Source organism: Tachypleus tridentatus, chromosome 10, assembly GCF_004210375.1.
Source record: "Tachypleus tridentatus isolate NWPU-2018 chromosome 10, ASM421037v1, whole genome shotgun sequence".
Lineage (NCBI taxonomy): Eukaryota > Metazoa > Arthropoda > Merostomata > Xiphosura > Limulidae > Tachypleus > Tachypleus tridentatus.
Window position 1 is genome coordinate 55,931,008 of NC_134834.1, and position 72,089 is coordinate 56,003,096.

Below are 72,089 nucleotides of genomic sequence, written 5' to 3' on the forward strand. Positions count from 1 at the left end.
ATAAAACACAAGTATAACAAAAATATGATCTTATTTTCAGAAGATGCATTGAACAATGAAATAAATGATGTTCCACACAGAGAATGCCAGATGATAGACATACATAAATGATCAAATTCCTCTTTTTTTTCTCCAAATATTCTCCCATTACGCTATTCTATGTGATATTCTTTGAAACACTTCACATGAAAGCCTTTCTGCATTTTTCACATTTTGTTGTGGCTATTTTAAGGTAGTAGACATATCGGATCTGTTTTTATAGGGGGATATAATCAAATGGGCAGTCTTCTCGTATTTGCTTTCTGGTACCGTGCGTGATGGCTTACCTCTTTTTTTCCTTTGCATGGTGGATTAGCATAGCGTTATAAGTAGAAGCTAAAAACTCGTATTTCAGAAATATAAGTGTTCTAAGGAGGCACTTTTGCAGCAGAGTTTATGTAGTAGCTATGCACTGTTCATAGCTGTATCGATAATTTTGCTAACTACACTTGAATGCCATTTGCTACCTCTTAATATCATCCTGTACTTGAATATATTTTGATCCATCCTCTCCACATCTTTTATACGTTCATTATACAACTGGACCATTAATGGCTGTTTTATTTGTATTTTTGTTTACTATTTAAGAAGGATAGCAGGTTGCCTGAATTCCTGCTTCTAAGCTTACAGCATTAGTATACAGGTTAACAACATTTTTATCATGCCAATTAACACGAATATGTCATAATTTTCACCCATTCTGAAATCAAATTAACTTCGTTTTATTTTTTTCATTTCCTTTCCCTTCACAAGTAGGCACTTTTCAGACCTGTGGTCAATTGTTATATGAGCAATAGAAGGGGTGTAAACTTGGTTTATTCAGATTTTCAAGACGCAAGGGTGGGAAAATGCAAAACGTTGTTACTGATGGAGTTTAGTCAAAGTGGATCATTGTTGCTAGTAGAATACTCTGCGGTCAGAGACAGAGCTGAAACGATGCATTTTCCTATTTACATTAATGATGTTTTTAGTAACGTAACTGTTAAATTTTGCTGACTACATTAAACTCATAAGTATTTATTACCTGTATTGAGAATGCTGAGGTATAAAAATGGATTAGATCATTTGGCAAGTTACACCAATAGTTCTCATTTGATCTTTAAGAAGAAATAGTAAGTGAAGTTAATGAATTTAGATTATAACAGTTTGCATCAGATATTAAATATAGGATAGAGCGCAATCAATAGCATAATTAAATAAAAGTATCTTGATACAGTGCTGGATAAGTCACACAAACTATTGAAGCAGTGCTTTATTGCTAGTGGTAAAGCTAATAAAATTTCAGATTGTATTTGTAGTGCCATTTATTATAAGTCAAAAGAAGTATTTTTCTATAGAGATCATTAATTAGGCCTAAGCTAAACTTGCTATATATAATTTTGGTCTCTTTATTTAAAAAAAGTTATGACCGATTTGAAAGGGTTTACAGGAGGGCTGCTAAAGGATTATTCTGTAGACGGAAGAGCTATCTTACCGGGATAAGTTAAGATCTTTTTACTTACTTTCTCTTGAGAAATTTCAAATAAGAGATGTCATTACTGAAATTCAATTTAGAAGAAATCATTATTGAATTTACCGTTATCCAAGGCGAGGGAGAAGGTAAGTAGCCGATTGATATTTGTATCTTATATTTTTAACATAACTGGACAAGAAACTCATAAATTTCAAATTTTGAAAATACAGGCTAAGCTCCACTTAGTTAGTTAGTTATCACCATTAGATTCCATCAAGGAACATAGCGCCGCAATCGCTTGCGGATTCTTCAACAAGTATTTTAAGTGAGTAGGTTGTTAGCCCACTGCACCGAGCCGTCCCTAATTTAGTAGTGTAAGACCAGAGGGAAGGCAGCTAGTCATCACCACCCACCGCCAACTCTTGGGCTACTCTTTTACCAACGAATAGTGGGATTGACCGTAAAGAGTCAGTGACGTTAAATATTTACCATCTCAAAGTTAAATGTGCAAAGGAAGCCTGGAAGAGACAAAAGGTTCTTTGTTGTTCGTATTTTACGCTAATTTATTTTAGCACAATAATCTACTGTGTTCGTCCATCTCAGGTAAGGAAGTCGCTGACCTACCACGAAACTTTATGTTGGTTAACTATTGAATATTTTAAGCATTATTGATTTTAAACTAATCTATGTGTTGTCGTCTAAAAGGAGACATTAGAACTATTTTTTCCATCTATTATCATTTTTAGTGTGTTTCTTCGAGGTATTTTTTACACATTACTCTAGAATTTATAAATAAGCATTAATAAGTGTTATATCACCATCTAGTGAAGTATTTGTGAAATACGTTTTGGCTTTTGCACGAGTAGACAGTTTGGAGGTGACGTTTGTACGTATAAGTGTATGGTGTGTTTAAACTTGTAACCATAATATTGTACTTTTAGTGGATTAATATGTTATATCATATTATGCAAATTGTAGTACGAACTAATAGGACTTTTGCTGCCAATGGCAGAACTTGGAGTGGAAGTTATTATGCTTTTAGATGCGATAGGCCTAGTATAGCTAATACTAATAGTACTTTATTGTGTTTAGCATTAGTGATGGAATTATGAATAGTATTACTCTTAGTACCTACTTTAGGTTTTCATGTCGATGGTTTATTCAGTTTTTGGTTAAAAGGTTTGTTATTTCCGAACGGTTTCGTATTATGTGACGGAAGCAGTGAACGAAGGCAAGGGTGTAAATTTGGTATATCTGGATTTTCAGAAAGCATTTTACAAGGTGTCACATGAAAGGCTTGTAAAAATTGGTTTCTGTAAGTGTGTGGGATAAGTCAGCAAATTGGATAGAAGAGTGGCTGAATGGAAGAAAACAGTGTTTTTACAAATGAGTTTATCTAAACTGCATTAACATTGCAATTGGGCTACCTTAGGGTTCAGTTTTAAGACCTTTGCTCTTTTTTATTTTCATCAATGATATAAATCAGTGGTTCCATAATGGTGTGCCTTGAAGCTGTTCAAGGTTTGCTGTGAGATTTTGTAAATGTATGTCATCAAGTATGCTTTTACATGACCACATAAATTATCAAGTTTAATAAGGCCACATTGGCCTAAATAATCTTGATATTAATATATTTCATGTTTTTAATCAGGAAAACTATCAGTTTTCAGGTGCAGTATCAGATGAGTGTGCTGCAAAGTTAACATTATTTTTTTCATGTGGGATCCATTGATATAGACAGAGGAATATTTAATGAATTACTTAATTTGTAATTGTGATAAGAATGGTGCTGATTCATAAAAGGATTTAGATTATTTAGTGAGTTGAGCATATAAATGGCAGAGGAGTTTTAATCATAATAAATGCAAAATGTCTGTGTGCTATCATATTTGAATTGTAAGTATAATTTGGATGAGAATAACCTGAACAGAATTATGAAGGAAAGTGATCTTTGTGTAATAGTATATCAGTCTCTTAAACCCATCCAAGCAGTGTGCTATTGCTAGTGGTACAGCAGAGATGATCTTAGGTTGCACCTACAGAAATATTGAATTTAAGTCTAAATAGGCTATAATTTTATTGTATCTGATCATTGGGTATTTCATATTTGAAATGTTCAGTCTTAGGCTCCTTGCCTTAAAGAAGACTGAATTATTAGAAAAGGTTCAGAGAAAGGTTACAGTAATGGTGCCTGGGATGGATGTGTTGTGATATTGTTCTCTTTTGAAAAAAGAAAAGTTAAGGAGGATTTGATTGAGGGTTGAAGATTGTAAAGTGCTGAATGCATTATCTTTTTCAATATTTAACTGAGAATAGGAGGATTAAGGATCAGAAGTGTAAATTTTGGCAGGATAGGAGTCATTGTTAGTTAAGGCAGTTTATTTTTTATAATAGGGTGATTGGTATTTGGAATGGGTTGCGGTCAGTTATTATACAGGCAGTAAATTTAGAGTTTAAGAAAAACCTTCACGACTGTTAGCTTCAATTTTTTTAAAATATATTTTAATTTAGTGTAGAGGATGGAACACCTTAAATGGACAAAGAGGCCCAATATTGTCCCAAAATGTCATGTATTTCTGCATAATTCATAACAAGATTTTAGTAGAAATAACTTCTTTTGAAGTTTCTGTACTAAAATGGTTAAAATATTTAAAAACACCAAAAATTGTTTCAAACATTTTTAATATAAAATGCTAAAACACAATAAATTATTCCAGGTTTCTAGTACAAGTTTTGTTAGATGTGTGGGAACACCATTAAATAAGGCTATATGAAAAACTTTTAAATGTATAAAATCACAAAATCAAAATAGTAAGACAAGTTAATGGCGTTAATAGTGATATGTTGATCATTTGTTTGACATTTTTGATAAAATAAACTAAAAATTGTACTTTTGAAAGACTAGCTTTCATAACATGCAGTGATATCTTTTCCATTTTTAAAACATTTAACAATAGGGAAGTCACCATGTTATTGTTTACGTTCAGAAAGTGCATATGTAATATTGCATTGAGATGACTAGACATTTAAAACTCAGCACACACAAATACTGCTGTTAGATTTTTTATGTATTATATTGTATGCTCTTGTACATTAATATAAAGTTATTACCATTAGAAATCAAAATTATTTGGGAGAACAATAATTAAACTTATATTGAACATGGCTGATTTTGGGAGTCTGTCATGTTCTTATTGCTAGTATGGATGCATATTTCCAGAAATAGAAATATTTCAATAGTATATGAGCAATTAATAGAGCAACTAGACCAAGGATTACACATACAGGAATGGTCATAACATGACGAAAAGGAATTGGTTGCAGTGACCTGGTGGATTGTGTTGACTCTCTGACCATAATCACACACACTTCAATTACCTGGAAATTCAAGACTTCATCAACAGTAAATATATTATGTTACACATCAGTTTCTGTTTAAGTTCATACAAATGTATCTAATACCAGTGCTGAACAATTATCTCTGTTAGCTCATAAAAATCGATTATATACAGTTGAGGTTAGGTGGGGTCTGTAGCATTTTTATAAGATGGGGCCATTATATATATATTCTTGACCACAATATTCATTATTAAAACTTTGACAGGTACAGTTTTATTCAATTTTTCACAAACATTTTTTGACCATTGTACAGACATGTTTAAATTTTTTTTAATGGGTGTCAAGTGCCTGTATGCATGGAACCTGTAGTATTTTTTGCTTCTGCTAATAGGCTAATGTGCCAGTGATTACATATGACTATTAGTTACCTTTGTGTGTTATGTAAAATATCCATTAAATGATTAATGTCACAGTGGTTATTCCAGCTATTGAAGTCTTGTGAGAGTAATCTGTTTGGTGAATGCAATCAGTTAACCATAATAGAACAGTAAGAAAAAAGTAATAATACAAGCAAAATAGGGGAACTTCACACATCTGTAAAAGAACTTGAAAAGACTGCTTAATAAAGAAAATTTTTATATAGGAGTTAATTATTTCAATTGTATGTATGTGAATGTGTATATACATGTAGCTTGAAGCATTATATAATGATTGTATTTTTCATAGTTTGAAAATTCCTTTTTATTCAGAATCTAAGGAAAAATCACTTTTTTCAAGTTTAAACAAGAAAGTTATCCATCTTCATTCAGGGGCATAGCCAGGGGGGTTGGGGGTTAACCCCCCTTCATGGACCCAAACTTTTTAGACAGGTTCAGTTGCCACCTGTGAAGTTTCATAAAGATCCGTGATTGCATGGCAGATAATTTCACACACAACAAATGGTCAAATGCAAATTTCTCATTGAACACTCTTTTAATACAGCAAGTTTTGTCAGGACCAGAAAAATACATTTGAATATCTATGAAAGGCTCAAATGCCTGTTCGTTCTTGCCAGGACATCTACAACACAGTTTGGTTCAACTTTAATATCATGGTGAATGTATAATGAGGCTAGGCCATTCAATTGATCTTCAGTGGTGGTATTTCTCAAATACGTTTTGAGTCTTCTGAGAGTTGAAAACAAATGCTCCACTGAGCTCGTTGACACAGGCAGCATGGCAAATACTTTCAACAGTCTAGAAATGACTAGGAACATTTCTGCATTGCACATTGCATATGCATCTATGGCATTTTTTGGTCTGTTGTTCACAAGTGATTTGAACCAAACCCTAAGTTCACCTACTGAAGCTAGTGAAGTGCTGTCAATGTCAGCCTTGTATATATTGACCAACTCTTTAATTTGGTCAAATTGTTGTACTGCAGGTTCTGACTATTCTGTGGTAGATCCTGATGGTAGTAGACACATGAAGTTTGTAAGGAGAGTTTTGTGACTAGACAGACGGTCACATATTTGTGAAAGAAAGTGATCAACAAATGGTACAAATACAACAATACGAAAGTACTTCTCAGGGCTAGTGGTTTGTGGGTTAGCATTATGATGTCAATTTGAAGCTCACTACACAGAGTTTGAGCCTCACAGAAAATGTTGTTAAATTCATTCACAGTATTATTTCTGAGTGAACGGATTAAATCTTCCACTATTTCTGTGTGATGCATTGCAGCACCTAAATCAATGTTCTGTTGCTGCAGTAAGTTGTGCAGAGGTAAATTAAAGGAAAACAATTTAGCAATTGGTAAGTAGAGTGATTATTAATTCTGGCTGTGTTATAGAGCACAACAATTGATTGGCTTGCGTGGCAGAATCTGTCTTGCCAACCTAATTTGGTCTCAAGGGCATCTGCAACTGCATGGATTAATTCTAGAAAGACAATGACTGGGGTATGCATGTCATCCCACTGGGTGGGGCAGAGACCTTTCAAACTTTTTTTTTTCGATTCAGATGCTTTATTCTCCACTGAAAGAGCCAAAACATGCTTTCGTTTTGGTGTATTGAGAAAGTTTTAAATACAAGAAATTACTCCCATGCAATTTCACACAGGAACTTCTTTACAAGCATCAGAAATTGCCAAGTTTAGGGAATGGGCACTGCAGTGTACTAAGGGTGCAAGTGGGAATTTACCAGTTATGTGTCTCTGGACACAATTGAATTTCTCACTCATAGAGGCAGCGCCATCGTACCCTTGTCCTCGCAGGTAAGCCATGTCAATACCATATTTTGTTAAATTGATTATGATAACATCAGCCAAGTTTCTGTCTGTCACATCATAAGCAGGTGTAAATTGCAAAAACTCTTCTCTCATTGCAACAGAGTTGTCATTGGCATGCAAATATGTAGCACACAGAGAAAACTGTTCAATGCCTGAAATATCTGTTGTTTCATCAGCTAATATTGAGAAACACTTTGCAGCATTAACCCTGTTAACCAAAGCATCAAGAACATGAATATTACAGGCATTGATTATTTCATTTTGAATTTGAGGACTCAGATACATAGCATTCCTCTTTGTACTCTTAAGGCTTGCTGAAAGCTTGACATCACCCTTTGCCCTATAGTACAAAATTGCCAGAAAATTCCCATCATTATTGATGGGCTCCTCTTCAGTTTCACTAACAATTATTGGACCAGAATCATATTTTCCCCTCAAAGCTAAACCCTGTCTCCCACACAGCAATACAGTATTAATAATAGACATTAAATATTGCTAGTTCTGTTCAATTTCTTGCTTGAAAGTTGCATCAAGCTGCAAGTGCAAAGTTGAACTTGTGTTTACGACCTGTTGAAAATTGTTAGCTTTTTCTTTGCTGTCTTGGTGGTACTGTTTCAATTTATGTGCTTTGAAGTCTTCAACAGCCTTCTTCCAACACCAGCACCAACAGGACCAAAAAGACAGCAGTACTTACAGAAAGCACCCTTTGCATGTTGACTGTAGAGTAGCCAATGATGCTGAAAATGCAGCTTTCTTGGACCACACTTGGGGAAAACATAATCACTCCCTGACTTCCATGCATTCTCAAGGAGGCATTTTTTGGTTTCAGCATTTATCTAAAAGAGACAGAAAGACATAGTTCTAATTAAGTTATTTTGCACAAAGGAAAGTTGGTTATGAGAGTGTAATAACCTCAAAGAGAAAGGCTTAGAGCTGTACTTCACAGAGCAGGCCTACAATCACAAGCAGCAATGACTATTCAGTCTAAAACTCATCAGAGTGTTTGCATGATTTTTAATACAAAATTAATATAATGAGGAGTCGACTTACCTGTTTACCAATGCTGACAACATCAGAAATGTAATTTCCAATGTTCCAGACTGGACCTGAGGTGGTAGTGGCAGCACTGGTAGAAGGCCACAGTGATGACTCTGACAATTCTGATTCAACCTGATTGGCTGCAGCAGATTGATCAGGTTCAGCCTCATGAATGGGTTTAAAGAACCCATGCAGTGTCTTTTGCTTTTTCAGGCTTGACATAGTGAATGATTGTTTATTGCAACCTCTGTTTGTCAATGTCACATTCACAGTACCTTTGGCGCCATCTGCAGTGAGTCATTCACTATATATGGTACCAATGGTGCTGCCAGCCTGCCACAGTGCTGCTCATTGTTTATTTGTGAAGTTAATTCTTGAAATCCATAGAATCTGAACATACACTGTCCATGACATTTGAATACAGATTATAGACACTACATATATTTTTCACTCTCCTGAGTGACTCTATATTTTATATGTTGATGACAGGACTGTAGGCCTACTTTGCTGGGCCTGACAACTTTAAGTTATATATTATATATATAGGCCTATATATTTATTTATGATTAAAAAAATAAGACAATCACCTCAGTGTGACATTCTGAAATTTGCCAAAAAGGTGGTCTCAGAATGCATAATTCAGGCTTTTCTTTAATGTTTTTATTTTAAAATTTCCCTGGGGGCATGCCCCCAGACCTCCCTAGCATGGCTTCGTGCCTGTGTGCTTGCATCAAGCACTGAAACGAAACCCACCCCAATGGCCATTTCTGGCAATGCCCCTGTCTTCATTTAAAATAATATGCAGCCATTTTGTAACTTCACTGCATTTTTCTTATTTTTTTTTGTTTTTATTTAACTTCATTTGAATCCTGGTCATGATTTTGAGGCTGATCAGGATTATTGTGTCCATCTTTGTACACATTGCTTTTTCTCACAGTTTTACAATTTAAGTAATACCAGAATCTCTTAGAGTTATACATACTAAATGAAATTATCTTGGTTCAAAATTTTGTGATGTGAAAAATTTGAATTTCTTAAATTATTATCAATATAAAGTTCAGCAAGAAATTCAGATGTACAGGTTACTGTATTTAAATAATACAGTTGTTGCAGTTTTATGCAATAATACACTGCTGGCTAAATTCTTAAGGCCAATGAACATGAAAAAATGTGCATTTTGCATTGTTAGACTCAACCACTTATTTGAGTAGAGCTTTGAAAGATGAAAATAAAACTAAAAAAACTTTTTTAGCATTTAATAGGGAAAATGTGAACACTATGAAATTATCCTAAATACTAGCTGGTCAAAAGTTTAAGATCATACTGAAAAGAAGTGTTAAGTGGTAAACATGTAAAGAGATTTAATCATTTGTGTTCAAGCATCAGCGTTGTTAACATCTCCCACTGACATCTCCTGTGTTACATTGGGTACAAATATAGCAAAGGCTAAAAGGTTGACAGAGTTTGAACGTGCCAGACAGGTTGTCCAGCAAGACACCAGCCGATTGCCAAATCAGATTAAGGCCATTACGGATACAGAATGCAGCTCAACAACAATAAGACGGTATCTATGAGAGAAAGGCTTTAAAAACCGTAAACTTCTTCAAAGGCCATGCCTCCTTCCACACCACAAAACAGCTCAGTTAACTTTGCTGAGAAGCACCTAACATGGAACATAGAAAAGTGGAAGAAGGTTTTGTTCTCTGATGAGAAAAAAATTTAACCTGGATGGTCCAGGTGGCTTCCAACGTTACTGGCATGATAAGGATATTCCACCAGAGACATTTTCTACATGACACAGTGGAGGAGGTTCCATCATGATCTGGGGTTCTTTCTCCTTCCATGGAACAATGGAGAATCAGGTAATTCAGGGGCATCAAACAGCAGCTGGCTACATTGGCATGTTGGAGAGAGCATCCTTATTGACTGAAGGCTCTTGCTTGTGTGGAAATGACTGGATCTTTCAGTAGGACAATGTTGCAATCCCACAATGCCTGTAGGACAAAGTCGTTTTCATGGTGAATAACGTGATTCTTTTGGACCATCCAGTGTGTTTGCCTGAACTGAACTCCATTAAAAATGTTTGGGGTGGATGGCAGTAGAAATGGATGTCAATTCCAAACAGTGCATGATCTATGGGAAGCCATTTTCACCACTTGGAATAACATTCCAGCCAGCCTTTTGCAAACGCTTATATCGACCATGCCAAAGTGAATGTTTAGAGTTATTCTCAATGAAGGCTGTGTAACTCACTACTGAGACCTCTTGTTGGGCATTTCCTACCCTGTTTAGGATTTGTTTTTGGTATAGTCTTAAACTTCTGATCAGCTAGTATTTAGGCTAATTTCATAGTGTTCACGTTTTCCCTATTAAATGCTAAAAGAGTTTTTTATTTTTATTTTCCCTTTTCTTATTTTCATCTCTCAAAGCTCTACTCAAATAAGTGGTTGAGTCTAACAACACAAAATGCATATTTTTTTCTTTATGTTCATTGGCCTTAAGATTTTGGCCAGCAGTCTATGATTTCTTACTCTCAGATATTTTTTTTTCACTATCATTAATTTATGTGGTTTCAACCTTGTGTTGTTGTTTTATTTACAACACATCCAAGATTTTCTCAGTTTTTTTATTGGGAAGTTCTGAGTTACTAAAACATGAGATATATATTTTTTAGCCTAAGGTGGCCTTTTAGTTTTAGTTATGAAGTATAATACAACACCAAAACTATATTTGTATAATCCAACTGAAGCACATTATGAATCCAGAAAAAAAGAGGTGAAACAAACATGAATACACACTAGTGTGTGTGTGATGATGCACACAATTTTTATTATTAATGTGTAAAAGTCATCTGTTCATAGTTAATCACTAATTTAAAATCTTTTTGTTTTATTACTTTAATTGTTCATGGTATTTAAATAAAGTGAAATTTTCTTTCCTATGACTTTATTTCCTTTGACCCACATTATATACATTAGGTAAAATTTCAAAATATCTGAAATTAAGAAGTAAAATTACTTTTAGCACTTTCTGACTGTTATTACATCATGTGATGCTACTAAAGATAACTTCTGTCAGTTTAATACAAAATAAAATTTAAAATCTCTGTCTCATACTATAACCATACATTCTAGAACATTTTCTGTAACTTTTCCATATCAGGCTTGGCTCCTAGGTTTTTGGGCTGCTTCTAGATTTAAAAGCATTTCTCGAGGTCTGTTGTACATGGTTTGCAGGTTTGCCTAGTATTTCATAGGGTTGTCAGCACAGTGTTGCTGTAACATATACCATTGAAATAAGATGATTGTAATGGTTTAAGCTTAGCTTCTGGTAATTTTTTTGCAACATTTGTTTGTATCACCTGGAATTTATATTATTGATAAAAAATGAAAACAATAGTAACCTCATTCATGACAAAGTGTAATAAATTAGTCTAGTTTCTTGTCCAAGACAATTCCATGGCAAATCCTATATTTGAAAGTTTTTTTAAATATCCTTTGTGAGGATAAAGGAAAATACTCTCTTCAAGGATCAAATTAGAACATGTAAAAGCTTTTCAAGTTGTAGGACTTTGTAACTTTTTATTAAATAGTTTACTACTAACCTTTAAATGTAAAAAATTGTTACTTTTACACATAACTGACTATATATATAGTGAAATAAGATGTATGCCTCAAAATTGATGCCTTTAGAAAATTTGAAGGATTTTAGGAAGTAAGGTTCAGCAATTTGAGAACTGTTTACTGTATAACTTGGTTGCAAAAATGCTGACAGAAATGTAAACAGTAACTGATAAAGAAACCATTTATATCTCACATCCACTTTTAATGGAGTGTGACAACCACTGCTGGTTCAGAGATGTGTTTAGTGTGACAACTACTGCTGTTTCAGAGATTTGTTTCTAGATTATGGTTGTTTTTAGGTGTATTATTAGTATGCAGTTTTCAGTAGTTAAATCATTATATTATACTAGATAGACAGGTAGTTTAGGACCTGTAGATTGGTTAAAGTGTGTGCCTGAATTATCTTACATTAATCTTTGCAGTATGTTTTAGAAACCCTTATTAATGAGATAAGAGTTTGTGAAACAAAATGTTCTTTTGTTTTTCATCAGACTTAAAAAATGAGTATATTTGGTACAAGCACTAATGCTTTTGGTGGGACTGGTGGCAGTGTGTTTGGTTCTACTACGACAGGCTCACACAATCCAATGAAAGATTATGAAGTTGTTTCACCCCCAGATGATTCAGTTAGCAGTTTAGCGTTTAGTCCTGCTTCTATACAAATGAATTTCTTGATTGCAGGCAGCTGGGACAATCAGGTAAATCACTTTTTTTTATGTTCACTTATTATTTGGTTATACGTATAACATTTTCATTGTGTTTATACATATGCTTTTGGTCAAGCTTACAAAAGGCTAATTTGCTCACGAATGTGATCCACCACTCTTCTAAAAATTATTAAAGCATCACAATCAAACTAAATGTAGAATTGTTTACTTGATAATTTTTTCTTTTAGTTGAAATGCTAAACACTTGATATATAGGGATATGGTGAGCAATGTTAGTTTTGGGTTTGATACATTTGTTGGTTGCTGTGGCAGGTTAAAAGGCCTTGATGATCTAAATGGCCTTCTTTAAATTAATTTTGTTTATTTGAAGTTTAATATATTTTCAGGGATTTTAGAATTCTTATCTTGGTTTTCTGTAGGTCAGATGTTGGGAAGTTCAAAACACTGGACAAACTATACCAAAAGCTCAGCAGACACATCAAGGCCCTGTTCTTGATGTAGCATGGAGTGATGTAAGTTAAAGGTTAACCATAGCCTGCAGTTACTATTCAGACCTTGAGCTTGTTGTTAGATATGGGTATTTTCAAATATTTGAGAAATAATTTTGGTTTTTGTCTCAGAAAATTTTTTAGTGAGAATGTTTGTAATTTATAATATGAAGTAATATGTATAACATATTTGAGAGCTAAACCCTTTTCCATTTCATTATCTAAATAATGTCATGCATGATAAGTTGCATGCATTATTTTCATATTGAATGTAGTTACAACTTTTAGTTGTCAGGCCTCAACTTCACTTATTGCAGGCACTAGCAAATGGTTACTAGTTTTTCTCTCCCTCTAGCAAGTAGGGGTTTACAAAGTCAGAGTGTTATTTTTTTCTAAAGTTAACTAACTGTGGTCATGATTATCAAGTGTATATAAAGATGTATATATCCTGTTCATATATCTATATATCTTCTGTATCATGTTCGTTTTCTCAAACATCAAAACTCGTGTGATAGTGGTTTTATTTATCCTGTTTGTTGGTGTTAGTTTCAAACCCTGTTTGTGAAAAAAGGTTTAGGACAGTAAAATATATGTTTAACTAATTATGTGTTCGACAGAACAAGGATTTGAACACTGTCAAACCTCTTAGATTAAAATGTTGCCACATTGTTAGATGTATGTTGTTTCTTTTCATCCAGGTTTAAAATCTTAATAAACAAGAATATAATGATATAATCTGATAAATGTTATAAATTAACATCCAAGAAATACACTATAGTTATTCTTAAAATAATGTAATTTTATTAGAAAATCTTAAAAGGTACTTAACACTTTTTTGGTTTTTTTTTATTAGAGGTTATATAAAAGTTAAAAGTCATCAAATTAAATTTAAATTTTAAAATATGAAACTTGATATGCTTTTATTCAGATTTACTTCATTAAAATGACTGTATTCCTACTCATGATTGGTTGGAGAATGTCTTAATATTTTGTGGTGAACAATGCACTATTAGGTTACAAGTCAATTAGGAAATGTATGGTGTGATTAGATAACATGTTAAAACTTAAATTAAAAAGTTTTGTCTTTATTTTATTAACTAATTGGATTTTGGTGCATTAATCTGTTAACATTTATTTTTCATACATTACCTAATTCATATGAATATCATCCATTTTAATGTTCAAGTATGGTTTCATATATATATTGGAATGTTAAGTATTGAATTAAAGGCTGAGGTATGAAATGTTCATATTTAAACTAGGATTACTTTGATTTGAAGATTTGGTTATAATGTTTTGAATCAAAACTGGGATTACATTTTAACAAATAAGCAAACAGGAAAACTTTTAAAGCAACAGGTTATAGATAAGACATCAATTTGTGCTGGAAATCTTAGTGGCTAGAGAATTAGTTCTTTATTAAGAACTTTAGACTTTAATATTAAATATAAGAAAAAAATGTGATATTTTGAAATTTGTTACTTAATTTTAAAGGCCATTCAGTATTTATTATTACATAATGTAGTGTGCAAGGTGTATTGAATCTTGTATAACACTGTATAACACAAATTTTGTTTTTGGATAGTATGTGTAATTTCTTAATTGCTTATGTTGTAAAAGTACAGAAAATGACCATTATTACCTTCAAACTTTGCTTTTGTGACCTAGATAATGAAATTTAGAAATTAACCTATTTTCTATGTAAAAACAGGCAAATTTGCACATTTTCATTTACATAAGGTCTGAATAAAACAACATATGAATCAAGATTTACATGTATTTATACTAAAGTTATTGAAAATGTTTAAAAGTGAGTAGTTTTTCCAGATTCATGACTGTAATGTAAATCACTTTCACTTATAAGCCCCCAAATATAGTCTTCCATCATGTTTTTATTACATGTTCCCAGGTCGCAAAAACAAAGTTTGGAGAGAAAAATAGGTCTTTTTCATTTACTTTTGGCATAAGCAATTGGAAAATACACTTTCTGTCCTGGAACAAGAAAAAGTAAAAGTTTTTTTCACATAGTGTAATCAGCATTTGTGTTTTGGGATAGATCTGAGGTTGACTTTTGATCATGGCTATTGAACTTGTAACATAATTAAAACCTTTTTCACTTTTAAATGTGCCATATGACTTGTGTATTAGCTATGCAAGTTATACAGTCTGTTCACAACTAAGTCCAATTAGAAGTTTAGAGTTTAAAAATGGAACTCCTTTGTGCTGTTGAAATATTGATGGTTTATCTTCTGGTCTTTTTATGTCTTTAGGATGGTTCAAAGGTCTTCACAGCTTCATGTGATAAAAGTGTTAAAATGTGGGACCTCAACAGTAACCAGGCCATTCAAGTTGCACAGGTATTTTATAAATGTTTGTGTAGATTTTATTAGTCATATGAAATAAAACAATGTAAATGGGTTGTTTTCTGCAATTTCCTCATAACTTTATGCTTTATTTTTCTTTGTGTTTGTTTCATGTGTTTAGAAACTAATTGAATTGTAAGTGATTATTGTGAAATAGAGGTAAAAAAAACCTTTAACCACCAAATTACTAGTTTATTTTGATACCATTTACTAGTAGTGGAGTCAAGGTTGTAGCTATAGTGGGTGGGGCTGCCCAGCACTAAATATCACTGAGAAATTTACCATAAGCATAAAAAATGTCTGTTGGTATTGCACTGCAGCTTACTTTGAAATTAGTTTGTTATAAACAAACATTTTTCCTGAAAAATCACAAAGCAAATAACTTTTGTGCTAAAATACTTTTCAAGAAAATTCCACAGAAAAAAACCAACATGTGAAACTAAAACAGCCCATACCATGCTAGTTCACTTGTACTTTGTCACATTTGAAAATGTCACATTTTCATCCACAGAAGATATACAAAGCCTATTTTCTTTATAGTATAAGTTTATGTGGTGTGTAAAATTATTTTCAAAATTTTATGAATGTTTAAAATATAAAAGTATATTAATGTGCTTTTTACATTAAAATGTTTTTTAATCTTATTGTGACTAATTTGTATCACTTACCAGCTATAAAGATAGATCAATTAGGAAAACAAAACTCAACCTGGAAAAAGTTTGTCTCTCCCTTTACTTTATTGGACTCGTGCTTCAGCGTATAACATGTTTGCCAAGTGATTGGTCGTGTAGAGTGTTTTATCTGACTTTCCAAAGGAATTTACAAATTGTTAAAGTCATTAAATTTATAAACATGAAAATAATCACCTTTTCTTTTTCCTTGCTGGGAGGTGGGGGTTATGATAACAGGGTCTTCACAAAGCATAATATTAAGTAATTTTAATTTTGTCTGCTATAGATAAAAAATTGTCCCACCAGATGTGAAGGGACGTCCGAACAACTTTGTTTCATGGCTGTGTAAATGGCTCAGACTTATCATTTTGGATGTGAGCTACATAATTGCAGAAGCTAACATGAGCAGATGACAGTGTGGGCTTGCTTTGATATCTCATTGATATTCTCATTCTGAATAATGTCTGAGTTTCATTGATGCTGATATTTAGTGTGGAAACCTTTGACATGAATGACAGCTTCAAGTTATGTCTGTGTATTTTTTCAGTCTCCTTTGTACTTTGATTAAGTCCCCCAGTGCTATAGTGGTATGTCTGCAGACTTTCAGTGATAAAAACTGTTTCGATATCTGTAATGGACAAGTGCATTGTAGATCACAACAAATGGTACACTATGTTTCAGCTACCCAGTTTCATTAAAAATGTTTTGTACAGCAGCTGATAACAGGTTCACAATATTTATACATCAGTTGTGAACATAAAAGCACATCTGTTTAGTGCTCTGAGAGCAAACTGTAGTCAAAAATAAATGGAAATATAAAATAGCATGATGAGTTGCTCTTCTGTCTTGTAAACTGACAGTGAAAAAAGAAATGAACCAAGTCAAATGTGACACTTAACCTTTCTTGTGTTGTTCTTACAAAGCAAGCTGTTGAAAATGGAATAACATTCAGAGTGTGTTTGCGTGTGTGGACCTTATTTACTATGCAATGCTACAGTTATATTCTGATGATCAAAATGATCACTCATTCATGTTTGTTTATGACGCTAGTTGAGTAAGAATAATAATTACTTCATTCATCTTTCATAATTTGCACAACCCTTGATGTAAGGACTAATGTGAACTTTACATTCTTTACTCTGATCCTTTGATAAAAATGAAAAAAAATATAATACACTTTTTGGCATCTTGAGGTAATCTGTACCATATTGATTAAAAGCTGTTTTTATGGCAAAAGTTGGTCTAATGTAATATTAAATGGGTATCTGAATAAACTGTTTAGTTTATATTTCATGTGATGTATATTTTATTAAATGTTTCTGTTGATAATGTGTATTATTTAAATAGCATGATGCACCAGTAAAGACAGTACACTGGATTAAAGCGCCAAATTATTCTTGTATTATGACTGGAAGTTGGGACAAAACTCTGAAAGTAAGTTATTATTGTAAAGTTTGTGCCTAGTTTGTTTAATCAATTACTCTGTATCAGTAATTAGTGTTGTATTTTGTTTCTTTTTGATAGAATAAAGATTGTAATTGAACATTGATGAAGTGTGACATGCCTCAAAATCTTAATTATTATTGTCATATTAGGGTGTAGGTGAACTATGCCTCTGATTAATTCTAATGTAATTTAATTATAATTAGGTCTAAACAAGCTGCATATCAATGAAAATTTACACAAGGCAAGTAAACCACAATGTCTTGGATATTTTCTATGTTTGTAGAAGTGGAAAATCAATTTTTAAGTGTAGTTTCTTTATTTAGAAATAAATTAAAGTGAACATTGAAGTTTTGATTTATTTTATTGTTTTCACATAAAATGTTTTGAGTTAACTTAGATCCAAACATTTTTTCAATATTCTAAAAAAAACAAAAAAGACCAGTGGTTATTAAAGCATGCTTTATCAAATTTAACTCAGCTAATTGAAACATGCACATTATTGATATGAGGTTTAAATAAATTTTAAAATTCTAATTCTTTATGAAACTGTTTAAATGTTTCTTCTAACAAAATTGGTTTAAATTTTTCTCTCTTTTTAATCTTGTTTGCTGTCACATGGTTTTTGTTTTATTCTAGTTTTGGGACACAAGGACACCTCAGCCTTTGATGACGATTAACCTGCCTGAGCGATGTTATTGTGCTGATGTGGTCAGTATGTTAATTTAAATCTTCTAAGTGATCCACACTTTGTTCTATAGGTACTTGACAAATGATATACGATAATTTTGAGGGAATATGTTAGAAAAAGTGGATTTTCATTACTGGGTAGTCTAGAATTTTTAACTTATAATACCAGATGTATTTATTTTTTTATTTGATCTATCCCATGTTTGCAATTTCTAAACAATTTATTCATAATTTATTTGAAAATAATGAAGGATTATATTGTATGTGTAATGGTATATATTTTTAAACCATAAAATAACAATGCATTTATTTCTCTGTGTGGTATTGTGTCTCATTTAGAGTAAGACTTTTTTTATAAATTATTTTATTTTTTTCACCTGACTGAATATTTTCAGAGAGAATATTGGAAATACATTATCCATTCTTCTAAAGACAGTTACTTTGTGCAATAAATCTAGTTGTAAATTCTGAACAACAGATTTAAATTGTGTACCATAAGACACTTTTATTGTAGCTGAAAAATAACTTGATTTTGGGTTTAAAAGGTAAAAAGTCAAGGTTGCTATTTCAAAAAAAGGAAGATTGGTTTCTCTGCAGAAAATAACATAACCACAAAATAGATGTACACACTAAAAAAACCACCACCACCAACAACAACAACAAAACGTCAGTGGTTAGGGGAATTAACCATTATACTGAGAGCTAGTATCTTTTTGTTTTAAGTATAATTTGCATTACATGTTCTTAGATTCCAAATTTTTCTTCTATGATCATATACTGGTAAATGATCCTTCAGTTAGGTACATAAGTGTTTCATTGTAGGGAAACACTTTTGTTGGAGAAAAGGTTTAAATGCCTGTAAAAAAATTGACATTCTTACTTTAGTTTTATCCAATGGCAGTAGTTGGAACTGCAAGCAGAGGAATTATAGTCTATCAACTTGAAGGTCAACCACAAGAATACAAGAAAATTGATTCTCCACTGAAATATCAAGTATGTGTTTGTGTTGAAAACTTGAAACTATTCATTAAATAAAGCCTTTACAAAACTTTGAAATGTTAAATAGTTTTTGTTTTAGTTTTGGTAAAAGTGAATGAATATTTTCTTTTTTAGAGAGAGCGAGAGAATATTTTTGAGATATAGTGACGTTTTGGAATAGGGTAACAAGTTTTACTTAAACTTGTTACTATATATGAGTGTACTCTTTCAAATTTTGAAATTGTCATTGACCCTTCTGGCAATCTTCAAAAACATTTGTTGGGACTATTTAAAATGGTAACCATTACAGAAAAAATTAACCTTAGCAGAGAGAAAAATCTAGGAAAGTTAAGAAGGAAAAAAGAAAAATAGTATCAAATTTTGTCATCTGATGTGTTGTTTTTTTATTGTAAAAAAAGATTCAGAAATTTAACATATCAAATGTTGTCATCTGATGTGTTGTTGTTGTTGTTTTTTTGTTGGGAAAAAAAGATCCAGAAATTTAACAATCATCCAGTGTATAGAAAGCATTTTTATTGAAATAAACTTGAAGACAATTTATTTTTAAACAGTGTAATACTCTATGAAATAGAGAAAACTCCAGCATTAATGAAAATATCAGTAAGTCTTTCTGGTAACATGTAGTCTTTTATCATTTTTTTTTTCTCAGATTCACTGAAAATGCATTTTCATAAAAGGGCAGTTACTGAGATTTGCTTGTAATAAAATATCTTTTATAGTTATTTGTGGAACTACATTTTCAACAGTTTTTGGTTTTATGAATATTATGTAGGGCATATAAATGTGGAAAACTTAATAAAATTGGTTAACAGTAAATGGAATTTATAATCCTATAAAAAGAAACAGTGGAGTAAAAATCACATTAGTTTTGATATGACATGAAAACTGGAGAAGTCATTTAAAAAGTTATTACTATAGTTTCATCTTATGCCATTATCAAGGTACAGCATTTTGATTGAATAGTAAGAAGAAGAATGTTTATAAAAATATATTGTTTTGTCAATATAGTTTTAGATCCAGTATCACATGTTATCAATGAGATACAATGCTATTATGGTGTATGATACAGATATGTAATGATTTCTGACTGTAGAGGGCCACAAATTATTATTAGTTATTATACATAACCTAATGAACATTGCTTTGATTTGCAGGAACAAAAATGGGTAAGTAGAGTCATTAATATCCAATGTCAAATGAGAAATTGTTATGAGAATTGAAGGAGCTTCACTTGTTGCCTTTTGTACCTTGTGAAGTTACTTTGGTAATTGATCATTCAAAGATTGAAGTTGGTTTGATATGTCGCATGAATATATCCTCCAGTAACATCATTGCAGCTAATTTTCTAAATATGATTTCTAAAAGCTGTTTATTGTATTTCTAATATAATTGGTCTGTAATAAATTAAAACTACCATGATTGGCATAAACAGAATACAAGCTGGTGTACATTAGTGAAAAGCACAATTTTTTCTGGGTTTCAGTTTCATGTGTGAATTTTCACAATTTCTGAAACATTTTAACAATTTCTCCCACATTACTTGCTTGTCTGTTGATTACAGACTGAATAATACATTTACCTGTAGTTGCTTCTTGAAGTTTAAGGGGAGAGTACTGTCATCAATAGATAAGGCTAAATATAGAAATTATTTTTCTCTTAAACAAAACCATGAGTAAAATTTTCATTCAAATATATTTAATTAATATACCTCACCTGGTATTAGTTTTTGAGGTGTTTGATTTTTTTTCCCTAATGTTTGGTCAAAAGTTACTTATTATTGTCCGTTGGCTGATTAAAATTAAAAACACTTCTCAGTATCAGCCAGAAAAATTCCAAAGTGTCTAGTATCTAATAGCTTATGGACTCCTATGTAGACCTTTATTTCTAACTAGTGGGTTTTTTGTAATATAAACATAACTTTGCAGTTCAGAATTTATGTTGATGCATTACAAGTTATTTATACTATATTCATTATTACAGATCGTTCCTTAACACTTGCGTAGATTATGGAATGTTACAAAAAGCTCAAAACTAATGATCACTTGAGCAAATTGTTTTCCATTTAGCTTAAGACATTGTTATTACTTATCCTTTCATAACTATTGATGAAGGAATTATAGTTTTTTTGATTTTCAAGAATTCCAGAATAATACCAACATTTCTCTTTCTAAAATTGAAAGCTTTCTAAAACTAATGTTTAGAAAATTTCTTTCTATTTTAATATAATTTTTTTTCTAAATCAGCAGTATATCCGTGGGTAATTGAATTGCTATTATTTTGGCTATGTTATACATGCATGTTTTTGAACAGTTGGTTTGTTGTTTTTTTCAGTGGAAATCATTAGAGCCGAGTGATTAGTTAATTACATTCTAACACAAGACTTGGATAATTTGAATAATAAAAAATAATGATAAGAAATACTAATTTTGGTTAGTTAATTATTTTTGTTAGTCTCACACTAATCACTTAAGCTGAAAATTTGAATTAATTGAAAATAATAATGAGAAATCATAATGGCATTATCTTGATTACTTGAATAGTTAAACAATTAGTAATGGAAAATGCTAATTTTGATTAACTGATTATTTTTGACAGTTGATTTCATTGTAATTTTTATTAATTACATTTTTTACACAACTCATTGATGTAATTGATTATATCAAGTATATAATGCTTCCTCAGACAACAAATCATTTCTGACTAATATTTCAACAATACTTTTTTTAATTAATTTTTCTCATTGATTTCTTAACTTCTAATTCTAAAATTTCAGTAATTTTGAGCAATTTACTTTAGCTGTATTTTTTAGTTGATTTAAGAAAACCTTTAATTATACATGATCAAATTTTTTGTCACTGATAAATATAAATTAAATTAAGATTTGAATTTGAAGTTTAGAACAAATTTTGTCTCTGATCCAGATCCCAGACAAGACCCCAATTTATTATGTTATTTATTATAATTTATCTTGGACATGTCTCAGATTTAATGTATTACAATTTCAAATAGATGGAACCTGGAATTTGAATTTAGAAGTTAATTGAATGTCAGTGTGTATCAAATTTATTATATTTACTAACAAAATTGATACAGTTTTCTTTTATAATGTAAATATATTTCAATATACAAACAACAATACAGATTATAATAATGGTTATAAATAATGAGATATATATACAACATTTTTACAAACAATACTGTATCTTGTGTCAAGTCTGAAACTGAATGTTTTTATCAGTAGTTCAGAGAAATGAATTACTTCTAATTTATATATGCTCAGCATGGCCAGGTGTGTTAAGGAGTTTGACTCATAATTTGAGGGTTGCAGGCTCAAATCCCCATTGCACCAAATATGCTTGCCCTTTCAGCTGTAGGGGCATTATTATGAGACGGTCAATTCCATTATCTGTTGGTAAAAGCGTAGCCCAAGAGTTGGCAATGGGTGGTGATCACTAGCTGCTTTCCCTCAGATAGCCCTCGTGTAGCTTTGCGTGAAATTAAAAAAAAATAAACATTTTATATATAAAAGTTTTACATACTTACAAACAACATTAAGTCCTTTATTTGGTTTAGAACAAAATACTTTCTGACAATTCACAAGGCCCAAATTATTTTTATATTGATACACTTCACTTGACAGGAATGCAAGCTAACTATTCATCACACCATGATTTTTTTCCTGACAACAATATCTAATGCTGTTGTAGAGATACAAACTCCTACGTTAACTCACCCAGGTTTGTAATGTTGAAACTTATAAATGTTCCTGGTCAAATATCTGTAGTTTTCTGAGTAATAAGCATTTGTCACAATTATAGCTTCCGAGGCTTACAATATACCAACTGTAGCAACCAAACAGTACTCTTAAACTGTTTCTTAGCACATCGGTTTATAATCTTTTGGTAGAATTCTTGAAAGTTCAGTTGGCCAAATAGTACTAGTAATCTCTAGTGTTTTACATAAATCATACATTCTTACTTGAGAATCTTTTACAAATATAGAGAAAAGGTAGGGCTTGTGCAATACACATTTAACAGTGTGAGTCACATACATTTTAAATATATATTAAACTGAAAGAAACATCTATATTCTTTGATAGATTGTTTAGGCAGAGTATTCATGATAAAACTTTGTAGAATGGATGGCAACTGCCTGTTGTGGAGACACAAGTGTAGAGGACGACGTTTTGAAAGACCTGAAAACGAAAGGTGGAAGACTTCCGAAAAGTCATCCTCTACACTTGTATCTCTTCAACAGGCAGTTGCCATCAATTCTACAAAGTTTCAACGTCTATATTAAAATAATATTAATCTGTTTCAGAACATAAATCAAGCAAAACACGTAAATCAATCTAAAAGCATTCTATGCACAGGTGGAAAAGCTAATTTTATTTATTTTTATGCCATTAGAAATGCTGTATATGAACATAGAATACACTGACAAAAACTGGACATTTTTTACATCAGTGGATACCAACTGAAGTTTAAAAAAATTAGTTGCCATATATGTAAAAAAGTTTAAGTATTAATGTTTAACATATTTAATTGGCCTTGTATGATTATCCATCTGGTAACATGAAAAGTTGTAAGTGATTTGTGAATTTCTGTTTTACTACAGAGGTAAATTGAAATGTGATTTATTAAAATTAAAGTTGTCCAACATGTCCCAGAATACACTGAGAACATGTACAACACCAGAGCTTTTGGGAGTTTTGTAATCCTACAGATTCCTGGTTGACAGATTTCTTTTAGTCAAAATTATAATTGAACATTTGTCAATGATATTATTGAAATATATGCATTTTTAATTATTGTATTTTTTAATAGTGTTATTGATGTTATAGGTACAAAAAAAACCCAAAAATCTTAAGTGTTTAAATAGTTGACTATTTTTCTTTAGGTAAAAAAAGAATAGTCAACTCTGAAAATGGTTGAGATTTTTATTTTTAAACATTCTTATACATTTTGTGTATGTGATCCTGTGTGATAACTCTGATGAGAATTGATGTTCATGTTTATTTTCATTGCTTTTACTTATATTAGTAGGTAATGTAGAAAGTTTATTATTTGGTTCTGTGTTATATGACAAGTAAGGATAGAACAGATGTTATTGTTATGGTGGGTTTTTCAAACATTTGTTAGTTAATTTCTTTCAAGTTTATAAGATAAAAGTAGTAACGTTGTGTTTTAGATGAGTAAAAACACTTATTTACAATTTTAGCCTTAGTTTGTTTCATGTTTCAACTGTTTTTTCAAAAGTAAAAACAGCTCTATAAAACATTTTTATTGATTTCTGTTTGTAGCATCGATGTGTTTCTGTGTTCCTGGACAGTAAAGGAGCACCAAGTGGCTTTGCATTGGGTAGTGTTGAGGGCAGAGTAGCCATCCAGTATGTTAATCCACAAAACCCAAAGGACAACTTCACTTTTAAATGCCACAGATCAAATGGAACAACCAATGGATATCAAGATATTTATGCAGTACGTGGTTTTAATAAAGCTAATTTTTGGCTATATATCTCGTCATTGATCAATGTATAATAGTTGTCCATATATATCAGTAAGATTCTGTATTGTAGATTTTATACAGTACTGTGCAAAAGTGTTATGACAAAATGAAAAATTAGATTTTGGGCCACTTTTCTTTGAAAGTAGCCTGAAATCTAACCAGCGTGTTCATTCAGGCAGAACCTTTATGACATGCCTGTGGTACAAGAAAATGGGAATTTTAAAGCATGATAAGTATTCTCACTTTGGGTCATTTGACTACCAACAGGGAATCTGTGAAGCATTACTATAGTGTTGCAATCTACATTCTGTAATGGTATAGAAGAATTACCCCCATAAAATGGAAAAAAAAGTCACAATATTCTCTTGTCCTGACACTTTTGCCAAAGGTACTGTATCTTTTGGGAAGCTTTAAATATTATTGTAGGTTGGATGCTTCATTCTGTTGTTAGATGTATATTACATTATCGTTTTTACCTTTACATTTCTTGCAGGGAAACAAATTAATAATGATATTCTGACAGTTCTGTGTTTGTTCAGAGTGGTGTGAAGGAAAGTTTAAACACTGTTAGAATATATAAAACTGATAACTAAAAAGTGAAGTGAATGATTGAGTAAAATATATTAATTGAGGAAGAGGATAAGTAGAGGAAGTCACTTGTTCCATAACTTGTGTTTTCACTTCATTTTCCCAAGATACAATTCCATTTGATTGTGTTGATCTCTATACTTTCTTCCACTACCTTTTAGTTTATACCGCAGTACCCAGTTTAATGACTATTTTTATTTATTCAAATCTTTCTTTAGGCAGTTGAAATGTTACTTTGTTCTTTCTGTGCCTTTGTAATGTTATATTTTCATCTTTGGCTTAATTCTGATGTTGGTGCTTTTTACTCAAAATTGAATACAGGTTAGACTTTGAAGACCCATGGGTCACTGAAACTGTTTTCTTTCTCCTAATTGCATTTTGTGCTTTCTTGCTAGTATTAATCTAACATAGAAGCATAAGTGAACCCTATTCATACTGAGTTTGGATAACAAGGTTGTTATAGTTATAATTTTTTTTTATTGTATAAAGTTTCTGGATACAAACCTCTCGATGTGGATTCCTGTACGTTATGAGGGGAACTCCTAGAGATGGTTCCATACTTACCGTTTACCTCCTCTGGGATCTAAACATCCACCTGCGTGTTTGTCGTGCATGGTGACCCGTAATGGGGATGAGAGGATCCTGGTGGTTGAGTGGTCCTTCCAAGATCAATTGGCTAATCCATTTGGGCCAGGGTCAACTGAGTGCCAGTGTAGGACGTCCTTAACAAGTGTAGTAGACATTGTGTGATAATGGTGTTCGGTATAGTGCTCACAAAGTCCTGGCATTGCTGCAGTGACCTTATCTGGCACTGTAGTGTGTCCCCTCATCCATGGTGGGTGGGTTTAGTGGGCACCGATATATTCTTTTTTTATTGTTATTATGGATACACCTCAAATAAAAAAATAGACAAGCATGACATCATAGAGAAAAATCTGACTACTGGCAAACGACTGTGCATTGATGACTCTCTCTAGTCAAACTCTCAACTTGAATTTGTCCTGCAATTTTTAGATTATACATTCTTTAACTGAAAAACCCTTAGGACATATGGCTTCATTTTTTATTCAAAAGGGTTTAGAAGGGCTTGCTGGCTCACCTAAATCTGTAAAAAAGTTACGGTCTGAGGACATTTTAGTGGAAACATCTTTATCACAACATTCCAAACTCCTCTTGAAGTTGAAGGCCATTTGGGATATACCCATTGAGGTTATTCTTCATTCTACTTTGAATTCTTCCAGAGGAATTATAGTTGAGAGGGATTTAAAGATCATTCCAGAGTCAGAGATCCTTGCAGGTTTCACCAGCCAAGGTGTTACAGCCATGTGCCAAATTTTTACTCGTAGATATGGGATTATGGAACCAACAAATGTTCTAATATTAACATTTACAACATCATGTCTTCCTACCACAATCAAGGCAGGATATCTGAATTGTAAGGTACAGCCTTATGTTCCTAACCCTGTTAGATGTTTTCATTGTCAATGATTTGGTCACTCAAAAACATTTTGCTGTGGTTTCTTGACATGTGCTTGTTATGCCGGTAACAACCATGATGCTTTTGAATGCCAACTAGAACTACATTGTGTTAACTGTAATGGTCCACATCCTTTCTGTTTTACTTCTTTCCCTAAATGGGTGTAAGAGAAAGAAGTACTATGTCTCAAGTCAGTTCATAATATTACTTACCCAGAGGCTAGGAAATTACTATTCCCAATTCCATCTCGGACTTATGCTGCTGTAATCTGTTCCACTACTACAGTAGGAGTCCAGACAGACCTTACCGTGTCTCCTACAGAATCCTTAACAATGCATTTTAATCCAATACACTCCAAAATCAACACAACAAAGTTAATAAATCGGTATCTATTTCTATCTCTGTTTCTACCACATCTTCCAGTCATTGCCCAACTTCACCTTGTTCAAGCCCAGGTGTTTCCATGGTGTCTTTCTCTCTTGACACCCCAAAAATTAACCCATTCGTTCACATCCTCAGTCACTGGAACATATGTCTACAAACTCCGACCTTCCTACTTGATCTAGAGCAAGATCACTGGGAATTTGATCCTGCCATCTTATGTAAATCATCAAAAGATGATTGTGTAGCAGCAGTAACTAACTGTATTCTCCAAGCAGCTGCTCAGTGCATCCCCAAGCCTCAACATCTTTCTCACAGCATCCCTGCCCTTGGTGGAATTCTGCTTGTTCTATAACACAAAATGCTCAGAAATGTGCTTGTGATAAATTTTGTAGATTTTCCACACTTACAAACCACATTGCATTTCAGCAAGCTCGAGCACAGGCTTGGTGAGTTAGATGTCAAAGCCAGAAGGAATCTTGGAGTAAATATACCTCCAGCATTTCTTCAACCACCAGTTCAAAAGTCATATGGCATCTTGCGAGACCTTCACTCACATGGATTGCGTGGCAATTTGCCACTTTTTATTAAGCAATTTTTAATGAATCGTGGATTCCAGGTCTGTTTGGGCTCAACACTTTCCCGTTTTTTCCCACAGGAACTTGGAGTCCCTCAAGACTGTGTTCTTAGTGTCACACTTTTTGTGATAAAGATTAATGCCATCAGTGAACAGCTACACCCTACAGTTGCAAATGTTTTTTTTGTTGATGACTTTCACGTCTCATGTCAGTCATCAAGTATGAGGTTTATTGTGTGGCAGCTACAAACTGCAATCGATCATATTCTTAAGTGGACCACAGCAAATGGTTTTCAAGTTTCTCTCCATAAAACTGTTTGTGTACATTTCTGCTGCCAATGGGGTATTCGTCCAGATCCAGAACTTTGTATTGATGATGATGTACTTCCTGTCTTCCTTGAGGCAAAGTTCTTAGGTCTTGTCTTTGACTGTAAATTAAACTTAATTTCCTATATCAAGCAACTTTGTGTCAAATGTATAACAGCACTGAACATCCTCCATGTCTTGTCTTCCACTGCTTGGGGAGCAGATTAATACTCCATGCCTAAAATTTATCATGCCCTTATCTGATTCAAGTTTGACTATGGGTCTATGGTTTATGGTTCTGTCAGAACCTCAACACTGAAAATGCTGGATCCTATCCACCATCAGGGGCTTCGACTTTCCACTGGGGCCTTTTGTACTTCTCCAGTCCAAAGTTTGTATGTGGAGTCCCATGAACCCCCTCTGTATATTTTCTGTTTGCAACTATCTCTTATGTATGCTTCCAAACATTGCTCTTTACCACAGCATCCTACTTGGGGTTGTGTTTTCCATCCTCAGTGGGGTACACTTTTTTTATAATAGAGAATCTGACATTGTTCCTTTTAGCCTTCATATCCAGGCACAATTAGAAAAAGTGGATCTATCTTTGAATAGCATAGTAGTATTAACAGTTCAGCCTCTTCCACCATGGCAAATTACTATCCCCAACTGTGACCTATCTTTGAGTCATCTGAGGAAGGCTTGTACTCCTTATTGGAAGTATTGCTCTTTATTTGCTGAACATCTTTCAAACAATCCATCCATTCCCATATATACAGATGGTTCAAAATCAGGTGACTCTGTAGGTTCTGCCATGGTTTGTTACAGTTCGGATGTAGCACAAATAATTCCCTCTACAGCTTCTGTGTTTACTGCCAAATTGTATGCTATTTCTCATGCCCTGAATCATATTGAAACTATGCGATATATGAATTGTACGATCTATACTGATTTACTTAGCTGTCTGTTGGCCCTGACATCATTCCATGTTAGTTACCATTCTATTTTTATCAATATTCCAAAACAAACTGGCCCATCTTTATCATCTATCTCTGTCCAGTTTTTTGGATACCAGGTCATGTTGATATTTGTGGAAATGAGTGAGCTAACAGAGAGGCAAAGTCCATCTGCTCTGGTTCTATCACAACCATCCCTGTTCCATACATGGACTATGGTCCAGTTATCAAAACCCGACTATACACCAGTTGGCAGTCGACCTGGAGTGACCAATGAAATAATAAACTTTTTCAAATCAAGCCTTTTTTTAGCCCTTTGGCCATCTTGTTTCTGTAAAGGTTGAAGGGAGGAAGTTGTTTTGGCTAGGCTACGCATTGGTCACAGATTTTTAACTCACCACTTTCTATTATCTGGTACTGATGCACCAGTATGAGGTCTGTGTGGTACTCAGGTCACAATCTTACATTTTGTATTATCATGCCATCGTTACAACCAAGAATAGAAATGCCATTTTAAACATATTTTAAGGTAGGTTTGCCCTTGACATTAGCCAATGTCATAGGTGATATTGACCACTTCACTCATATTTTTACATTTTAAAGAGCCATTGGTCTTTTTAACTTAAGGTTTTTATTGGACTATATACTGTTTTAGCATGATTTCTTTTGCACATTTTAATTTTATTTTGACATGAATCCAGGACTGGAAAAGCCAACTTCAGGTGACTAACAGCAAGTTTGGACTTAATGCTTCAGTCACTCTGGCAGGTCTTAATTTTACATATTTTTACCTTCATTTCCATATACATTATAGTCTACTACATCTTATTTGGTGCAGATAGCCTAGTACCTTTGTGCCAATAAACATGAAATACCCACCTACCTACCTGGATATAGAAATATTTTTGTAACTGTTTTTAGGTGATATTGGTGTTCCCTGACCTTGTTGCTATAGTATTAAATACAAAGTTACTTTTTCAAAAACATTGATGCAGTTGTTGTTGTTGTGCTGTTTATTCACATTATTGCAGAGTTTTCCATTTTACAGTTTAATAAATTTATATACCTGCAATGTTTTCATACTGCCTGGTTTGTCTTTAACCTGTTTGCAATGTTAAAAGTCTGTTCTTGAAAATTCCACTACATCTTACATGCTGTTTTTAATGTATGTCACTATGCTCATTTTCAATTAGCCTTGTAAATAAATACATAATTATATTTTTTTATGTACAAACATTTGCCATTGAGTCTGCCGTGACATTGACACAGTAGTTAGGGCCTCGATTATTACTTGTTAAAAAATTAATATTATGTGGTCATCAGTTTGAAATTATGCAATATAAATTGATGACATAGAGACAAAATAACAATGATGCAGTAGTTATGCAGCAAAACTGAGAATTGTGTAACCCTTATATGAAGCAAAAACGGGTAAAATAATAACATTTAAGAGGACATTAAACATAATTTAGTTCCATCACCAACAATAATTTAACACTATTTTTATGGAACAACAACAAATACATACTTTAGAAGTATTTTAGATATGTTTTAAATAAGAATGTTTGGCAAGCAGTTATCAGTTGCCAAGTAACAAGAAACAATTTAAGTTGAAAGTTTAAATGTGGTAAACACTGACCAAGATGTAACTATAGTAAGCCATGAAAATCACATTTTGGTTATACAATCAACCATTGATGGTGTGTGCAGTCAGCGATAAACTGTTTAACAAATGATACATTCTTGTAATTATATTAAAGCTAGGGTCCCTGAAAAATTGAGATATACAAGTTAATTTTGTTTCATTAATTTTTAGTACATTGTGATCGTAGCATAAGCTTAGTCTAATTTTCATAAATGTTGATACTTATTTTATGTGTTTATACACATACAGTGTACTGTTATACACTTATCATCATCTGACTTTGTCAGCAACTGTTTTACTAGAATTAGTCTTGTTTTGGTCGTTTTTTTTTTAATGTAAGCTACTAGACTAATTTTGTGATAAAAAGTAATATTATGTTAGTTTTTTTCACTTGGTATACCACATTTTGTAAAAAAAATTGTATATATATTTCATTCTTGTTAATATTTTGAGTATTTACCTATACTGCACTATTGTTTGATAAGGTTTAACCAGCTTATGTTTTCATATTCTTTGGTCATTCTCTTCTGGTAGCCTTTGTTTTATGAAGTTTTTGTTGGTTTGCTTGTGTAACCAGTATAACTTGCATCTGTGACCAGTCTCCTTGATTATGACTAAATCTGTCTGTGTTCATTGTGCACATTGCATATGGTAGACCATAGTTAGCTTCAAGTTGGTGTACCTGAGACTTTAGTTTTCTGTTCTATGTGTTTGTAATTTTGTGTTGCCTTGATGGTAAAAACATTTTATTTTGTATGTCTTATTCTAAGATGCTTGTCTATGTGATGCTTACCTTTTGATATTAACAAGCATATTATTATTTTATCAAACATTAATGGCATTTAATACTTTCTACTTGACATTAGTCTCTTAGCTATTATATTTTGTTTTTCTTGAAGATGGTGTACACCATTTTTTTTAACCCTAAATAGATTCTCTGATTTTTGATTTTCTACAACAGCATTTACTTGAATTCTGTTATTATGAATATACAATAATATATTATCCACACCATATCTGTTTTAAACAGTGCTGTATATAAGTCTTTTATCCAATATCAGAAGTCTTCATGTTGGCTGGGATATAATTGGCATTGTAGTGGTTGAAATACTATTTAAATTATAAACTTGCTCAACCATGTTATGATGTGAACTGGATTAATCTGGAGAGGTATTTGTTAGATCTGCAAGTTCCATGTTTATTTACTTGCAAAGTCAAATATTTTAAATTTACCTACCTCATATTTCCTTATCCTACTAATAAACGTTTATGGTCTGAATACTTCATTCTTTTAGATAGATGGAATTTTTATTGTTTGTTCCTGTTTATTGTCAATGTCCTGATGTTTTTCATGTGTGCCTTCTGGGAGTGTAGGTTATCACTGTTGATCTATTGCACCATTCTTGGAAGGGTCAAAGCTAATTGATCAGGTTGCATATTCAGTTTAAGACTTTATTTTTCTTTTTAAAATCAATAAGAAAGTTTATCATTTTGAACACATTTATTTGTTTTCATTATTTTTTAGGCAAAAAAAGGCTTAATTTTATTTCCTGTAAAATTTTCTGTATAACTGGCTTTTTTGTTCATGTAACCCATTGTTTTTTTTTGTTCTTTGTGTATATTCTGTGCATAGATTTTAAAAAGGTACATAATTGACTAATTAATATATTGGTGTATTGGAAAAAGTAAAATTTTTCTATTATAAGTTTACATTTTTACAAACTAATTAGTTGTAATTACTGTTTTACATGTAGGTATGAAAAATGTATCTTAAATATTAATAACAATTATATAGTAACTTTAATTTTTTTCAGTTGCTAAATTTGTATTTCTTGAAAGTAAATGAATTGTAAATATAGTTTAAATAAGAACACAAAAAGTCACATTTGTAAGTTTGTATTCTTGTATGATTTAGAGGCATTTCTTTAATGTAATCACAGTGCAAGTGAAACTAAGACTAGTGAGAGTGAATCTCATTTCTTATCTACTGCACATGTTCTTATCCAAATGAACTACCACATCTCAGTTTTTACTTCATTGATTAGTAACTGCAAAATTTTGCCAAATCCTTGACCTATATCAGTTGTCTTGTTGAATTTGGAATCAATTTAGTGTAATTTTTGTTTGCTTGAAAAGATAATTTTTAAGTGTTTGAGTTACAATAATTTTTATAGTAGTACATTGACCTGTGAATAATCACTGACAACTTTGCTCAATTAATCATGTTTCTGCTGTTGAGTGCAAACTTACATATTGTATTTAAAACTTTAAGCTGAAATAATAATTATAACTTTATTTCATGAATTGTTCACTTAATAACATTTTATAATTTGTATTTTGCAACATTATTTAGTGTATTATCCCCTTCTCTTGTGAAAGAAAAAATACAAATTGCATTTCTCTACAGTTCTAAGAAGTTCCCACATAAACAATGCACTAATGCATTTTCCAAGAAGCTGTCATCAGTTGATTATATTTATCTGTGCATGTTTTTCTCATGTGATTTTATTTCTCTTTCACTGATTTTATTACTGCAGCCTCTCATTGACAACCTGTGATCTGAGGAGCTATTAATGAAACTCATACTTTAAAATAGCTTTAGGCAAAGTTTGAATGCTTTTGGAAAAAATCATATTGTAAACTACTTATAGGATAGTAGAGAAATAGTGTCGTAAAAATTAATTGTACGTTTGTCATATTCAAGCAATGCACATACATAAACTAATTTATTATAAAGGAATCGTATTCAGTACATGTAAATTAACCTCAACTAAAAATGTTTAATGAGTAACAATCTGTTTTTTATTTAATAGTTGCTAATAAATAGCAGTAAATGTATATGTATTCTTGGTTAATTTACAAATAGAAGTGTTGGACAAAATTACCAATGTGTGTGTGTGTGTGTGTGTATATATATATATTGTAATCTTTTTTTTTTTTTTTAATAAAAAGGTCAATGACATAGCATTCCATCCAGTTCATGGAACATTAGCAACCATTGGGTCAGATGGACGTTTTAGTTTCTGGGACAAAGATGCACGCACAAAGCTTAAAACATCTGAACAAATGGAACAAGCTATTTCTAGGTGCTGCTTCAATGCTAGAGGAGAGATATTTGCTTATGCTGTGAGCTATGACTGGTCAAAGGTGAGATTTTTGTAGCATCATAGAAATATAAGAAAAACTTGTAAGAGGTACTAATTAAATAATAGTCATTACCTCGTGTAAACAGTTTTATAATTTGTCCCATGTAATTAGTTTTTGTACAGAAATTATATTCTTTTAAAAGGATCAAGTACAGGGTGAAACAAGAATTACTAGCCAATAATAGATAAACATTGTATATTGTATCAGGAACTTTATTGTATTTAGAACTTGATTATATACAACTTTCTTATGTCTGTTGAAACACTGCATTAAAAAGTACAAGTAAAGGAAAAAAAGAAAGATGTAGGGATGGCTAATATTAATCATTGAAACATAATGCAAATAAAATAGTAGAGATGATATTTGCCATGATGTGTACATAGTGACACAGGCAAGAATTATTATATAACAATATATAGTGAAACCACTCTAAAGCAGCCACCTTCGAGACTGAGACAAACTGGCCTGATTAGAGGAGTTCCACTATACATAATTAGGGATTATGTAAACAAAAAAAAAGGATTGTGATTGAATGACCGCTTTCAAGGGGTGACCGAAATTGAGGGGTGGCCACTTAGAGGGGTTCCACTGTATGTATCTATTAAATCACAGTTGACATTAATTTATCTTGTTTTGCTTTTTAAAATTCTACGACACCATGTGCTTGTTCTGTTATGGTAGGTATGATGCAAATGTCATCCCTACTGCCTTGTTTCTATTGTTTTTGAAGAATTGATATTAGCCATCCATACATTTAGTTCTGTTTTTAAAAGTTTTTCATTACATCACTGTCCAGTGGTATAGTGTTCTTATGTAACTTCACTGAATGGAGATCCTTTTCTGTCACCTGGATTGTTTTAATAGTTTTTGGTAATACAGTGAATGTTTGCACAGTTGTGATAGAAGTTCATGTATTTCTACTGCATTTGTTATCTTTAATAATTCTGATTATTAAAGCATAGTTTAATTTTTAAAAATAAATATTAAGATAATATCAGTCAAGAAACTTTAAATATTTTTTATCTGTACAATTTAAAAATTCAGTGACTATAAATAGATCTGTAACTGAGCATCAAATGTAATCATTGTTAATGTCTTCAGCTTTTGGTTTAATAAGATACAGTTGATGTAGTATTTATATTATGAACACAGTATTTATGTTATTACATAGAAACATCAAAACAAGTTTGATTAGAATTTACTGTTTTATTTTTAAAAGTAGAAATATCGACTATGAATTCACTGTTTTTATTTAGGGATGTGTTTTCCACTTGGTGAAAATTTATGATCAGGAAATAGAATCTTTTACTAGTAAAGTAATTAAATATAAGCTTAGATTTTATCACAATTTATAATTCAAACTTTTTCTTCTTTAGGAAACTTTCATGTTCAATGATTTTTGCTGTTTTTTTCTTTTGTCAAAGGGTCATGAATACTACAATCCACAAAAGAAGAACTACATTTTTCTGCACCCATGTTTTGAAGAACTGAAACCCCGTAATAAGAAGTAATTTTCTAAACGTGAAAGACAGATTCTGCTGTGTTGAATTTCTGTGCTGTTTTTGACTTTTATAAATTTGACTTGTATTCGAGTCAGTAAAAATTTACTGAAGGAAAGAGGAGATGAAGTTCTAAGTGATGTGTAAGTCAGTAACTAAAACTAGAAATTATTTCACAATCTTTTTTTTATGTTTATTCTTTGAATGTTTAGTAGTTTCAGTTGCATCTAAAAAATAATTTGTATGCTCATTGAACCAGAAATTGTCTTTGCTACTGCCAGTTTCTTGTTAAATGTTATGTATGTTTTAAGAGAAATGTACGCTGTCAGATGAAAACAAAAGATTGAGCTGGAAGCCATTTACTTTGAAGTGTTTTTGTTGAACCACTGTAGAAGTTCTTCAAAGAAGAAAAAAATGTGCTTTTCCCTTCAAGAAGTTTTCTAATCATGGCTGTTTGCTTCTCTCAAAACAAGATAGAGACAAAGTATGTTCTGTTCTAAAATAATTAGTCCAAATTAAGATTAATAAAGGAAATATACACCAGGTAACTGAATGTTCAAATGTTATCAGTCCTACATGTGTTTAAGTTTAATATATGCATGTGAAATGATAAAATATAGCTTACTCTTCTCTATACAACTGTATCTGCTTATATTGTGTGGGTATATGTATATATACACATGCACACACCATTCATTTTAATCTCAGGTTGTTTTGGTTTTAGTTTCAAATACCCTGAGATTATGGATTTTAGTACATTGATTTTTAATAATCTTCACACAAATATTCTGACACAGCTGAAATTTGATGCTAAAAATCTGAAGAAGCATATGGTACTATTACAGTTATCATTCTGGTGGTTTAACCTTTTCAAGCTTTATCACAGTGTGTAATATCACATATAATGAATGTGTGAAATCTAATGTTAGAAATGCTTTATGCTTTCATCTGTATAAAGATTTTTATTAGTAGTATTCATACAATGTACATATTAAAGATTGTATCATTAGATGCAGAATTATAAGGAATAAAGCCAAAAATAACCTTTTATACAAAAGTTTGTCCAAGGTGTTAATACCTTTGAAGTGAAGAAAACTAAAGTATGTTTAATTGAATTGTGAGGAACATAAAAGTACTTAAAAAATAAATTTGGGTATGTTGATAGAAGTAATAGGAAAACTCAGTAAGAAATGATGCAAACAAAATTATGATATCAGTTGCTGAACAGATCAATTAAAGAAAGCTGTTATCTTCCTTTTTATAGGTGAGCTTTAGGGTTAGTGAAATGTGTTCAAATAAGATTTTTTTCATGTCATATAATTTTAATTTAGTTTATATCAGTCACAAATGCCTTTTGTTGTAGTTCAATCCAGTAATATATACAATATTGGTTGTGTTGTTGAAAATTAGTTTATTTAAACTTCTGTTAAGTTTTATAACAAAAGTGTCTAAGAACGTTAAACTATGTTTTCAAACACCTTTGAAAATAATAACATGGTTTAAGTTTCTTTTATGGTAAAAAACATGATCCTTAGAAACTTCATTTTTGTGTGTTTTATTACAAAACAAATACATAACAGATCATCATTTCTTGAAAACAGATCTTTTGTTTAATCAGTAGAAAATTCACTGCTTATTTGTATTGTTTCCCATGTTGTGGTTTTTGCCACTTGTAAAACCTTGATATTTTTCTTTGAAATTAATACATATGTTTACTTGATTGATGTACATTATGCAATCTAAGTAAATAAGAATTTAAAGAAATAGCCTTTTATTTAGATAAAGTAAATAGGGAAATATTGTGAGCTAAAAGATAATTGCAAACCCATACACTTCAGAAGAGAAACCTGTTTTGTTTACTTCAGTCTAGAAAACAGTTCTACTTAAAAGTATTATTTCAATTTGAAAATATAATGACATAGGCCAACTATTGCTCACCAAAAGCCCACATTTGTGATTGAGAATTATTTGTCTAGGTCTCAAAAGGTTTCTGCATTGAATTAAAGAGATAACTTGTTTTCAAAGAGCTCTCCCCTGGTTTCAAAGAGTTAATATGCAATATGGCAGTATTCTTAGGAGGTTGATATTTTGGGGTCAAACAGATTCTCCCTAAGCTGGTTATTCATCCATACTCAAATGAAAAAATGGTGAATAAATTAAACTATGACAGTGTAGAACTCAAAAGTGGAAATTTAGGAAAGGATAAAGTGGTTTGTATGTGAGCTGAGTTACTTTCTCTGAAATGAAATTGGATATAACAACATAATCATGCTTACCATGGCTTAATTTACTATTGTAATAAGTGTACATAATGAATTTTTATTTTTTGAGTAAATGAATGAGGTAAATAAAGGTTATAGTAATTTTTTGGGGGGGTTGTTTATTTGTTAGTGCAAAGCTACACAGTTTGTGCATTGCCCATTGTAGGTATTGGACCTTCATTTATGGAGTCATATGCCTGAAAGTCTGCTGTTGAGCACTGGAGGTAATCTTTGATTGGATAACTTATTATTGAATGGAAATTTCCTTCATTGAAGGTTGCCCATGGTCATTTAGCTTTTACAGTACATTTCTCTCAAATGATAATTTGTTCAATACACTTTAATAGAAAAGTTTCCATAAAATATGGTAAGTAATTGCTTGTTGTCATATGTTAGTATTAAAGATGACTGGATTTTGAAGAAACAGTTAATTTTAACTCCAGATATACTGTAATAATTTCCCTTGTTATCTACAGAAAGTGTTTATTAAGGCGTCATGTAAGCTGAATCCTTGCATGTACAATTATAATTGAACAGGATTACTGATTGCAACCTATCTCTGAAATCCGATTATATTGTTCCCAATAGATGTTAGACTCTAGTCATTTACTTTAATGTCCTGGGTAGTAGCATTAGTCTAAAATGTGTTGTTTTATTTCGTAAACTTTTCGAAAGGTGAATATTCCAATTTATGGTAGCCACTCTGATTATTCCACGTGAAATCTAGTGAGCTAATTTCTTGTGATATTTTAACATCAGAAGCATTCTTTGGCAGCTGCTAACCTTTATAAAACCTTGGAGGACATCAGGCCAATTTCCACCTGAAGTGTACTGTCCTAATCGTTTTTATTATTTTGTTTATATATGAATCGCACCTCCAAAAACTGCTGAACATCCGATGAACGTATGGCATCGTTCAGTAAACATACTATGTAGCATTTCGAGAAGTTCAAACCAAATCGTATTAATTTCCAATGCTCATAGTGCTACTTATTGGAACTGTAAGAACTGCTAATGAAAGAAAGAACCTTGTAATAAATGAAACAAAAATGGCTCAAATACTTAAAATGAACATAGGGAAAACCATACAAGCATTTAAAAACTCTATTTTGTAAAATATTGTCTGTAATAATGAAAAAAAAACAACAAAACATGTAGCGTGTCTTACACCGCTTAAATCTCGTAATTTGCATTTTACTGAGTACATAATGATTTCGCTTGAAATTTAATTTAGTTAATATTTATTGTATTATAATATTTAACGACAAAACAACGAAACCAAATATTAGTAATATGTTGTACATTTGATCGTCGAAATAATTAGTGTAAGGTGAGTGGATGTTTGTGTTAAAAGAAAGTCGCAAAAATTTACGAGAAGCTTCTAAGTTGTGAATAAACTTAATGTTTCCTTTACACCAAATCATTTGTAAAATTATACGTAATAGATTACTTCTAATTCCATTCCAGTTGTTATGTATAATAATTTAACAACGTTGCCACATTTTTGAACCACAAACAACGTTCATTCCATGAGCTATCATTCTTTCTTAAAGGCTAACTGTTTTTAGCGCAACCACAGCGTATTCAAACCTACTCAACAGCCAACTGTCCTTTTTCTCACTTGGATGTAAATACGTTAACACCACGCTATTCTACATAATGACTAGATAAACGCCGTACTGTGGAGTTGTATTCCGTCGAAGATTGATAACCCTATTTCAGTACCATTTACTTAATAAACTATTGTAACTCGCAATTGATGAATTATTTGACTAATGTAATTGTAGATCTAAGATCATTAAGAAAAAAATAACTGAAAGCTCAAAACCTTTTGGCGACTGAATTGTAATTTACAAAACAAAAATGATGATTTTTCAACAAGAAGGAAGTCATGCTTTTCCCATTATGTTTTACAAGTTTAAATTTTGTGTACATTTTGTACGTTTGGAACTTAAAATTGCGAATTTATGTAAAAATAAGCCACGTAAAAGATCTAAGATGTATGCATTTTAAGTGTGAAATAAATATAGATTGGGTAAAAGATGATTTTACTATAAATAGAACTTCAACTGGCGTAGGTCTTTGTTAATACTTATCCAGTTATGTAGTTATTTATGTTCTCTTTTCTTAAAATTAAAGTGTTTACAATTAAGATATTATATTTTAAGTTTTATCTTAAAATGGTTAACTATCTACAAAAAAGAACTTTTCATATAAGTTTTAATTATTTGATTTTATCGGTTATCATCAAAACTGACTATGAACGTCAAAAACAATAACTTAAAAAGAAATAAACATTAATTACTAATTTTCAAAACGGAATTAATGCTGTATTTACTATTTGTGGAACATGCATACAAACATTAGAAAAAGCACGAACATAATACATAACAGTAAAAAAGTAATTATTATTTTATATACCAAATTTTCCAGTGTTATTTACGATACGTTATTTCTATACAGGTTGAATAATTTATTTTAAAACAAACTTTTCAAGCCAAGTGTGGCTGAATAGCCTGCTAAGCTGCGCGTGTAAACATTGAGCCCATAATATGTTACTATATACATTCCATACTTTCATTTGTAGATCCGTTATAAAATTGTAAATCAATCTATTCGTTTGCTGCTGTTTGATTGCCTTCCCTCTTGTTAGCAGTTCAAAACTAGGGACGACTATACTTGAACATGATCTGTGACATAGCTATTTATTCAATGAATCACATAAGGTTCAGTTCTGATTCAAAATATCCTGAAATTCATTTTGTCTTATATCTAGTTGGACAGTTCTGTAGGAAAATATCTGTCAGAGCTAACACGTTCCAGACTTGGATAAAACTGAAATAATCATTTTGATGCTCTAATGCTTTTGCAAGTTGTTTAGTACGCCAAATTTGTTCATTAATATTCTAACCACCAATTATTTCACTTCCTCTTTAAAGTTTATTTTACATTCGTTTTTCACAATTATATTTTGTCATATGTGTCATTATTATAGAACGTTCTCGAAGCTTATCATGATTACACTTTGACTGTTACAGACGAAAAAATTATTTATTACTTCCTGTTGTCAACTCATTTTATTTTGTTAAATTGAGACAACCTCATACCATGTTCAACTGATCGTTTTACGATAACGCATCACGTTTAGCGCTGTTAAATCTTCATCCCAGAACCACATTATAGCTATTTACTGCATGGTTCAGGTATTCATTTTATTTCTTATTTATTACTTAGTATCTCCATAAATTTTAACTTTAGGCTGTATTTTTGGTAATATCCTGATACTTGTCTTCACATCCAAACAGTATCTCAGATACCACATTCCTTTAAATTTACATTGTCGGAGATGTTTAAGAGGTTACAATTAGTCACAAGAATTTGTTTTAGAAAATTTGTGCCTTTTAGTGGTTATGTTGATGCAGGTAGTTCAAGGAAAGTTAAATCGGCGACATTACTTGAAGCCAACGGCTAATGTTTATGCGTTCATTAAGTAAGATATACTTTATTATTGCTTTTATTAAATGTATTGTTTATATTGAAGTTTATTACTTTTTAATTTGAATAATTATTGTTATTTTTTGTTGAGTTTATTATCATTTTATTTTATTTGCATTTGAACTTAATATATACATTTAGGACTAACCTAAATTTCTTAAGCTGTAATTTTCGGTGTAACTGCGGAAAGTGTACTGACTTACAAACTTCGTGTTCCATAGTGGACACATCGCAGCATAGACTAACATGGCTTCGTTTAAAGGAAATAGGACAGAGAAAGCTAGTCGAACCTTACGCGATATTATTGGGATTACGGTCGATAATATCGTTATCAACGAGGATGCGTACCGAAATGATAAAACTGTATTCTGATCATCAAGTAAGGACGTGAGAAAAATTTGCTATGGTAATTACAGTTTGTTCTGTGGTTTCGTTCTAACTAGACAGTTTGCTTCATTTGAAAACGCATTATACGTTTTCAGCTAATAAAACAGCTCAGGTTCTCTATCGTCTTTAGTTGAGTATTTCTAAAAATGAAAACTGTGTTAATGACATTTGCTAAAAGTATGTTGTTGAAAATGAAATTGTCACATATGGCTAATCGATAGCTGAAATTTAGCTACATAATAGGTAAATTAACCATGAGATTTGTAGGTACGATTTTCTAAACATAAAAAATATGTGATCTCTTTTTTCATAATACCGGCTTATTTTCACAGATGCTGTCCCCTTTCCTCACAGAAATAATTTGTTATCACTTACGATTTTTTTACAGAATTAATTTGGTTATCATATATATTAACGTTTTTTAAAAGAAGTAGTTTGTTGTAACTATCTATGACATGTGTTTTTTTATTTCCTTCATACTATAAAATGATTATTAGTGTGTGTGTGTGTGTGTGTGTGTGTGAGGGTTACAGTTACGACAGAAAATGTTCGTACCCCTGCGTCATGAGTTGTTTTTTCCTCATAACTCAAAAAGTATCACTATTAGGCTAATAGAAGTAGGGTATATTATAAATATTATACTAACACACATTTACATACATTTTTATGTAAATTGAATGACAAATAAACTGTTTATAAACAAATAACCAAACATAGGAGGAGCAGAAAGTGTTTGTGCGTCTACTTTGATGGTTAGTTATGTAGCCTTTCAGGTGAATTACTTGGCGCAATCTCTCCTCATTGCCCTCCATGATCGTTTGACAGTATTTTCTTCCATTCTGCTTTACAGAAGGCCTCCAACTCTTGCAAGTTTTTTTTGGATAACGCTGATGAACCCTGGTCTTCAACTCATGCCAAATGTTTTCAAATGGATTGAGATCGGGTGACTGCGATGGCCACTCCAGAACGCTTATATAGTTCCTCTTCAACCAGGGTTGCGCATATTTCGATGTGTGCTTCGGGTCATTATCGTCTTGGAAGATCCAACGACGTCCAGGCCACAAGTTTTGAGCATCATTCAAGATATAAGTGCCTAATATATCAACATACTCTTCTTTTTTCATGATTCCGTTGACGCGGTGAAGGCTGCCTACACCAGAAGAGCTGAAGGAACTCCATAACATGATCGAGCCACCTCCATGTTTAACAGTAGGGACGGTGTTCTTTGGAAGATTTCATTTCCTCTTCTTACGGAAAATATAGCGAACACCATTGTGGCCGAAAAGCTCGATTTTAGTCTCGTCTGACCAAAGAATACTCTTCCAATAGGTAAAGGGTTTATCTACACGCTTTTTTGCATACCTCGATCGTGCTTCTAAATAAACAGGCTTTAAATATGGAGTTCTACGAGGACGGTATGATTTGAACCCAGAAGAGCGTAGCGTAACATGTTCGTAACAGTAGAGGTGCTTACTTCAATCCCAGTTTCCCTTACCAGCTTTTGTATGTCATTACGTGTTAAACGAGGGTTCCTACTAACTTCTCTGAGAACCTTCTTCTTGGTTCTCTCTGGAATTTTGGTGGGGCGTCCTGAACGAGGGAGGTTAGCAGTTGATCCTGTAAGCTTAAACTTGGCGATTATACTTTGAACAGTAGATTTCGGCACATTAAGCTGTGTAGCAATACCGGAAAGACACACACGAGACTTGTATTTTACAATAATTCGGTTTTTTAAATCACTAGACAGTTGTTTCCTGTTCGCCATGATGACCAAACAGATTATGACGAAGACAGTGCTAAATTGCCGGAAGTAAATTTTTTGCTGGCTGAATTCCAATAATTAAGAATCCAGTGTCTAGATCGAAATGGTATAATATAGTTTATTCACCAAATCTAAACAAAATTTTTACGGGAATATCAGTTGTTTTTTACACGTTTTGAAATGTACGAACACTTTCTGCTCCTCCTATTTTTGGTTATTAGTTTATAAACAATTTATTTGTCGTTTAATTCACATAAAAATTTATGTATATGTGTGTTAGTATAATATTTATAATATATACTCTTCAAAACAAGAAACGCAAAAGGGATATTTTTGTTATTTGAAAGAGAAATATATGTAATAACGTTACAAGCTCAGAGTATGTGATGTTACACGTGTTAAGGCACTGATTGTCGGACCAAAATGACAATAAAACTTGTGCACTTTGAAAACGGAGGAAAACATCGGATTTTTCGCCAAAACGCATGCGTGTCCAATAAATTTGTTTGAGATATCTGCGTGTTCTGCAATTGCAACATGTGCAAAATCCCTATAAAAGTGACGGGTTCTCGGTTTCCACAGCTCAGTGTTAAGCCACCGACACGCAATACAGTTACGCCAAGACTGACTGAAGCACAACGCAACAACGCCATTGGTCGCTTGGAAGCAGGCGAATCTCGATCAGATGTTGCCAGAGCTGTGAATGTCCACCCAAACACCATCACAAGGCTATGGAATCGTCACCAACAACATGGATCAACTCGTGACCGTCCACGATCTGGCAGACCTCGTGTGACCACGCCCGCACAAGATCGCTACATCCGGTTACGTCACCTTCGGGATAGGACCACCACTGCGACGTCTACTGCCTCAACCATACCAGGGCTGCGTATGATTTCCGATCAGACCGTACTCAACCGTTTACGAGATGCTGGAATCCGACCTCGACGTCCAGTCAGAGGCGTCATCCTCACCCAGCAACATCGTCAAGCACGGCTGCAGTGGACTCGGGCACATCGGGTATGGCCTCATCGACGATGGAGGCAAGTTTGGTTCAGCGATGAATCACGTTTTATGCTTCGTAGGCAGGATGGAAGGACCCGTGTTTAACGTCGCTGAGGTGAACGTTTTGCAGCAAACTGTGTGCAGGATGTTGACAGATTTGGTGGTGGCAGCGTTATGAGGTGGGCTGCCATCGCCTACAATGTCAGAACAGACCTTTTGCACATTCGAGGGAATCTTACGGCTCAACGATACGTCGACGAGATTCTTAGGCCCCATGTGCAACCCATCATGGTGAACGTCAACGACGTTTTTCAACATGACAACGCCCGTCCTCACACAGCCCGACTCACCACTGTCTTCTTGAGACACCACAACATCAACGTTCTTTCCTGGCTCTCCAGATCACCAGATTTAAACCCCATCGAACATCTTTGGGACGCGTTGGACCGACGTCTGCGACGGCGACAACCTCAACCGCAGACTCTACCTCAGCTTGCAGCAGCTTTGCAAGCTGAGTGGACAGCCATTCTACAGGATGTGATTCGTCATCTCGTCGCTACCATGGGCAGGAGATGCCAAGCAGTTATTGATGCTCACGGGGGACATACTCGTTATTGACGTTGAGTGACGTTAAACTTCACCTGGTGAGCGTGGACTTCGCCTTTGCAGACTTTGGATGTTCAGCAGTGAATGTGCAAAGTTTCACACATGTCATACAGAACTACCCGGAATAAACTTGTTAACAATTTGTCTCATATTTTGCCTTTTGCGTTTCCTTTTTTTGAAGAGTATATTTTACTTTTATTAGCCTAATCGTGATACTGTTTAAATTATGAGCAAAAACCACTCGGGACGCAGGGGTACGAACACTTTCTGTCTTAACTGTATTTCTTTCATCCAGTGTTGGTTATCTCAATGACCGTAATTTTTGATACAGTAATTGTATACTGTCTTTCGTTATGCAGCGCTATTTTATTTTAGGATTGTTACTGAAAAGAGTGGTAAAAAGCGCCTTGAAATATTGCACTTATTTTTTAAGAAATCGGATTGGTTTGTTTTATTATTTCTACTTTTTTCACCAGGATTATTTTGTTTTATTCTATATTCTTTTACTTACCAAGATAATTTTTTTTTTCATTTTTCCTAATTTTCTTTACCATGATTGTTTTTCCTTATTCCATCTATTTTTGAGACTAGGATCAATTAGTTTTATTTAATCCAAGTTTGCGATCCAAATGTTATGATATTAAAAAAAAACAACTTTAGTGTAGATATTATTAATTAGTTTATTTTAGGAATTAATATTTTATGATTGTTTGTTGTATTTATTATAAGGGAGTTAAAAGCAGACGATTATTGGAGGTTGTGTTTGTGACTCATTGATGTAAAGAACATAACGAGCAGACGATATATTAATAAACATATGAATAATGTGAGATGGACGGGAAACAGCAGACAGACAAAGACGATAGTAATAGTAAAGTCACTAATAAGTAAAAGTTCGGTGTGAACTTAACTGCCGTAAAAGTGATAGGCCTAACTTTTAATATGTTAGCGTAAGACTAATCGTAGAAAGGGAGATAATAACTATAATTTATTCCATCAACACGTGATTCTAAAGTAATGGAATCAACTTGAGTGCACTTTGAGAAAAGGAGGCGAGGATATTTTTAATAATCAAGATCAAATGATTACTTGACTTATGCGAATGTGGTAACTCGCGCCATGTTGTAATTAAATTATACATACAATACCAGCGCGACAGAAAGAGGGAAAGCTAGTTTGGCTTATTAACTGAAATTGTAAAGTAATTGAATAGCCCTAGGTGGACTTTTTGACAAGAAGAAGAAAACCATACTGTGTTTATGACATTCGTATGATTACCATAGTGTAAAAAAAAAAAAAATAGTTGTGCATTGTTAGGTATTATGATTTATTATATTACGTACGATTTCAAACAGCCGGGAATTTTAATTTAAGTGTTAATTAAATGTTGATATATATTAAATTTATGATGTTTGCTAACAAGATGAATACACACAATTACCTTTCTTAATACAAATATAATTTAATTCACAAACACCATTAAAATTTAAAATAACGGTTATTGCATATAGTTATTGCAAGTAATGGCTTCTATACAAAAGTTTTACAAACTTAAAAACAATATTAAGTCCTCTATCCAGTGTGGAACTGAATACTTTGTCGACGGTTCACGAGACGGAAATTACACAGATGCACTTCACGAGGATGCCAGCTAACTTTATTTGTCACACGTGAGTATTTTCCCTACTAAAGTCTGTTTTTTGAATTTCGCGCAAAGCTATACGACGGCTATCTGTGCTAGCAGTCCCTAATTTAGCAGTGTAAGACTAAAGGTGAGGCAGCTAGTCATCACCACCCACCTCCAACTTTTGGGCTACTCTTTTACCAACGAATAGTGGGATTGACCGTCACCTTATAACGCCCCCACGGCTGAAGGTACGAGCATGTTTGGTTTGACGGGGATTTGAACTCACGACCCTCGGATTACGAGTCGAAAACGCCTTAACCCATCTTGCCATGCCGGGACCCCGACTAAAGTATATAATGTCCTGGTAAAAATACTAAATTTCGAAATTAATTCACTGGAATTTATAATATTCGAAATCTAAAAACATTCCTAGTCAAATATCAGCAGTTTTCCTATTACTAAGGGCTCGGTATGGTCAGGTGGTTAAAGCACTCGACTCGTAATCCGAGGTTCGCGGGTTCGAATCCCCCGATACATCATACATGCTTGCCCTCTGAGCTGTGGGGGCGTTATAAATTTATTGGTAATGAATATGTGTTTCAGGATTTCATCTCTTTATTACACGAGTTAGATTATAGTATAAGTTCGATCTAAATTACGATAGGGGCAGTATTTCCTGGTGTTATTTGATTTTTCAAAGTTCAAGCTGCTATCTAAGTGGGCTCCTATTGGTATAGCGGTATGTTTGCGGATTTACAATGATAGAAACCGGGTTTTGATATTTGTGGTGGGTAGAGCATATATAGTCCTTCATGTAGGTTTGTGCTTAACCTCAAGCAAGTTTATTAAAGTGAGTGAAGTTGTAAAATAAAACAACTTGTTTGTAATATTTATTATATTTACGTATTCACTTTTGTCATGCTATTCTGAGGTTAAATTGTCGTTGCGTCAACATCAAGTGAAACGTCGAAGAGACTTTTATCCGGAGTTATTTCTCTGTCGGAATTATAAGTTTATAAAATGGTGTGACTCTTGATGTAATAAGGGTTGTTAGTTTAAAGTACTTTTAAATATCAACTGGATGATTGTAACGGACCTGAAAGTCTACATTTAGCCTTACTTCTTTATTTGCTTACTTTAGTCACTAGAGGAGAGCCCATGATGAGTTGAATGGTTTATCACCTTTCTCGTTGATAATTTCTTAAGAGATGAATATCAGACGAATAAATTGTTTTCGTAGATAAAGTAATGTTTGGAATATAATGTATTAAAATTAAGTTTTTGTGCTGTTATAAGATTGGTCTTTTTAGTAAAATATGTAATTCTGTTACATTTTCTTCAGCAAATACAATTTTTAATTTCATATAAAAGGATCTTATACTCTTTGGTATACATTTCATTAACAACAGGTTATTTATTTCACCAATAGCAACAGTCTTGTATGTAAATATGTTTTAGATTTAGAAACTGATAAATGGTTATAGATATTGTAGTGTAGACAGTGACTGTCGTATATTATACGTTAAAAGTACAGTAGAATGAAATGAAACGTTACATTATATTTTCTTTCTGTAAATCAAGCCAATTTGTTTGAAATAATTCAAGTTAACCACATCTCTCATTTCAACTATTTTTTGAAATAATCCATGCTAACCCTAAGGTTTTTTTATCATTTGGGAAACTACACCAGAAATTTACTTATTAAGAGTGAAATACTTTTTCACTTAAACTATGATGTTTGGTTTCACCAGTATGTAACAATGGTCTATAACTTTGGGTTTTTCTACAAATGAGATAGACTGTTTTCGTTCAATTTGTCCATTCCTCCCAAAAAATCCTAAGAAATGCTTTTTCAATTCATGCATTTCTCTTAAAACTTGAATTTAAAACTGATGTTTATCAGTTTTGCTTTATACTTCCGTCGCGCCAAACATGCTCGCCCTTTCAGCATGGCCAGGTGGTTAGGGTGCTCGACTTGCAATCTGTGGATTGTGGGTTTGAATCCCTGTCACACCAAACATGCTCGCCCTTTCAGCTGTGGGGACGTTATAATTTTACGGTGAATCCCACTATTTGTTGGTAAAAGAGTAGAACAAGAGTTAGAGGTAGGTGGTGATGACTAGCTGTCTTCCCTCTAATCTTACACTACTAAATTAGGGATGATTAGGGCAGATAGTCCTCGTGTAGCTTTGCGCGAAATTCAAAGCAAACCATACCTATTAATAAACGTTTGTCACACTTGTAGCTTCTGAGATTTATAGTATACTGATTGTAGCGACCTAACAATATTCTTAAACTGTCTTTCCGCATGTTACAAATGCTAGCTTTTATACTTTTTAGGCGATATTTTCAAAGTTCAAGCAGCAAGAATATTCGGAAATACACTAATACTTTCGTAAAACATGTATTGTTGATTCTTACACTTGAGAATCTTCAGATTTAAACAACAGGCAGGTCTTTCGCAATACACTTTTAACAATATAAGTTACATGGATTAAATTGTAACAAAGGTATATGATAAACTACATGTATAACAGAAAATCCGTTATAATATGGGTTTGAGTTATTCCAAATATATGTATTATTTTGTGAAGAAGTGAAGTGTGTTATTTTCACTTACCGTTGAATTTATCGCCATCAGCTCACAGATGCCTACTGCAGGATAATCCTAAGCCTAAAAACAACACACTATATATTTATAATATAAAGATGTATAAGTGAAACTATTTAAGTGTCAATTAACGAAGACAACCTTAACATCTGACATCAGACAGATTTGCTTTATTCCAAATACTTTTGTTTTAAAGAGGTTGTTTGTGATGTTCGAATGTTCTTGTGGTTGGGGGTCGCAGGATCGAGTCCTTCTGCAGAGTGTATACTCTTTTTAACCGTGAAAGCGTTTATAATACGTCGATAAAAAGTTGGTAGTAAGTGATACTGATTAGCACTTTTAAAGTAGGGATGGCTACTGTATGCAGCTTTTGATTAGCTTTACATGAAATTCAACAAATAAACGTGTTTTCGTTTAAAAGGTTTGTTTTTGTCTAGAATGAAGCACAAAGCTACACGATGGACTATTTGTGCTCTGCCTACCACAGGTATCAAAACCCGTTTATTAGCGGTTGTGTCCGCAGACATACCGCTATACCACAGGGGGGACTCGTTTAAGTGATTTGATTTCTGTCACCTATATTTGAGAATGTTATTTCATCTAGAGAATGTGTTTCCTCTATTTTGTGTACTTTTGTGGCTAGGCTTGCTTTGAGTTATTTTATCTACACTATATTTGCTTTAATCCCAATGTTTTTGTGGGCAGTGTAAGTTTATAACCATCGTATTATCGTCTTTGGTGATTAGTTATCGCTGATTTTCTTTCAACATAACAATCCAATTATATTTTATGAACCTACTACCAACTAACTACCAACAGTTGTTCAAAGGTAAAAAACTAAAATCAAAAACATTTCCAATAACAGACGAAATCAAACTGATAAAGATTGTTGTCATGAATACTGTTGGCAATAGCTGATGAGATGTAATGCATGTTTCATTTTTTTTTAACGTAAACCACTTCTTTAAGCTATTTACTTGTATCAAGGTAACATGGGGTAATCACACTGTACTTCAATTTTTGTTTAAAGCATCAAACTTTATCCAGACGACACACTGGAATATTTCGAACTTATGTAAATGTTTTATAAAGTCACTTATTACTATAATAATTATATGTTCTTTAAGTATTAGTCACTGACACGTTGTTTGATGATATAATGAATTCAGTTGTCTTTTCTCCAAATGCGTGACTTTTTGCTTATACTATAATTTCCTTTAAACAGAAATTTGACAAACTAGCTTAACTACAGATAATTTTTTGTTTATTCTCTTGAACGTTTTCAACAGATGATTAGTATCGTAAACACCAATATTTTTCATTGTTACTGCAAACAAAGAACAGTCTAATTTCCTTATCAATTTATTCTGCACGTTATGTTAAATCCGATTTGTTCGGTTCATTAGATTGTCTTAATTCAATAACAGACTACAAAGCCATTCGGGGAGAACAGACAAGGTGTTCTGATAAAATATGGCGCTGAGTCGGGAACAAGGCACTCAAAACACGGACAAACAACGTGGTCACACTTGGCAAATTAGCTATTGATCGAGCAGTCCCATCGGACGTGCCCCCTTCTCTTTAAACGAAAATAAGACAGGTTTGACTCAAATGTAATAAAAAAACCAGTACGTACCGTACTAGCATCTTTAAAAATATCATATATACTGTTTCATTTTTAAAGTATGTATGTAGGAGATACCGGATGCTGGTTTGTCAAAAATTTAGTTTGAGAGTAAATCTAGTAAATCCCACGAGATCTTCGCTGTAATCACGTTATCAAGCAACAGAAAAAAAAAAAAAAAGTTCAAGTTCGCACGTGTACCTTGGAGCTTCACTACGTGATTGTTACGTAGCAATGGAGAAAAGCATTCAGTCGTTAAAGCTACCTTTTACATTTTTACATATATAAAAATTAATGTTTAAACCTGGCCACAGAAAAATAACCATGACTCTCAGTTATCAATATTTTCTCAAGTAACATGAATTTTATATTTCTAAGTTGTGACACTGTTACAATATATTAATTACAACAAAGTTAAAAGCCCATACTTTACATCATCTTTATTTTCTTAAATGAACATCAGAACTGAGTGTGGAGTATACTGTGGAGCACTATTTGTTTAGTCAATACAATTAATGGATCACAGCCTCTAAGAAGCTTTGTTGCAGAAGTGTTTATGAAGTTTATATCAAAAATTCATTTTAGCCATTCCGTGACCTCTATAGGTTCTTGTTGAACATTGTATATTACAGTCATGCTACTATAACATCAGTTAGTATCCTGGTCTAGGAAAAGGTCTGGACTGATTGAATATGAAGTTCTGTTACATGTCAGAGTAATAAATCCATCCCTCAAAAGCACAAAAAAGATCCGTAAGTTCATTTCATTTATACTGATGTACCCTTCATAGAGTAATTGAACCGCATACGAAATAGCTAAATCCAATTGTGTGACATTAAGCATATATTTTTTCTTAAATGAAAACTTATTTTATTGGTAGACATGTGAAACCTTAGTCTGTAAAGAGTTTGTTTGTTTGTTTCTGAATTTTTCGCAAAGCTATACGACGGCTATCTGTGCTAGCAGTTCCTAATTTAGCAGTGTAAGACTAAAGGTGAGGCAGCTAGTCATCACCACCCACCTCCAACTTTTGGGCTACTCTTTTACCAACGAATAGTGGGATTGACCGCTACATTATAACGCATCCACAGCTGAAGGGGCGAGCATGTTTGGTGCGACGGGGATTCGAACCCGCTATCCTCGGATTACGAGTCGAGTGCCTTAACCACCTGGCCATGCCGGACCTTCTGTAAAGAGAAGATAGGTTGTCAGTGGCATTGTATCGGTTCTAGTTCTTTCGAGACAAACAACAACAAACTTTGAAGTACCATGCTTTCAAAAGTACTGCGAAACCAAATGTTACGAAGTCTGTTCTTATCACTAATAATCACTCTATCTGTTGTCCTTAAATCCATAACTAGTTTTCTGTTTATTCCCAACGGCCATGTTATACATACTGATTTTTCCAACAAATTCTTCTTATCAGGAATGATTGGAATAGCAAGCTGTTTTGAGAAAAATGAATCTTTTTTTGTGACGTAGTTCATATTTTCAAGTGCGATGACACCATATGCTGACATATCTTGCACAGTATCATATGGCTCCAGATCTTTCACGGCAACACCATATTTTTAGTTAATTATACTAAAATCATATGAAATTTGGTTCATCAAGCACATTCGAATACTGCTCCAAGAACTGATGCAAGTATGGTCCATAGTAAAAAAATTAAAACTGAAATTTCTGGGCATGATTGAATTTATTGTGTAAAAAATGATACTCTTTACGATATTCACGAGTGAAGTGCACTGTCTTTTGAAGGTAACTTTATTAATTTCATGTCTTAAAATGAGTAATGTATTCAGCATAAATAAGATGAAAAATAAATATCTATCGTATAGTTAAAACAAGTTTGTTTGTTTGTTTTTTAATTTCGCGCAAAGCTACTCAAGGGCTATCTGCACTAGCCGTCCCTAATTTTGCAGTGTAAGACTAGAGGGAAGGCACCACTCACCGCCAACTCTTGAGCTACTCTTTTACCAACGAATAGTGGGATTGACCGTCACATTATAACGCCCCCACGGCTGAAAGGGCAAGCATGTTTGGCGCGACGGTTATACGAACCCGCGCCTCTCAGATTGCGAGTCGCACGCCTTAACACGCTTAGCCATGCAGGGCTTGTATTGAATACCTTTTATTAACTTTAATTATAATCGTTTTACGTATAAGATAATCTCTTTCAATATGATTAACATCTATACATGAAACGTTTTCCATTGGAAATTTTTATTCAATACTACATTTGAAAACGTATTTGTAAGGTAAGCTAAAGCTAATAATAAAATACGGTAACTAATGCGTTAATAGATGTCCTTACTGGTATTTTGCATAAAATAGGATGAGAAATGTTCATTTTATTTTCGAGTAAGTCTAAACTTGAGTTACTTTGATTCAAGTCAATATTTAGACTAACTGTGACAAGTATAGTTGAATAAACGTTTTAGTAACGCACCCAGCGCTGCAAGGACTAGTATGTTTGTGTGTGACCGGGATTCGAACCCGCGGATTACGAGTCGAGTTCCTTAACCACCTGGCCATGCCGATCCTGTAGTTAAAATAACTATAAGCATTTCGTGAAAGAAATGTAACTCAAACTAATTGCAATCCTTTTTAGGGTAGCAAGGAATTTATTTTAAAATGAAAGTTTGAGAGAAAAGTTTTAGTGTAAAGTATTAAGAAAATCAACATTTCAAAAACATATTAATTATATAAACACATATTAAAAGTTTCAATTAAAACTTGGGCTGACATTTTTGAAATAACTTTTATTATGAATTTAAACAATATTGAAATAAAATGTTAGTCTGGAGAAAGCCAAAATCTAAAATGTTCCAATGAATTCACGGTATTATAACACGTAGAGGAATGCTAATCTCTTCAAACGGATTGAAATATTATGTAAAAACTCGTTTTTAGTTTCATTGTAAGTCAAGCTACCCAACAGTAAGTTTTTCATATGCATTAATTTATATCAAGATACAGGTAATAACAATCGACATATGATACGGTAGCAATTTGGTGGATTTATTTCATATGAAGAAAGCATTATTTCTGAATTTAAAATCTCAAAATATTTGTTTATTTAACGTGTCAATTGTCCTCTAGATACAAGTCACTTCAATGTCAGCGATATCCGGTCTGAAGAGTAAAATATCTGGGTTACTGACAATCCTGTATGATGAGTAAAATACATAGGTTTTTAATAACAATGATATCCGGTATGAAGAGTGACAAGTATAGGTTTTCAATAACATTATCAGATGTAGTTTGAGAAGGTATGCCACTTATAAACCTTTACCTTTGCGAGAAGAGAAAATATATCTCGAAAATTGAATAAGAGAAATGAATAATTTGTCTTTACATCGTGTAATTTATGAGAAGTATCTGTTATATATAATACAGACTTGTGTATTTTAGAGCATTTCTCAATGCCAGCATTCAGCTAGGACGTGTAAAGCCATTTTCATGTACGTATGATCACCCTTATTTATTCATAGTACTAAAATAAATTTAATAATGTTCTTCCTTTCTCTCCTTCTCGTTATTCTTCATTGGCGTTGTCTGTTTTATGTTGCAAGTGTCATGAATTAAATCTTGAAAACAATGTATTTGAGATGAGTCGGTGCTTGTTAGAGAGAGAATGTATTTTATACTTCACCATTGTTTATAACGTATGATGTAGAATACTAATAAAACTGAACTATAACCTTTGAAACCGGGAACAGCATAGTTATGTTGTGTGTAATCACCTGGCAGTTGAGGGGAATGATTAAACATACAACACAAGAAATATTATATGCTATTGCTTCAATCAATCAACTCATTATATATAATTCACGATTAAACTAAACATGGCCAATTTTCCTTCTGTTTGAATGCTGACAAAGATAAATTGGTTGTGGTTTCACCTGGGCTCCATAGATTTTCATTTTGAATCTGGTTTTGCCAGTGTGCTTGAATATATGAAGAGATAAGTACTGACAGTGAGCAGAACACGATCTGCTGTTGGTACACAAAAGTGTAGAACAACAAAAAAGAAATTGTAAATCTGGTTTTATTTATTTACGAGATTACAACCAGCTTAAAGTGAGATTGTGCAAAAAAAAAAAAAAGAACTGAGAGATATAGCCAATACGCATATATTTATTTTGTTTTACGACTTAAACATTGCTTCACATAAATATGTTCAATGGCATGTTTTATTTATTTCTTAGCTAAAATAAATTTCATCATAAAAACTAGCCAAATTTTATTCATTAATACCGCATAATAACTAAAAAAAAGTTTTAATGTGTCATATAAAGAGAAGGAAAATAACAAGTAATAATAATTTTCAACTGGTGTCTCTCGTTTGGAGTGGATGGTTTAAAGCACGAGGGGATAATGGATTAATGTTAATCAGAACGATTGTCTTTTGTTAGTATAAATAAGGTATTTTAAAGATGGTGAAGACAATATTTAAATTGAATTATAGATCTGACTAGATTTTCTAGAAGTCAATTTACTCAGAAATACCAACAATTCTGTTTTCATTAACGTCCCCGAAGCATGATTTGGTTGTGTTTCTTATATTTAAACCATTTCGTGCTATTCATGTCATTTGATTAATCTTTAAATTTCAATATAATATCGTTATTGTTTTCTTGACTTATTAGTTGATGAATTTTATGTTACTTAAACTTTGGGATTAAACTGTTGTTTCTATTACCATCTTCCCAGTTTCTTGTGTTGTGAAGTTGTGTTTAAAGACTATATCGTAATATAATCATTAAAGTATTTCAAGTTAATCTTATCAGATAAAAACGTATAAATATATTCAAAATAAGTATGATTAGGGCTTCTATTTAAATATTACTTGAGACAATTAACTGAAATAAATCAATACATTTATATCTCATTGTATAAAGTTGTTTTACTCGAACCAAATTTATTGGTAATGAATATGTGTTTCAGGATTTCATCTTTTTATTACACGAGTTAGATTATAGTATAAGTTCGATCTAAATTACGATAGGGGCAGTATTTCCTGGTGTTATTTGATTTTCAAAGTTCAAGCCGCTATCTAAGTGGGCTTCTATTGGTATAGCGGTATGTTTGCGGATTTACAATGATAGAAACCGGGTTTTGATATTTGTGGTGGGTAGAGCATATATAGTCCTTCATGTAGGTTTGTGCTTAACCTCAAGCAAGTTTATTAAAGTGAGTGAAGTTGTAAAATAAAACAACTTGTTTGTAATATTTATTATATTTACGTATTCACTTTTGTCATGTTATTCTGAGGTTAAATTGTCGTTGCGTCAACATCAAGTGAAACGTCGAAGAGACTTTTATCCGGAGTTATTTCTCTGTCGGAATTATAAGTTTATAAAATGGTGTGACTCTTGATGTAATAAGGGTTGTTAGTTTAAAGTACTTTAAATATCAACTGGATGATTGTAATGGACCTGAAAGTTTACATTTAGCCTTACTTCTTTATTTGCTTACTTTAGTCACCAGAGGAGAGCCCATGATGAGTTGAATGGTTTATCACCTTTCTCGTTGATAATTTCTTAAGAGATGAATATCAGACGAATAAATTGTTTTCGTTGATAAAGTAATGTTTGGAATATAATGTATTAAAATTAAGTTTTTGTGCTGTTATAAGATTGGTCTTTTTAGTAAAATATGTAATTCTGTTACATTTTCTTCAGCAAATACAATTTTTAATTTCATATAAAAGGATCTTATACTCTTTGGTATACATTTCATTAACAACAGGTTATTTATTTCTCCAATAGCAACAGTTTTGTATGTAAATATTTTTTAGATTTAGAAACTGATAAATGGTTATAGATATTGTATTGTAGACAGTGACTGTCGTATATTATACGTTAAAAGTACAGTAGAATGAAATGAAACGTTACATTATATTTTCTTTCTGTAAATCAAGCCAATTTGTTTGAAATAATTCAAGTTAACCACATCTCTCATTTCAACTATTTTTTGAAATAATCCATGCTAACCCTAAGGTTTTGTTTTTCATTTGGAAAACTACACCAGAAATTTACTTATTAAGAGTGAAATACTTTTTCACTTAAACTATGATGTTTGGTTTCACCAGTATGTAACAATGGTCTATAACTTTGGGTTTTTCTACAAATGAGATAGACTGCTTTCGTTCAATTTGTCCATTCCTCCCAAAAAATCCTAAGAAATGCTTTTTCAATTCATGCATTTCTCTTAAAACTTGAATTTAAAACTGATGTTTATCAGTTTTGCTTTATACTTCCGTCGCGCCAAACATGCTCGCCCTTTCAGCATGGCCAGGTGGTTAGGGTGCTCGACTTGCAATCTGTGGATTGTGGGTTTGAATCCCTGTCACACCAAACATGCTCGCCCTTTCAGCCGTGTGGACGTTATAAATAACGGTGAATCCCACTATTCGTTGGTAAAAGAGTAGAACAAGAGTTAGAGGTAGGTGGTGATGACTAGCTGTCTTCCCTCTAATCTTACACTACTAAATTAGGGATGATTAGCGCAGATAGCCCTCGTGTAGCTTTGCGCGAAATTCAAAACAGAACCAAAACAAACAACGAACTGCCGACCTTCTTCGTTCAGTTTAGGAATGTTCCAAATCAAAATCAAAATCCAGTCATCCTGATATAGCACCGTTTGTCTAAATTTTAAGATGTTGCTTTTCGTATAAGGCCCAGCATGGCCAGGTGGATTAAGGTGTTCAAATCGTAAACTGAGGGCTGCGGGTTCGAATCCCGGTTGCACACAGCATGCTTGTCCTTTCAGCCGTGGGGGCATTATAATGTGTGGTCAATCCCATTATTAGTTGGTAAAAGAGTAGTCCAAGATGTGGCGGTGGGTGGTGATGACTAGCTGCTTTCCCTCTAGTCTTACACTGCTAAATTAGGGACCAGTAGCACAGATAGTAACTTTATGCGAAATTAAAAAAACAACAATAACAAAAATTTCATATAAAACGACTTTACTAACTGGAAAGTACCATCGTCATAAGAAAGACGTATTTCAAGAGATATATTTAAAAGGACTATTATAATGCTGCTTAGTATCATGTTTTCCGTATACTGTTTAAAACTACTTGAACACATTTCTGTGAGCTTAAATTTTCTAATCAATTTTTAAATTTTATGGAGAATTTTTTGTTTCTTAAGTAGAGATGAAATTTTTATAATGGGTGCTTAGAAATATCTTTTTACTTCTTTTTAATATCCTTAATACTAATGACGCCATAGATGACGTAAAGAAGCATAATTAGCACATGTCTGTCAGTATTTTTTCAAGATATTTCATCCAAGGACTATATGAGCATACAGTTACGACAGAAAGTGTTCGTACCCCTGCGTCGTGAATAGTTTCTTCCTCATAAGTTAAAAAGTATCATGATTAAAATAATAAAAGTATGATATATTATAGATGTTATACTAACACATATCTACTTAAATTTTTATGTAAATTAAAGGACAAATAAACTGTCTATGAACAAATAACCAAACATAGGAGGAGCAGAAAGTGTTCGTGCTTCTATTTTAATGGTCAGTTGTACAGCCTTTCAAGTGAAATACTCGGCGCAATCTATACTCATAGCCCTCCATGATCGTTTGACAGTACTCAACTGGTATTTTCTTCCATTCTTCTTTTCAAAAGGCCTCCAACTCTTGCAAGTTTTTTCAGATGACGCTGATGAACCCTGGTCTTCAACTCATGCCAAACGTTTTCAATTGGGTTGAGATCGGGTGACTGCGATAGCCACTCCAGAACGCTTATATGGTTCCTCTTCAACCAGGGTTGCGCATATTTTGATGTGTGCTTAGGGTCATTGTCGTGCTGGAAGGTCGAACGACGCCCAAGCCGCAAGTTCCGAGCATCATTCTTGATATAAGTGCCTAATACATCAACGTACTCTTCTTTTTTCATGATTCCGTTGACGCGGTGAAGGCTGCCTACACCAGAAGAGCTGAAGGAACCCCATAACATGATCAAGCCTTCTTACGGAAAATATAGCGAACATCATTGTGGCTGAAAAGCTCGATTTTAGTCTCGTCTAACCAAAGAATACTCTTTCGATAGGTAAAGGGTTTATCTACATGCTTTTTTGTATACCTCAACCGTGCTTCTAAATGAACAGGCTTTAAATATGGAGTTCTACGAGAACAGCATGATTTTAACCCAGAAGAACGTAACATGTTTGTAACTGTAGAGGTGCTTACTTCAACCACAGTTTCCTTTACCAGTTAGCAGTTGATCCTGTAAGCTTAAACTTGGCAATTATGCTTTGAACAGAAGATTTTGGCACATAAAGTTGTGTAGCAATACCGGAAAGAGACACACGAGACTTGTATTTTACAATAATTCGGTTTTTTAAATCACTAGACAGTTGCTTCCTGTTCGCCATGATGACCAAACAGATAATGACAGAGACGGCGCTAAATTGCTAGAAGTACATTTTTTGCTGTCTAAATTCCAATAATTATGAACCCAGTGTCTAGTTTTGGAATGGTATAATGTAGTTTATTCGCCAAACTAAAGAAAATTTTTACGGAAATATTATTTTTTTCACACGTTCTGAACTGTACGAACACTTTATGCTCCTCCTATTTTTGGTTATTTGTTTATGGCCTGGCATGGCCTAGCGCGTTAAGGCGTGCGCTTCGTAATCTGAGGGTCGCGGGTTCGCGCCCGAGTCGCGCCAAACATGCTCGCCCTCTCAGCCGTGGGGGCGTTATAAAGTGACGGTCAATCCCACTTTTCGTTGGTAAAAGAGTAGCCCAAGAGTTGGCGGTGGGTGGTGATGACTAGCTGCCTTCCCTCTAGTCTTACACTGCTAAATTAGGGACGGCTAATATAGATAGCCCTCGAGTAGCTTTGTGCGAAATTCTAAAACAAACAAACAAATTATTTGTTTATAAAGAGTTTATTTGTCGTTCAATTTACATAAAAAATGTGAAGATGTGTGTTAGTATAACTTCTATAATATACCGTACGTTCATTATTCTAATCGTGATACCTTTTAGGTTATGAGGAAAAAACTACTCACGACGCAGGGGTACGAACACTTTCTGTCGTAACTGTAGCCATTCGTAGCTTTCAACTTATAGACTAGAGAATAGGTATTTATTCATTTTTGTTTGTTTATAATTAAGCACAATGCTACAAAATGGGCTATCAGTACTCTGCCCACCCGGTTTTTAGCGGTGTGAGTCCGCAAACATACCGCCTTGCCACTAGGGGGCACTTATTCAATAGCACCAAATACTGACTCTTAGGGTATTCTTGTGTGGACGTATAGTAGGGTTTGATTGACAATCTCATACTGAACCCACGCCCCCACAGTATTGAGGACGTTGTGGCGGCAAGTTATTTAATTCATGAACCCTCAGATTCATCTCAGTGGATATACGCAGTCAAATAAAATATACACTTCATTGTCAGTTACTCGAATCGATTAGTTTTCTTGGTCTAGTCACATGTCTCTTAAATTAGAAGATTATAGAAGAGTTGGCTAGTAGAAGGAATTGTTGATAACCATCGGAAAAAGAGAGGAACTTTCCTTGGACACGTAATGAGACATACAAATCTTCAAACCTAGTACTGACAGACTATATTGAAGAGAAAAGTTCGTGTGACAGACAAAGGCTTAAATAGATGGATGATATCGTTAGGAGAATGAACAGAGATACAATTACTATCACAAGAGAGACGACTTTCTGGGATAAGTAGTCAATATTGAATCGGAGAAGAAACTTATATATGAGTAGTAGAGAAGAGATCAAACTAGTTTGCAAGAGGCAGTACTTAACTTGCAGATACGTCATTACTCCATTGTTAAGCTGTGGGAGACATCGCTATTTCTCTGGGCTTTCAGATCTTAATTTTTTGTTGCTATTTTCACTTTTACAAGTATTTTCTGCAGTCCTTGAGAAATAAATGAAATTTTTATGCCCTAGGGCACTTTGAACACTCATGAGAGAATATGGTTTATCATTCTATTAAAATAATTCGTGGTTTAGAACTTTAATAATTGTGTTTTGCTTCCCATTAGTTTATCATGCTCTGACCATTTCGAAATGAATTATTGTAAACATTGCGTGTACAATAAACAAACCTGGATATTTTGCTATGAACTTTTGACTGCTTATCTGCATTAGCAACACATTTTTATTTACGCTATGTGTAGCTAAAGCTTAAACTATCATATAAACAGTGTAGAAATACGAAAAAAATATTCTGTAAGTATTTGACTGTTTTGTGAAATTGTTTTTGTATTATTACAGTCTTTATATCCTATTTAAAACATATAACTTCGGTAAAAATCGTGCGTTAACTTAAATAATTTATTTGTTTACTTTTAAGGAAATAATTTTCGATTTCATACAAATTATTTTTAAAGAGAACAACAATTTTTTTTTTTTCTGGTTAGCAGAAGGTTATATTTCACACAAATTGTCTTTGAAGTATAAAGTTTAAAGGGAACAAAATTATATACTATACACTTAATTATATACTTCATCTGTTATTATTATAATTTATTCCGGACGATCCCCCAATTTATTAAGCTATGTACTACGATTTCAAATAACCTGAAACAGAGTTAAATTGCAAGTTAAATTTAGAAGTTAATTAAATGTTGATGTATATTAAATTTATGATATTTGCCAATAAGATTGATACGCGCAGTTTTCTTTCTAAACACAAATATATCTTAATATACAAATAATAATACAGTTTATAATAACGATTATTACAAATAACGATTTATATACAAAGGTTTAGAAAATTAAAAACAGTATTAAATATCTTATCAGTCTGGAACTAAATTTTTTTATTGACGGTTCACGATGAGCGAATTAGGTAAACATTCACTCAACGGGGAACTAGCAAGCTCTTCACACATGAGTTTTTGACAGCTGAAGCTATACAATGTCTTCGTAGAAATACTAACGCCCGAAGTTAAATCACTGAAGTCAAACGATTTTTAATGTTCAAAATCGATGAACGATCCTGGTCAAATACCTGTAGTTTCTCGATTAATAAGCTTTAATCACAGTTATAGCTTTTGAGGTTTATCGTAAACTAACAATAGCAAACTAACAATATATACTGTCTCTTCGCGTTGCGCTGATTATCTTTTATAAAAGTGAGAGGAGAATTTGTTTGCTTCAATTTACTATCAATATTATTGCCGTTGTCAATTTTATCTTATTCTAATCCTTTTTTATTTTTATTTTTTCTTCATGTTGTTTTTTAATATTAAGCACACCAGGACATTCAAATCAGGGGTGGGTGAAGAGAAAATAAATTTCTGAGCGCCCCCAGTTATATTTGCTCTTAAGATTCGGCTTGGGGTCAGATAGATTCAAACCGAAATACCTGCCAAGTGCTTTGCTCTGCTTTCTAGAAATTTCAGTTAAGGCAACAACACTGGTATTTACATACATGTATACATTGTTGATTCTGACGCTCCAGAATCTTATACAAACTTAGTGAATAGGCGGGAATTTCCAAATACACATTTAACAGTATAATTTACATGCATTTATAAATATATATTTAACTAATACAAACATCGATATTATAATAAGTGTATAATAATAAACCCGTCATGCACCCAATTTATACTTTGAAGAGCGTATAATTCTCGTTTGTTTTTGAACAGTAAAAACATACAAAATCATACAGATTTACTGTGATGTAGAATGCAATTTTAATAGATTAAATTAAACTTTGTAACACAGTACTAACATGACGTAGTGACAGTGGTCTGTAGGAGATGGAACCACAGTGAGCTCAGTGAAAGTTCATACCTAAACTAGTTTATACTAGTACTTTGATTTTATTTCATAGTTTTAGAACGGATATTAAAGGTTACATTTAACTTGTCCTGATGATATATACGACTGGTTGAGAAATATAAAAACTAAAGTGAAGACAAAACTTGAAATGGAGACTCATGGGACTGCTGAAATGGTACCATTAATTAAAAAAAAATGTCATTAAACTTTGTGATTTTGTGTAAACCAGGAAGGCAAACAATCTGAACACTTGCTGTAAAGTAATATAAAGATTCTTCATTCGTTGATTTACCTTTATGGCTGTAATTACAGCACAATGTATTGGTTTGTTAATTGAATAAACTTATATATGGCCAACCTTGTACTTGGATCAAATATATTTCTAGTACCAACTGTTTGTTTCAATTATGTGTAAAGCTACTCGAAGACTTTCTGCATTAACCATCTTTTCAGTGATAGATACGAGGAAAGAGAGCTTAGTGAACACCATTAACTTCAGCTCTTAGGATACTGTAACAGAGAATAGTAGGATTTAATGGTCACCCCTATAACGCAATCATAGCCACAAAGCAGTTTGACTCAGCTCGAAATTACGTGGTCAGTAACTCTTCGTGTTAGCATTTAAATTTGTTAAAACCATATAGTAAACTAAACGAATGATCTCCGTAAATGATTGGTTATAATGTTTCATCAAATTCACCCACTTTTTTGAGTACACTACTCCTTATTACCGTTAACTTCAATTTTTATTGATTGGCAGATTAGAAACCATTTGCCATTCTCAAATTCATATCGCGAAATAAATGCGTACATCGTCCATGTCAGGAATCTGATTGGCTTTATTATAATATTTTGTTTTCAAATAAATAATTATTTCAGAAAGCACTATCATTCCTTTAAAGGTAATAACATATTTCATCATAATCCGCAACTGAAATTTTCAGATTACATAAAAGCTTAGAGATAGTAACTAAATAACAAAATCTTTTCCAAGAGCTTAAAATAGACCATATTTTGTAAGTTAAGCTATAGCAGAAATATATAAAGATTGTAGTAGATAGCGCAGCACTTGAAAGCCACACCGCCAAAAGGCGATAGGAGTATGTCGACCTCAGATAATGGGGGAGGGATAGAGACGATGACGTCATAGACACCACAGAAGATGATGCCATAAACATAAGTGTAGCTAGAGGGCATAGCTATCTTGGAGAGGGTTTATATCATAGTTTGATATCAGAAGTCTTGTCACTGTAAGCAGATTGTGTTAATAAGGTTTATAAGCGGATGTTGATACGAAAAGTGGATGATGTTATTAATGCAGTCATTATATTTTCATGACAATCTTCACTTTTCACTAGTTTGTCTTTATCCTATCCATATAACTGTGGTTTTTATTGTTCTTGACAAAACATTTCATTTCACAGATGCTAATTTATAGTTTTAGTACACATAAGTTTTACAAAGGTAGTTGATGGTTATGTGGGTGGTTAGTATTACCATAGGCATATGATGATACTAGACAGATTGTGTTACTAAATTTGTACAGGCAAATGTTCTTATTAGACGTAATGTTGTTCTACAAAAGCAGACATTGTTACTAAGAATAGTGTTTATGTAGTAGATACATAACAGTATCTATCCATAACATAATATGGAACAGTGTTCCATAGGACTCTGTAGACATTTGAACTTATGCCTATATTTTTCAGTTACTTATGTTTTAGAAAGGTGGATAGTATTTAATAGAACTGTGTTCTATAGGCGAATTGTTTTCAAAGGTGGGTTTAACAAGATTATAAAGTTTCACTTTCTATGTTTAATCATACTTTTTTACAATTATTGTCTTGAAAAGGACGCTTTTTAAGTGATATGTAGTAATTTAACATAAATACTCTCACTTCCATTAGTTTGTTATGCTTTTTATTGTGTTTTTTTTTAATTTCGCGCAAAGCTACACAAGGGTTATCTGCGCTAGCCGTCCATAATTTAGCAGTGTAAGACTAGAGGGAAGGCAGCTAGTCATCACCACCCACCGCCAACTCTTAGGCTACTCTTTTATCAACGAACAGTGGGATTGATCGCAACATTATAATGCCCCAAGGCTAAAAGGGGCGAGCATGTTTAGTGCAACGGGGATTCGAACCCGCGACCCTCGGATTACGAGTCGAACACCTTAACCCACCTGCTCATGCCGGGACAGCGTTTTTACTGTTCTTGACAAACTGTGTCATTTCACTTACGTACTTTTGACAGTGTTTCTATGGGCCAAAGATGTTGTCATTACTGAGGAAAGAATCACAATCTGCTGTCTCATTCAATATTTATAAAAATATCAGGTGTGATATAAACCTTTCAGCAGTAGATTGCAAGTTGTAGTAATATTATCGTCCTGAAGAAATACAAGTAAATGAAAAATAAGATGAGATATGCTGTCTTATGGAAATATAGAAACACCTTTATGAAAAATATACAATGAAATGTACTTTGAAATTTGTATGCAATCGTGTTAAACACTATCCTCCATTTATAAGACCATTCGTCCATAAGAATCTTAGCCATGCAGTTTTGTTTGTTGAACACTATCCACGTATGTAAAACATGCTTAATTGAAAATAATAAATAGAAGTTTAAATGTTTCACTTTTAAAGCAAACCCGAAAAAATTCAATGCTATGGCTAGAAAGACCATTCTCCTATAGAACCTTAGTAACACAATCTACCTAGTAGCATCATCTCCTGTGGTAACAATATCCACCTACAGAAACACACATAAAAGCATATACATCAAAAACACTTCCTCAAATGTGTATTTTGACGAAAGAAGGAAATACCTGGTGACACTATTTGGGCTGGTAAGGGTTAGTGCGAAAGATAAGTTGTAGTCACACTACGCGCAACACATGAATATTATAAAAAATAACTTTAATATTGTGATATTTTATCTCTCTTTCTTGTTAGACTTTTATTATGTAAAAGGAGATACAAAAGAAAATACTTGTGTTCTGAAAAAATATATTTAGTTAATATTTTTCAAGTTTCGGCTTTGTGAAGAGAATAGTACTTATTTACACTACTTATTTTTAAGTTGTGTTTCAAACGAAGCTGAAACAATAACAAAACAAAATAAACTATAAAGCAAACCTTTTCTTGTAGCGGTTGATCGTATGATTTATTTCAAGAGCTTTCACAATCGCATAATATGCTTTAGACTCAATTCAAACTAAAATATTATCCAAAAGTAGTTTTCCATATCATTTATGATTTATTGCCTCCAATTTTATTAAGATGTAGTTTAAAAAGTTTCCCTTTTGTGGCACAGTGGAAGGTCTGTGGACTTACAACATTAGAATCCGGGCTTCGATAACCGTAGTGGGCGGAGCACAGATAGTCCATTGTGTTGCATTGCGCTTAACTTCAAAACAAACAAACAATGTTAAGTTATAAATTATTATAATTGTATCTAATACTAAAAAGTAATCAAACGAATCAAATCTTAGAAAATTTTCATTTGTACTTTTATAATTCATCGACAAAAAAATGCAGAAAGTCTCGACATCCAAAAACTTTTAAACGCTTTATCTATGTGCTGATTACATCAACATTATATGAATGAAACTATATTATAAACGGTCGCGTGAGGCCTAGTTGTTAACTTGTCAGACCCTAGTTGGAGCCCTGTTGCTGAAAAAAACTGACTAGCTAAATGGGGCTCACATTCTGGAACTTCAGTGTCTTATAACAGTTATTATTTGAGTGCAGTATCCCAAGATTTAGCTGTGGGTAGTGTTGACTAGCTGCCTTATCTTTAGTCTACCTCCTAAACATTAGAGACAATCAGGTCTCGAATACCTTTGTACGAATATCTGAGAAAAAGAAAATATCTGTAACCTTCATATGTCGCTACAGTTCATGACGCCATGCTCTGCTATGGTCTTTCTTGACGAAAGTGAATCTTTAAAATATCTATGCAACGTAGATTCCATTGTTAGAGACTCCGTCACAAGACTCTCATGTCCAAAGGACATCCATCTTTCGTTGTTTTCTATAATGTATCTAGCGTAAGAGAACAATGATGCCATAGTCAGATAGGCAAAGAAATCAATTGGCATTGTATTCGACACCTTGATAATTGTGCTTTCGTATGGAATAGCGTGAATATTCATTTCATTCTTCAATTGCTTTAGATGTGCGATGACTGAACTAATATGTCGTTGAAACAACTCATATCGACGTGACTTCTTGATTATGTTGCCTGAGAAACGTGGACAACTTTTATCACTGAAGGAATGTGTGTAGCTTTTGTCACTGACCTTTTTGTTTGTGGATTCTCATCTCTTACAAGACCCCACACTCTATTTACTAAGGCTGGTTGTAAATGTCTTTGTTGATGGTCTTGATTTCTCAAGTGTATCCGTGTTTCTTTGTTTTCCCATGAAAGCACCATTATGATGAGTATATGTGAATATTTTGCATAGAAAAGGACTGTTAGATACCTTTCTCCAAAGCGATACATTTTTGGTGCCATTACATTACATACTTAACTAAAAATGTAGTTCTAGCACATGTCATTCCACTGTTAAAGGTATATTTAAATTTTTATATGCAAAAACGGCTCGTTTGGGTTGAGAAAATATTTTACATAGAAGAGCGAACAACGTTTCGACCTTCTTCGGTCATCGTCAGGTTCACAAAGAAAGAGGTAACTGACCGGAAGCTGACCACATGTTTGAAAGGGGTTGTTAACTGTGTGTCGAAATGTAGAGGGCGGTATTAGATGTTTGAATATATAATTTTATTATATTAATATAGGTATAAAGGCGTTCCTTTATATTGGTTTATTTTGGGTTTAAGTTGTTGTATAAGTAAGGCTTCTTTAATTTTGCGTTTGTTTATGTTTGTTTCTTTATTTAGTATTTGAGTGTTTTCTATGGTTATGTTGTGTTTATTTGACTTGCAGTGTTCGAAAACGTGTGAAGGTGACTTTTTATGTTCTTTGAATCTGGTTTCCATTTTCTATTTGTTTCTCAATATAGAAGTCGTGGCAGTTATCACATTGTATTTTATAAATAATATTGGTGTGGTGTTTGTCAGTGTAGTTTTTACATAGTATGGACCTCAGTTTTGTGCCTGGTTTTTGAATAAATTTGGTATTAACTGGAATGTCATATTTTGTTACTAATTTTTGCCAAATGTTGGTTATTTGTTTGCTGCTGTCAGGAATATATGGTATACAGCAGTATATGGTTTCGTGGTTTTTTTATTCGTGAGCTGTATTTACTTTAGTTGGTTGATTTTGCTTTCTATTAGGTGTGTGCGTATAATGTTTTCTACGGTTTGTGGAGGAAACTTATTGATGTTGATGAAGTATTGTTTTATTTTGTCTAATTCATCGTTAATTTTATCTGGTGAGCATAGTTTTATGGCTGTGTTTATTTGGTTTCTTAGTATGTTGAGTTTTTGTTTTGTTTCATGTGCTGAGTCCCAAGGAATGTATAGTCCAGTATGGGTGATTTTTCGGTGGATTTCTGTTTTGAATTGTGTGTCAGTTCTTGTAATTTTGAGGTTAAGAAATGATATTTGATTGCTTTCTTCCTGTTCACATGTGAAGTTAATGTTGGGATGTATAGAGTTAATGTGATTGAAAAAATTAAGTATGAGTTCTGTAGATTTGAATCCCGCAACCGTGTCATCTACATACCTGTACCAGTATAGTGGTGGATGTAATGCTGTGTTAATTGCTTGTGTTTCAACTTGTGTCATAAAAATATTGGCTAGAACTGGTGATACTGAGTTGCCCATGCTTAGGCCATTTGTTTGTATATAGTTTTGGTTGTTGAACATGAAGTTTGTCTTTATCGTGGTGAATTCTATGAGGGTTGCTAACTGGTTACTGGGAATTTCTATAGTTGGGGTAGGGTCTCGGATATAGAGTTCTAAAGCTATCTTGCAGGCTTCAGTGGTTGGAACTTCTGTAACGAGGGATATAACATCGAAACTGGCCATTAAGGCTTTATGATTAAGTTGATTTAGATTAGACTTGAAATTAAAAGAGTCTTTGATGAATGAGCTGGCTGATGTTACATATTTGGAGAATGCCCATGCTATGTATTTACCAAGATTGTAATTAAACGATTCATATGTGGACATTATTGGTCGTAATGGACAATCTGGTTTATGAGGTTTGGGGATGCCGTATATTTTCGGTGTGCGTGAGTCGGTTTTACGTAGGTAGGAATAAAGTGTTTGTGAAATTGTGTTGGCTTTTTTCATTTGTAGTAGTAATTTGTTCAGTTGCGTCTCGTGTGTCTTTGTTGGATTTGTGTGTATTGGTTTAAATTTGTTCGTGTCTGATAGGATGTTATTCATTTTTTTAGATGTATTCATTCGTGTTCATTATGACTATAGCGTTACCTTTATCTGCTTTTAGAATTTTTATGTTTTTGTCTTGTTTTAGGTTTTTAATGGAATTAATGTCTCTTTTTGTAAGGTTGTTTTTTAGTTTTCTGTTTTGTGAAATTATGTTGATGGTTTTGTGAGAAAATTCTTTGAAAAAATCATTTAAGATGTTGTTTTTAGGTGTTTCTGGAAAATATAAATTTGTAATTTTACCTGGGAAGTTTGGCTGTTGGATGTTAATAAAATTATCTAAGTTGTCTTCTTTCTGTTGGTTGTGTTTGGTTGTTTCCTTGTTTTTCTTCTCTGTAGAAAGTATCACAAGTCTCCTGGCTAGGTCTTCTAAACATGTTTTGATTTCTATGGTTGGAATGTACCTAGGTGCTATTGCGAAGTTGAGTCCTTTCTCCTGGCTAGGTCTTCTAAACTCAAAAATTTTCAACTAGTGGGTTTCTCGACATCACTGATACTTAAATTTTGTATTACTTACCTTGAAATAAATCTAGTGGGGTTGACAAGAGCTTGTGGTAATCAATACCACAGGTTTAAATTAATTATCGTACGATCCTTGTTGAATGATTATGAAAAATCACTAGTGCTAGTTGGAAAATACAAATCATTTTTGAGAAAAGTGGAGTACGTAGTAACAAAATCTACATTATTTCGTTAAAGTGATTTTTGTTGAAAAGTCGTCATCTGCGCACCTTAGTAAACAACCATGAGAGCTAATTCAACATTTTGTGCAAAATATATATATATATAAACTAAATGTAGTAAAACGTTCTACCATTATATCGCTGGAAGAAAAACAAAACAGATATTAAGCTGCAGTAAAACAATGTGTTTCACCTGATGTAGCCCTACACACAGTCTGATCCAGATCGTTATTTTGATGGTGAACCCTTTTTCATTTCTGTATGTACTTAACGTAGCGATCAGGACTACTATAACATTAAAATTAGATTACACATTTATTAAATCTTCGAACGTTTATCTTTATTTCTTGCGGATTATTTTTCTCCTGTTAGAAAGTAAAGAACTAAGAAATATTATAATGGAACAAAATATTAGCAAGAAGTGAAGCATGCGAGAAACGAAACGTATGAAATTTCACAAAGTACGTAAATTTAAAATGTAGTGAAATTCCACTGAAAGATAAAAGAAGCAAAACGTATTCAAGCTGTTTCTGGAAATACTTAAAAATTTGCTTGTGTGTGTGTTTTTTCTTTTAGCAAAGCCACAAAGGCTAGCTGCGCAGCCCACCGAGGGGAATCGAACCCCTGATTTTAGCGTTGTAAATCCGGAGACATACCGCTGTCCTAGGGGGATACTTAAAAACAAAATTGAAAATAGAAAAACATATTTCGTCAAAGTTATTGAATGAAATAATGATCAAATTTCAGCAACATATATGTAATAAAAATAAGCCATATTTTAAAAGTAATAAGATTAAACAAAAAATTAATTTCATTTGAAATTCTGTAAAACAAAACTTGCAGGGCAGGGTATTGTTGCAAGAAACTACGAGTAGCTTATACAGTGTCCTAACCCTAACCAATTTCAGTTTTATTTCCAGCAGATATCGTTTACAAAATAACTTATGTTCGAAGTTTCGGTTTGTAGACCGCGGCCACTTTTACTGGAGTCTTGAAAAGGGGTGTATTTGATGGCAGGGCCAGGATTCGGTTCCTAGTATCTTCTTGTTGAAAATACAGATGTACTATTCATTTATTCGAGCTTTCACTTTGAAAATAATCCAAACGCAAAGTAACTAACTATTAAGTACACTTTGGTAGAGGCATAGGTTATTAATCGTGATAATGAAAACGTGCTTGTGTTCCGAAGTAGACATGATGAAAAAAAAAAAAAAAAAGGTTTTATATTCTAAAAGTGCAAATGAGAAACAAAACTTAGCTAAGTTCTTCGTCACAGGAATGCACATTAAACATGAAGTTATAAATGAACACAAAACAATTATTGTTTGAAGATAACCAACAACAAAGCATGATACCTTCTAAAATATTTACGAACCACGGTGTTTAAAAACAAGGTGTAACAACACATTTAACTAAATTACGTCTGCAGCCAACAGTTAAAAGCTCCAGTCATTACTTTTCTTCTAAGACTTAAAATTGCAATATTTACAGTTTTCGAGCAAGTTATAGACTGCTTATAGGATAGAATCAAATACTTTTTTACATTAAAGTGTAGAAAACATGAATAATATCTTATACCCATGAATTCCAGAACTCGCGTGCTCAACACAACAGCCCATAATTTTATATCAATTGTTCAAACATTGTTTTCAGACGGTAATGTGGAATTTATTGAATTGGAGGTTATGAACATTTTCTCAACTCTCATTGATATGAAAACAGCATCAATAATTTGTACCCATTATGCATTTCACATGTTTCAGTAATAAATTCTCTCGTATGTTCTGTATTGAATGTCTCGCTGAACCTATTGTTTATCTTAATGACCCATAACTATCTAAGTCTCCATACAAGAAGTGATAAACCTGAAGCTTCTTCTCACGCAATGACGATTTCAAACAAACATGGAAAATATTTCTTTATGTCTAGTAAATCTTTACCACCGGTAGGTACGAGAACATCATATAAGTACCTAATTAATTATTGATTATAAATTCAATACATCTTTCATATTATCAGCTTGATGTATTGTTTTGTAAAAGTAAAATATTATTTTGAAATAAAATTACTAATATTCTCAATCTTTTCTTTGTTTCGATTAGTTGTTTAGTGCTGGTATCACATTACTTCTGACATGTTACTTTGAATTTCACGCAAAGCTACATGAGGGCTAACTGCACTAGCCGTCCCTAATTTAGGGGTGTAAGACTAGAGGGAAGGCAGCTAGCCATCACCACTTACCGTCACCTCTTGGGATACTCTTTCACCAACACATATAGATATTAACCGTAACATTATAACGCTCCCATCGCTGAATGGTCGAGCTTGTTTGGTGGGACGGAGATTCGAAATCGCGACTCTCGGATTATGAGTTAAGTGCCTTAACCACTTGACCATACCGGGCTCTTGATAGGATCATAGTATCTATTATATTAATATCCAGTTTTTTCCTGTCCTGAAAATACGAGTGCATCTTACTATCTACGTACATGCGTCCCTCATTTGAACGAATGTTAAGGTGGATGTAGATGTGCTTTAGTTCAAATTTTGTACGACAACGTATTAAATACCAAATTATCATGAACTAATTATCATGGTGTTACTTTAGTAGCTGTATATATATATATATATAAATATATATGCAAAACACAAAATGATATAGCATTCCTCTCTACTGTATTACTCACCCTTTATTGAGTAC

The 72,089-nt window shown here is 32.9% G+C and overlaps 1 protein-coding gene across 5 annotated transcripts; it reads left to right on the forward strand.

Annotated features, from left to right (window-relative positions):
* Nucleotides 1-2,252: 2,252 nt before the first annotated feature.
* On the forward strand, nucleotides 2,253-36,218 carry Rae1 (ribonucleic acid export 1). Of its 5 annotated transcripts, none has more exons than XM_076461532.1 (10): nucleotides 2,253-2,378; nucleotides 12,251-12,457; nucleotides 12,847-12,939; nucleotides 15,186-15,272; nucleotides 17,297-17,383; nucleotides 18,032-18,103; nucleotides 18,968-19,075; nucleotides 24,384-24,560; nucleotides 33,468-33,662; nucleotides 35,087-36,218. In XM_076461532.1, the coding sequence occupies exons 2-10, from the start codon at nucleotides 12,260-12,262 to the stop codon at nucleotides 35,171-35,173; spliced, it is 1,104 nt and encodes a 367-aa protein (XP_076317647.1). In that variant the 5' UTR covers nucleotides 2,253-2,378; nucleotides 12,251-12,259; the 3' UTR covers nucleotides 35,174-36,218. The 5 variants fall into 5 exon arrangements, with proteins under 5 accessions (XP_076317647.1, XP_076317648.1, XP_076317650.1 ...); XM_076461533.1 differs by having other exon boundaries at nucleotides 2,304-2,395; XM_076461535.1 differs by having other exon boundaries at nucleotides 2,333-2,369.
* The last annotated feature ends 35,871 nt before the right edge of the window (nucleotides 36,219-72,089 follow it).

What these genes read in the sequence shown, in the direction of transcription:
- Rae1 (XM_076461532.1), top strand. Translation starts at nt 12,260, where the DNA reads ATGAGTATATTTGGTACAAGCACTAATGCTTTTGGTGGGACTGGTGGC. An exon ending in CAGGCAGCTGGGACAATCAG is followed by an intron (nt 12,458 to 12,846) that starts GTAAATCACTTT and finishes GGTTTTCTGTAG; the next exon opens with GTCAGATGTTGGGAAGTTCA. An exon ending in GTTGGGACAAAACTCTGAAA is followed by an intron (nt 17,384 to 18,031) that starts GTAAGTTATTAT and finishes GTTTTATTCTAG; the next exon opens with TTTTGGGACACAAGGACACC.